Genomic DNA, 72089 nt, shown 5'->3' on the forward strand with positions numbered 1-72089 from the left:
CTGGATGTTACCACAATGCTCACCAGCTTCATTGACTATAATGGAATCCAGCCAAGGCTTCTTCCCCTGCATTGCCGTGACATCAGGGAAGAGGGGAGGAAGCTTTGGGAGGTTAGCGAAGGAGCAGACAGCAGGGTAGGGCTGCAAGCTTGGGCACTTCGAAAGAAAAGCCTGCCCAGCTGGGCACTTGCAAGCTGTTTCTCATAGGAATAAAAGTGCTTTTCATGGACATGGAGTAAACCACCCAGTTGGTATAAAGGTATGGATAATGCTGTTACAATGTTCTGAAAGCCATTGCTGGTATTTACTGCATATTAGTGAAATTTACATGACAGAGTCCCTTGAAAGCCTGCACTCTAGAATTCTGGCTTCTCAAAGTCTCTAAATAGGGCTTTGAGACTTTTCAGGCTTATCTGGTCAAATATGACAATGTTGATGACCACAATCAACTTTATAGGAATTAAATAAAAAAAAGCTATATATTGTAATTGTTATGATCAGTAAGAGTTGTCCTGCTGTTTTGTCTTCTCTTAGCGGCTATGAAGCTATTTCCCAGCTGATCCATTAGTGTGGGTCACCTGACTTCTCTGCTTCAGACAGGCTTATTTATAAGAGGAGTTCCTGATTGGTTAGCCTCTCTTAAAATATTTCTGGCTTTGGCAATGGCTTGCTGGTGATACCTTAATCTCTGTGCATTTGCATCCAGTAAATCCAGCTATATTCTAACATCTAGTTACTATTCTAGTTACTATTCTGTTTGCCTCTTGCTTTCTTGTCTTTGGGTCCTAGAGTCCTCCTGCTGTTAAGTACTGGAGATTATGTTTTTTAAGGTCAGTAGACATGGTGTTTAGGAATTTAGGGAGAGTTAGTTAGGGTCAGTTGTGTGTTGTTTTATCTCTAGGGATGAGCGAACCTGGGTTCGTCAGGTTCAGCAGACCTTCAGGTCAAAGTTCGGGTTTGGGACCCGAACTTGACCCCGAACCCGGACCCCATTAAAGTCAATGGAGGCCCGAACTTCACTTTATTATATTCCATTATAACATGGTTATAAAGGAAAATAATAGCATTCTTAAGACAGAATGCTAAATAAAATGGCCATTGAGGGGTTAAAAATTACAAATAAAACTCACCTCATCCATTTGATCGCGCTGCATGGTACTACTATTATCAGGGGGTTTATCTGTTTCTGCAGTATAGTATTGGGGAGCACAGCAACACAGTATTGGGGGTGGTAGGATGATTTGTCCAAAAGAAGGGAGGATGATGGAAAAGTAGTAAACTAAGATTTTGTTTGTCAAACTGCAGAGGCGAGAAATGGCTGAAAAATGGTGGTCTGGTCTGAAGGTCTGAAAGGAGAAGATGAAGAAAGAGATCATCTACATCAAAGGAGACATCACTGGATGTAAGAGGTATGTGGCGCTGCATTACCCTGTATGTAGAGGTGGATGGAGGGGTTAGTAGTACAGTACTATCTGCACATTGTAAAAAAAAAAAAAAAGTGTGCTTTTTTAATTTTTAGAATAATGATACAGCCATTTTATTTGATACTTTTGTGCTGATTCTTTTTCTTTCCCTATATTAAGGGACACTATTGTCACCAGAACCACAACAGCTAAAGGTAGTAGTTCTGGTGTCTATAGCATGTCTCTGCAAGCTTTTTAATCTAAACACTGTATAGCAAGTAACATTTGTCTATACAATAAAGTACATCAATATTACAATATCTATTCGTTATTGTCTTCATTATTTCACGTGCTTGACAACATTCTTTTTTATACTTTTGTTTCCCCCCCTCCCTATTTCTTATTACCCCCCCCCCCCCCGAACCCATAACAAAAAGTGCATTGCATTATTTAGTGTAATACATCATTGCCTCACATAACAATATAATACAATGTGCGGTGAGACGGCCAACCCAACTTTACATGGCATCCTGTCATTTTTAACAGCGCATATCTTATATTTCACTACTAGTATGGAACACTCCACGGAGTCGAACTCTATTTCTCAATTATTCATCACGATACATTGTGGACTATAACGTGTAACCAGGATAACTGTAATCTACCTAATCCAGACATTTAAACCCAGATACATTCTTCAGCTAGTGTCCTCGAAACCAATCCAGAATTGGACACCCATCCCCCCCCCCCACACAGCCATAAACTTATTCAGGCATTTCCTTTTCAAATAGATACCTCTTTCATAACGCAGAATAACGTTTAATCTGTTAACAAATTACCGTCTCGTGGGAGGTTCAGGTGTGATCCAATGTCTAGCTATTAATATACGAGCTTGAAAGAGCATTCTTTGTATACAAAGAAATATGTTATTACCTTGGGTTTCCCCATCCAATTGGCCTAAGAGACATATTTTAGGGTTACATGGTATGTCTATCTGCGTAACTTGTTTAATGAGCTTCACTATCTCCTTCCAAAATTTTTCCAGTCTAGGATACGTCCAAAACATATGTATTAAGGATGCATTTTCCATTACACATTGAAGACAACATGAGTCAGGCCGCAGGCCTATTTTATACATAAAAGCAGGGGTTCTGTACACCGTATGTATTAAATATAGTTGTGACAAACGCTGTGCTTCATTGAGAGTCAAAGAGGGTGTTAAAGGGCTTCTGTCAGCCCACTAAACCGTTTTTTTTTGGGGGTTAATAATAATCCCTATACTGCGAGCTCCCTATACATAAGCTAAATATTCATTTTGGTTCAGTAGATTTTGTTAAAAAGCTATTTTTATAATATGTAAATTACCTTGCTACCAGCAAGTAGGGCGGCTACTTGCTGGTAGCAGCCGCATCCTCCGATCCTAATGACGCCCCCTCAGCAGTGTGATTGACAGGGCCAGGGAATGGAATCGTTCTCTGCTGGCCCTGTTTGAATTCCAAATCTCGCGCCTGCGCCGTACCTGTCTTTAATCGGCGCAGGCGCACTGAGAGGCGGCCGCTCTCTCGGCCGCTCCATCCTCAATGCGCCTGCGTCGGGTGTAGATGTGACGTCATCGGCGCAGGTGCATTGAGGATGAAGCGGCCGAGCCGCCTCTCAGTGCGCCTGCGCCGATTAAAGACAGGTACGGCGCAGGCGCAAGATTTGGAATTCAAACAGGGCCAGCAGAGAACGATTCCGTTTCCTGGCCCTGTCAATCACACTGCGGAGGGGGCGTCATTAGGATCGGAGGATGCGGCTGCTACCAGCAAGTAGCCGCCCTACTTGCTGGTAGCAAGGTAATTTACATATTATAAAAATAGCTTTTTAACTAAATCTCCTGAACCAAAATTAATATTTAGCTTATGTATAGGGAGCTCGCAGTATAGGGATTATTATTAACCAAAAAAAAAAAGGTTTAGTGGGCTGACAGAAGCCCTTTAAGGAGAGCATATCTTTCCATTGTTCCTGAGTGATTTGACCTACTTCGGCCTCCCACTTATCCTTAACCGGGAGAGTCCCTGAAGGAAAAATGGCACCATTAATATGTCTATATAATAAGGAAATCAGCCCTTTCGTATTACCCTTACTTAATAGCTGTTACATAATTGTTGGAGTAGCTAACACCTTTGCATTCCCCGCAAACTGCTTTTGATATGCGTGTCTCAATTGTAAATATTGATAAAACGCTGAGTGCGGGAGTGCAAATTCATTTTGTAACTGCGCAAAGGACTTCATGTTTCCTTTCTCCTAGATATGGTTTAGATTAAGAACACCCTTCTTCTCCCAAGGAGAAAGCCCCTCCAATGTAAATATCATAAAGGCGTATGTCCATAGAGTCCGGTAAGGTCAATAATATCTTTAAATCTAGACCAGATTTTACACATTAGGGATATCATGGGTAGATCCCCTACACCTTGTATTATCCCTATTTCAGGTACCCCGATTGGCATATCTTGTTTTCCCACATATGCTACTATACGTGCCGAAGGCCCTCCCTCCATACATTGCCCCCAACCCTTTACGTGTTGTAATTGAGCAGCTATATAGTACGCCCAAGGATTTGGTACTGACAGACCTCCTTCCTCTTTACCTCTCTGCAATGTTTCCAGCTTAATTCTAGGTTGTTTTTTCTTACATATAAGTGATCTGAAAATGCCTTGAATTTTATAGAATAACCTTTGGGGAACCCAAACAGGTGAATTGTGTAGGAAGTATAACAGTTGGGGCATCAGGATAATTTTAATCAGATTGCATCTCCCCACTACAGAAAGTGGAAGCTTGGACCAGGCAGCGACCTTGTCCAGAAGTTAACAGAGGGTCTATATTAAGCTTAACATAATCTATGACCTTTGATGTAATCAGGACACCGAGGTATTTAAATTTATCGACAATTTGCAATTGAACCTTTGACCATTCCGCATGAAGTGGGAGCGCATCAAGTGGAAGTATCACTGATTTATCCCAGTTGATACGTAACCCCGATCGGAGACCAAATTCAGTAATGTGTTGCATCACCGGATGGATCAAGCACTCCAAGTCATCAATATATAGAAGCAGGTCATCTGCGTATAAGGAGACTCATTCTTCATGAGAACCTAATGGAAACCTCATCCAGTCCGATGATGCACACAGCGTACATGCTAGCGGTTCAATTGCCAATGCAAATAGGAGTGGGGACAAAGGACACCCCTGTCTAGTGCCACGATGCAACAAGAATTGCGGACTAAGCTTTCCATTAGCTCTAATTCTAGCCAGTGGGGATCTATATAGGAGTTTCACCCAAGATAAGAATCCCGGACCAAACCCCATAATTTTCATGGTCTCCCACAGATAGTCCCACTCAACGCTGTCAAAGGCTTTGGCAGCGTCAAGAGAAACCACCGCCCTACACCTCCTCGTATCCATTTGCCGTTGAAGGTTGAGGAAAAGCCTCCTCAAGTTGATAGCCGTACTTTTATCGGGCATAAATCCTGATTGGCCATCATGTATTAAAGTATTAATAACCCTGTTTAAGCGAATGGCCAATATTTTTGCTAAAATTTTTACATCTACAGGGAGGAGGAATATGGGCCTATAAGACTCCGGAAATTTCGGATCTTTACCCGATTTTGGTATGACCACCACCACAGGCTCTCTCATGGAGGCCGGTAGTATTCCCTCTCTGAAAGCGTCATTAAACACTTCAAGAAGTTTTGGCAGGATAACATCCTGGTATTTTTTTAAAAAACATTCATTAGGTAATCCGTCAAATCCCAGGGCTTTTTCATAGGAGAAAGATCCAAGTGCCATCTTAAGCTCCTCTAATTCTATAGGCTCGTCTAAATAATGTGCAGATTCCGGTGATAATTTCCGCAGCGGAATATTTGCAAGATATGACCTTATATTGTTGCTATCCAGCATAAGTTTAGATGAATATAGGTCTCTATAAAAGGAGTAGAATTCATGAAGAATAACAGAGTCATCCGTTGACAAGATTCCCCCTGTCGTTCGGATATCCATTATATGAGAAGATCCAGATTGTGAGCGAACTATTCTAGCTAGTAAACTACTTGCACTCTCCCCTGCTTCGAAATATTTCTGAGACATAAAGAAGCGTTTATGGTCCGCAATCTGATTAAAATGATCCAGAAGTTTTTCTTGTGCCTCCTTCCACTGCAATTCCTTTGGAGGTGAATGGTGTCGTACATATTCTGCTTTCAAAACTTTTACTTCCCTCTGCAGGGTATCTGTAAGCTCCCTAGTAGCGGATTTACTCCTCTTAATTTTTGGGATGTAAAGACCTCGGAAATACGCCTTCATGGCGTCCCAAACAATCCCAACAGATGTCGAGCCCTGAGTAATGAGGAAAAAATCCTTAATCTTTTCCGTATTCGGTTCCCCTCTATCAAGGAGGTCTATCCAAAATGGATCCACATATAAGGACCCCTATTCCCAATAGTGAATTGCAATCCTACACGAAGCGCAGAATGGTCCGACAGACTAGGTGGTAGATATTGAATGTGTGAAACGAGAGGTAGCAGTTCCAAGGATCCAATGACTAAGTCAATTCTGGAAAGAGAGCTATATGCTGGGGAAAAACAGGAGTATTCACGAGCATCTGGGTGTCTAACTCTCCAAAGATCATGGCGATCTAGTTCCATCATCAATTTGGCCAATGAAGTCTCCCGTATCTCACCAGAGAGAGGATTGTGTTGGAATTTATCTAACATAGGGTCTAAATACTAGAATATTAAAGTCTCCTAGCATAAGTACTGGTATTATTGGACCCTTAGATACAATATTCATGACTTGCTTTATCACCTGACACGAATACAGTGGGGGTATATACAAAGCAACAAGGAAAAGTGGCCTATTATATATAGAACAGTGAAGGCAGACAAATCTACCATCAGGGTCTATAACAGAGTTATAGCATTCAAAAGGTATGGTCTTATGGACCAAGATGCTGACCCCTCTAGCATGAGTAGAGAATGTGGAATGATAGGAGTAAGATATCTATGGCTTGTGTAGCAAATTATGGTCCTGTGCAGACAAATGTGTCTCCAGAAAACATAATATGGCAGGTTGATGTTGTTGGACTGCATTGAAAATAGCTTGTCTTTTGACACTATCTCTCATCCCCCTAACAGTCCACAGGATATGCCATATATTATGATGGACGAAGACCATACAGCACACTAATATATGTAAGTAAGCCGTCCCATGGCACACCCCTCCCCAATACAATAGCATTTGACCATAGCAGAACAATGCACAAAACAGTAAAACTGTAACAAACAAGGTAGGGATAATATCTCCCCTAGACAAAAACATGAGGCTCAAGAAATTCCTAAAACTAGCACTCACAGTAAGGCACATTCAGTAGTGGTATTATAGTGCAAGTATTCTAGTATAAACAAAAGAGTCCTGAGCTTAGCATCACAAATATAGTCATAAGACTGAGGCACAGGTAGTATACATTTAGCTTATTAGTGATATAGGCTGGTACGAATGTTTCCGGACCCGTATGTATGACAATCTAAAATTAGCAAACTGAAATGTCTCAACATGACTAGACACCCTAAAAAAGTGTTGGGGGGTTAATACAGCACATAAGTGGAACGTAATACAGAATATACTCATCAATCAAATGGCTGAAGAGTGAAGACATTCATGACGAGATCTTTCTTGAACTTTAACAACCCTGGTCATCGGTCCAGATCTTCAGTAGAGGCCTTATGCAGATCCTGTTAATCCAACCAAGCGGAGGCATCTTCTGGTGATTCAAAAAAAAGCGTTTTCCCTCCCGCAATCACTCGTAGCTTTGAAGGATATAACATGGAGTATTGCACATTTCGGATCCGCATACGTCTTTTGACCTCTAGGAATCTAGCTCGTCGCCGCTGGACATCTGCAGAAAAATCCAGGAATATGGAAATGTTATTGCCATCAATAGTAAGATCCAATAAATCCCGAGCTTTACGCAGGATAACATCACGATCTCGGAAGTGAAGGATCCTGAGCAGTATCGGCCGGGAAGGCGCCCCTGGTGGTGGAGGATGAAATGGTACTCGGTGTACCCTCTCGATGGCGAATAATGGGGATAGGTCCTGGGCACCAAATTTTTCTGTAAACCATTTTACAAAAAACACTGGGGCGTTAGACCCTTCAGCTCTTTCCGGCACCCCACCAGCCTGAGATTATTCTGCCGAGACCTGTTTTCAAGGTCCTCTGCTTTATTGATATGAACAGTGATGTTATGTATAACTTTAGCCATGTCTCTTTTAACAGAAGGAAGTTGGTCTTCCAAGTCACCCACGCGGTGTTCCACTTCTGCTACCCTCTCATTGACTTTCTTAAGATCTTGCCGTATAAAAGTCACATTTGTCAGGAGGGTATCCTAGAGAAGTGTGCAGGGAGGCTAGCGCAGTATTACATTGCTGCACTGCCGCGTAAATATCTTTGGCCATTGGTTAATGCAAAGAGGGAATCTGCTTTGAAGGTGGGGCCTTATGTATGTCAGCGCTGGCCTGTTTCTCCACCAGACCATCTTCCCCCACAACATCATTGCTGTCCGCATGGTCAGGATGTCACGGATGGTGTTACAGAAAACTAGAAGACACAAATGAAGATCCGACTGACTTGATCCAAAACTGAGGAACAGGAGGGTAAGCCCTGTAAGAGCCCTAGCTCTCTCCCTTACTGCTCAGCCTATGCAAAAATCTCAATGGTAGAAAATTGCATATCCTCATTCCTCGACTGTATAACACCTGAACACCCTATAATAGTGAGGGGACACGACCACCGGCTCCCTACACTTAATACGGAGGGAGTCAGGGTCACCTAGGATCAAGCCCACAGGCAAACAGAAATAAAGAAAACAGACTTATCTTGTAGATGCAGTAGTAACAGCTTCTAGCATCAGCACACTCCAGGAAGTTGTATAAACCGCAAAGTGATGCAGTATGGGAAGGGATTTAAAGGGATGCAATCAGTACAACTACATGACAGCTGAGAGAGGCTAACGAGATGAGAAAACGAAAGCAAAACAAAAGGAACCTCAAGCAGGAGGTTCTGTAGAACGTCTGTCAGAGTTTCTCAGATGTCTGGTGGTGACACAGGAGCTATAGGGAGCTCGTCTGCACCAGAGCTAGTCGCCGGTATGTTCTCCTCAGTCCGAGGAGTTCTATGAAATTTCTCCAGGCGAGCTGCTGCGTCTGCCGCTCTGGCCGCGGCGCCATCTTGTTTCAATGCCAGCAAGCCCGGACCCTCTCTGCACTCTCTCTGTCTTACCCGCACGGATCATTGCAGGAGTCGGTCTGTGGAGTGTCGGGGTGTCTCCTCTAGCACAAGCCTGCCAAATATTTGACCCCAGCTTCAGGATATCCTAGGATAAGCTTGATGCCGCTCAGGAGCTCAGAGACGTGCGTCTTCTCACAACGCTAGCCAGGCCACGCCCCGAGCGATGGCATTATTGATCACCGGTCTCCTCCGCTAGTGAGCAGCAGATTGTCAGGAAGGAACTCTTCCTTCCCGACAATATGCAAGATTGTCGTCCCATGTAAAGGGACCTTAAGTTAGAAAATGGTCCATTCTTAGGGTACTTTCACACTAGCATTTTTCTTTTCCGGTATTGAGTTCCGTCCTTGCGGCTCAATACCGGAAAAATACTGATCAGTTTTATCCTAATGAAATTCTGAATGGAGAGCAATCAGTCCAGTATGCATCAGGATGCCTCAGTTAAGTCCCTCTTACATTTTTTGGCTGGAGAAAATACCATAGCATGCTGCAGTTTTCTCTCCGGACAAAAATCCTAAACACTTGCCGGAATGCCGGATCCGGAATTAATTTCCATTGAAATGCATTAATGCCGGACCTGGCCCCAAGTGTTCTGGCAAAACGGATCCGTTCTTTCTGTCCGCACATGCGCAGACCATTAAATCTGTGAAAAAAATACCAGATCAGTTTTCCGGATGACAACCGGAAAGATGGATCCATCTCACAAATGCATCTGTTTGCATCCAGATTGCCGGATCTGGCAGGCAGTTCCGGCAATTGAACTGCCTGCCGGAATCCTCTGCGTAAGTGTGAAAGTACCCTTAACTAAGAGCACATGGTGTTATTAAATAATGGTAATCTAAAATATGTACGTAATATTAATTTGTAAATTCTATGCCCTTCTGCCCCATTGATAGCTCACTGGAAGGATATATCTAGGCTGGAAAATGTTTACTGCAGAGAGTCCAGGGCACTGAACATAAAAGAGGCCATCTCCTGGGGACCTGTGGTCACTACATAAAGTGAAAAAACACTATGATTTCCCTGTCATGCAACCTGCATGACAATTACTCTAGATGTTTACTTTTCTCTCCCTGTCACCTATGTAGTGCTGTCAGCAAGAAAAAACTACTGACAGACCCACTTTAATACACAATGGCCCAAACACATTTTGCCTGATATTTTGTTATTCAGAAACCTACAAGAGATGGCAGTGGCATCCTACATTAAAGTCACAAGTGAGTGTTCAAAGGGGAAACCGTGGCTTCCACTTTGTTCGAATTCTAGACTGTACATGGGATCTTCAGAAATTATTTCCTACTAGCTGACGGTACAAGATATCAACACTATCCACTATAACAGTGACCCCCCCCCCCCCCACAGTGCCCCGTCCCTTAACCACTTCAGCCCCGCTAGCTGAAACCCCCTTCATGACCAGAGCACTTTTTACACTTCTGCACTACACTACTTTCACAGTTTATCGCTCGGTCATGCAACTTACCACCCAAATGAATTTTACCTCCTTTTCTTCTCACTAATAGAGCTTTCATTTGGTGGTATTTTATTGCTGCTGACATTTTTACTTTTTTTGTTATTAATCGAAATGTAACGATTTTTTTGCAAAAAAATGACATTTTTCACTTTCAGCTGTAAAATTTAGCAAAAAATACGACATCCATATATAAATTTTTCAGCTAAATTTATAGTTCTACATGTCTTTGATAAAAAAAAATGTTTGGGAAAAAAAAATGGTTTGGGTAAAAGTTATAGCGTTTACAAACTATGGTACAAATAAAAATTTCTAGGAACTCGCCGTGCCCCTCACGGAATACCTTGGGGTGTCTTCTTTCCAAAATGGGGTCACTTGTGGGGTAGTTATACTGCCCTGGCAATTTAGGGGCCCAAATGTGTGAGAAGAACTTTGCAATCAAAATGTGTAAAAAATGGCCTGCGAAATCCGAAAGGTGCACTTTGGAATGTGTGCCCCTTTGCCCACCTAGGCTGCAATAAAGTGTCACACATCTGCTATCGCTGTACTCAGGAGAAGTTGGGGAATGTGTTTTGGGGTGTCATTTTACATATACCCATGCTGGGTGAGAGAAATATCTTGGCAAAAGACAACTTTTCCAATTTTTTTATACAAAGTTGGAATTTGCCAAGATATTTCTCTCACCCAGCATGGGTATATGTAAAATGACACCCCAAAACACATTCCCCAACTTCTCCTGAGTACGGCGATACCAGATGTGTGACACTTTTTTGCAGCCAAGGTGGGCAAAGGGGCACATATTCCAAAGTGCACCTTTCGGATTTCGCAGGCCATTTTTTACAAATTTTGATTGCAAAGTACTTCTCACACATTTGGGCCCCTAAATTGCCAGGGCAGTATAACTACGCCACAAGTGACCCCATTTTGGAAAGAAGACACCCCAAGGTATTCCGTGAGGGGCATGGCGAGTTCCTAGAATTTTTTTTTTTTGTCGCAAGTTAGTGGAATATGAGACTTTGTAAGGAAAAAAGAAAAAAAAAGAAAAATCATCATTTTCCGCTAACTTGTGACAAAAAATAAAAAATTCTAGGAACTCGCCGTGCCCCTCACGGAATACCTTGGGGTGTCTTCTTTCCAAAATGGGGTCACTTGTGGCGTAGTTATACTGCCCTGGCAATTTAGGGGCCCAAATGTGTAAGAAGTACCTTGCAATCAAAATCTGTAAAAAAATGGCCTGCGAAATCCAAAAGATGCACTTTGGAATATGTGCCCCTTTGCCCACCTTGGCTGCAAAAAAGTGTCACACATCTGGTATCGCCGTACTCAGGAGAAGTTGGGGAATGTGTTTTGGGGTGTCAGTTTACATTTAACCATGCTGGGTGAGAGAAATATCTTGGCAAAAGACAACTTTTCCCATTTTTTTATACAAAGTTGGCATTTGACCAAGATATTTTTCTCACCCAGCATGGGTATATGTAAAATGACACCCCAAAACACTTTGCCCAACTTCTCCTGAGTACGGCGATACCAGATGTGTGACACTTTTTTGCAGCCTAGATGCGCGAAGGTGCCCAAATTCCTTTTAGGAGGGCATTTTTAGACATTTGGATCCCAGACTTCTTCTCGCGCTTTATGGCCCCTAAAAAGCCAGGGCAGTATAAATACCCCACATGTGACCCCACTTTGGAAAGAAGACACCCCAAGGTATTCAATGAGGGGCCTGACGAGTTCATAGAAATTTTTTTTTTTTTGCATAAGTTAGCGGAAATAGATTTTTTTTGTTTTTTTCTCACAAAGTCTCACTTTCCGCTAACTTAGGACAAAAATTTCAATCTTTCATGGACTCAATATGCCCCTCATGGAATACCTTGGGGTGTCTTCTTTCCGAAATGGGGTCACATGTGGGGTATTTATACTGCCCTGGCTTTTTAGGGGCCGTAAAGCGTGAGAAGAAGTCTGGAATATAAATGTCTAAAAATGTTTACGCATTTGGATTCCGTGAGGGGTATGGTGAGATCATGTGAGATTTTATTTTTTGACACAAGTTAGTGGAATATGAGACTTAGTAAGAAAAAACAAAAACAAACAAAAAATTTCCGCTAACTTGGGCCAAAAAAATGTCTGAATGGAGCCTTACAGGGGGGGGGGGGGTGATCAATGACAGGGGGGTGATCAATGACAGGGGGTGATCAGGGAGTGTATACGGGTGATCACCCCTCTGTCATTGATCACCCCCTGTAAGGCTCCATTCAGACGTCCGCATGATTTTTACGGATCCATGGATACATGGATCGGATCCGCAAAACACATGCGGACGTCTGAATGGAGCCTTACAGGAGGGGGGGGGGGGGTGATCAATGACAGGGGGGTGATCAATGACAGGGGATGATCAGGGAGTGTATATGGGTGATCACCCCTCTGTCATTGATCACCCCCTGTAAGGCTCCATTCAGACGTCCGTATGATTTTTACGGATCCATGGATCGGATCCACAAAACACATGCGGACGTCTGAATGGAGCCTTACAGGGGGGTGATCAATGACAGGGGGTGATCAGGGAGTGTATATGGGTGATCACCCTCCTGTCACTGATCACCCCCCCTGTAAGGCTCCATTCAGACGTCCGTATGATTTTTACGGATCCATGGATCGGATCCGCAAAACACATGCGGACGTCTGAATGGAGCCTTACAGGGGGGTGATCAATGACAGGGGGTGATCAGGGAGTGTATATGGGTGATCACCCCTCTGTCATTGATCACCCCCTGTAAGGCTCCATTCAGACGTCCGCATGATTTTTACGGATCCATGGATACATGGATCGGATCAGCAAAACACATGCGGATGTCTGAATGGAGCCTTACAGGGGGTGATCAATGACAGGGGGTGATCAGGGAGTGTATATGGGTGATCACCCCTCTGTCATTGATCACCCCCTGTAAGGCTCCATTCAGACGTCCGCATGATTTTTACGGATCCATGGATCGGATCCACAAAACACATGCGGACGTCTGAATGGAGCCTTACAGGGGGGTTATCAATGACAGGGGGTGATCAGGGAGTGTATATGGGTGATCACCCCCCTGTCACTGATCACCCCCCCCCCCCGTAAGGCTCCATTCAGACGTCCGTATGATTTTTACGGATCCATGGATACATGGATCGGATCCGCAAAACACATGCGGACGTCTGAATGGAGCCTTACAGGGGGGTGATCAATGACAGGGGGTGATCAGGGAGTGTATATGGGTGATCACCCCTCTGTCATTGATCACCCCCTGTAAGGCTCCATTCAGAGGTCCGCATGATTTTTACGGATCCATGGATTAATGGATCGGATCCGCAAAACACATGCGGACGTCTGAATGGAGCCTTACAGGGGGGTGATCAATGACAGGGGGTGATCAGGGAGTGTATATGGATGATCACCCCTCTGTCATTGATCACCCCCTGTAAGGCTCCATTCAGACGTCCGTATGATTTTTACGGATCCATGGATCGGATCCACAAAACACATGCGGGCGTCTGAATGGAGCCTTACAGGGGGGTGATCAATGACAGGGGGTGATCAGGGAGTGTATATGGGTGATCACCCCTCTGTCATTGATCACCCCCTGTAAGGCTCCATTCAGACGTCCGCATGATTTTTACGGATCCATGGATACATGGATCGGATCAGCAAAACACATGCGGATGTCTGAATGGAGCCTTACAGGGGGGTGATCAATGACAGGGAGTGATCAGGGAGTGTATATGGGTGATCACCCCTCTGTCATTGATCACCCCCTGTAAGGCTCCATTCAGACGTCCGCATGATTTTTACGGATCCATGGATCGGATCCACAAAACACATGCGGACGTCTGAATGGAGCCTTACAGGGGGGTGATCAATGACAGGGGGTGATCAGGGAGTGTATATGGGTGATCACCCCCCTGTCACTGATCACCCCCCCTGTAAGGCTCCATTCAGACGTCCGTATGATTTTTACGGATCCATGGATACATGGATCGGATCCGCAAAACACATGCGAACGTCTGAATGGAGCCTTACAGGGGGGTGATCAATGACAGGGGGTGATCAGGGAGTGTATATGGGTGATCACCCCTCTGTCATTGATCACCCCCTGTAAGGCTCCATTCAGACGTCCGCATGATTTTTACGGATCCATGGATCGGATCCACAAAACACATGCGGACGTCTGAATGGAGCCTTACAAGGGGGTGATCAATGACAGGGGGTGATCAGGGAGTGTATATGGGTGATCACCCCCCTGTCACTGATCACCCCCCCTGTAAGGCTCCATTCAGACGTCCGTATGATTTTTACGGATCCATGGATACATGGATCGGATCCGCAAAACACATGCGGACGTCTGAATGGAGCCTTACAGGGGGGTGATCAATGACAGGGGGTGATCAGGGAGTGTATATGGGTGATCACCCCTCTGTCATTGATCACCCCCTGTAAGGCTCCATTCAGACGTCCGCATGATTTTTACGGATCCATGGATACATGGATCGGATCCGCAAAACACATGCGGACGTCTGAATGGAGCCTTACAGGGGGGTGATCAATGACAGGCGATGATCAGGGAGTGTATATGGGTGATCACCCCTCTGTCATTGATCACCCCCTGTAAGGCTCCATTCAGACGTCCGTATGATTTTTACGGATCCATGGATCGGATCCACAAAACACATGCGGACGTCTGAATGGAGCCTTACAGGGGGGTGATCAATGACAGGGGGTGATCAGGGAGTGTATATGGGTGATCACCCTCCTGTCACTGATCACCCCCCCTGTAAGGCTCCATTCAGACGTCCGTATGATTTTTACGGATCCATGGATCGGATCCGCAAAACACATGCGGACGTCTGAATGGAGCCTTACAGGGGGGTGATCAATGACAGGGGGTGATCAGGGAGTGTATATGGGTGATCACCCCTCTGTCATTGATCACCCCCTGTAAGGCTCCATTCAGACGTCCGCATGATTTTTACGGATACATGGATCGGATCAGCAAAACACATGCGGATGTCTGAATGGAGCCTTACAGGGGGTGATCAATGACAGGGGGTGATCAGGGAGTGTATATGGGTGATCACCCCTCTGTCATTGATCACCCCCTGTAAGGCTGCATTCAGACGTCCGCATGATTTTTACGGATCCATGGATACCAAAACACATGCGGACATCTGAATGGAGCCCTACAGGGGGGTGATCAATGACAGGGGGTGATCAGGGAGTGTATATGGGTGATCACCCGCCTGTCATTGATCAACCCCTGTAAGGCTCCATTCAGACGTCCGCATGTGTTTTGCGGATCCGATCCATGTATCCATGGATCCGTAAAAATCATGCGGACGTCTGAATGGAGCCTTACAGGGGGGTGATCAATGACAGGGGGTGATCAGGGAATCTATATGGGTGATCACCCGCCTGTCATTGATCACCCCCCTGTAAGGCTCCATTCAGACGTCCGCATGTGTTTTGCGGATCTGATCCATGTATCCGTGGATCCATAAAAATCATACGGACGTCTGAACGGAGCCTGACATGGGGGTGATCAATGACAGGGGGGGTGATCAGGGAGTTTATATGGGGTGATCATGGGTGATCATGGGTTCATAAGGGGTAATAAGTGACGGGGGGGTATAGTGTAGTGTCGTGTTATGTGCAACTTTACTGAGCTGCCTGTGTCCTCTGGTGGTCGATCCAAACAAAAGGGACCACCAGAGGACCAGGTAGCAGGTATATTAGACGCTGTTATCAAAACAGCGTCTAATATACCTGTTAGGGGTTAAAAAAAATCAGACCTCCAGCCTGCCAGCGAGCGATCGCCGCTGGCATGCTGGAGATCCACTCGCTTACCTTCCGTTCCTGTGAGCGCGCGCGCCTATGTGCGCGCGTTCACAGGAAATCTCGCGTCTTGCGAGATGACGCGCCGATGCGTCCAGGAGGAATAAATCAACCACCTCCCAGACGCATCGGCGCGTTAGGCGGTCGGGAGGTGGTTAAAATTGGACCTCCACAGCAGCCCACCCCCTTAACTTTGACCTTTACAGCAGCCTTCCCCTTTAACAGTGACTTTCACAGCATACCACCCCCTTGACAGTGACCTCCACAGGGGCCCTCCCCTTAACAGTGGCCTTACTGGATCGGGGGCGTGTCCTTTTGTACAGCTCACTCTAAGACAGCAGCACTGTGCTGTCTGAGTGTAATCTGCAGGGAGAAAGTCACATTTTTTTAATCCCTGTCCGCTAAGAAGTGGAGGGGGCGTGGCCTAACCAGATATGAGCGTGATTTAGCGGGACCTAGAAGTTGATTTTTAACTTCATTTTTTTTTATCTCAGTCAGCTGAGGAGTGAGAGGGGGTGTGGCCTAACCAGATAGGGGGAGTGTCCTTTTGAACAGCTCACTCTAAGGGTCCATTCACAATTCCGTAGAATGGGTCCACATCCATTACGCAATTATGCGGAACGGGTGCAGGCCCATTAATGCTCTATAGGGCCAGAAGAGATGCGGACAGCACACAGTGTGCTGTCCGCATCCGCATTTCTGGAGCGCGGCCCCGATCTTCCGGTCTGCAGCTCCGGAAAAAATTTGAGCTTTTGCGGACAAGAATAGGCTTTTTTATGGGGGTGCCGGCTGGGTGTATTGCGGATCTGCAATTTGCGGATCCACAATGAACTATGGACGCAGTGAGTTTGAGCTGCTGGGAGAAAGTCACCCTCCCTCCCACCCCTGCAGCTGATAGAAATTTATTTTTACCTTCATTTATTTCAATCCCCGTCGGCTCAGGAGTGGGAGGGCGCGTGGCCTAACTGGATCAGGGGTGTGACTTAGCGGGGCCTGGGGGCGGGGTTTTAAGTCTTTTGAGGGTGGACACATTGTGGCAGGGAGCATGTCTGGGCTCCTTCCTGCAAGAGTGACGCCCCACTGGGCACCTTACTGGCTCATTTGCATACCAAATAAACTGGATTTTCAGAGGATAAAAACATCTATTGCTGAAACAAAGGCACATCTGGAAATAAGGTACTAAGCGCTATAAGGACATGGCTTTACTTCAATAGCGATTATCCTGGTGAAAGATTTCCTTTAAAGCTCTCCTACAGCAGTGAAGAAAAATGGCTGGGTTGGTATGGAAACCTGAAGTAAAACTGTATGTGGAGGCTGGAGGACCTGAGAGCTTCTATTGGCTGATGAGGGTCATGTGACCAAGCTTCTATTGGGTAATGCATTTTTTGGGAATATCTCAGGAATGGTACGTCCTAGAGAGCTGAGAGGTCTAAAACCTTCTTGGACACCTGATGTACCCGGGTGCCAAATTTCATGATTGTAAATGCGACGGTGTGGATTCCTGTAGCGGACATACACACACACACACACACACATATACACATACACTCATCTTTATATATTAGATTACACTTCAATATGATCCATCAAATCTAACCTCAAGAGAATATAAAACTATTCTATAGAAAATAGCAATACATTTTATTTAACATTTAGCCAGGTTAGAGCCTATTTACATCATTTTATACCTACAATAAAGTTGTTTTATCATTTTAATTTTAAGGAACATGAACAAACACTGCTATCTGTTATATATAGAGCACAGAATTTTCATTGACAGGACAAGAGAGAAGGAGGGAATCACAAAGTGTCCTGTTAATTCATATCACTGGTGTATTAAGAGTTTCCATTTCACGCTTCAAACCTCATTTCAGCTTTCAGATCCTATCATGTGGAAGCTACAAGGGAGAAAGTTCTTCAGCAATCAGTGTCACCGTGGTTTGGGATGTGAGGAAAGGTGGAGGGGAGCAGGTAATAGGAGGATAGGTGAGATAAGTGTGACAAGCCGCTGTAAAATTCAAATACTAGTTTAATTTAATCCACTGTGGGCCTATGCCAGTAAATTCCAAGTAGGCTGTGCTGATACCAATGAATGATGGGGAGAAGCATGCAACAAGTTTATCTGAAACTGGTAGGTGAAAGGAAAGCGATACAAAGTCACAGGTAAATATGTACCAAATTTTACATGCACTCATGGTTTAAATCCTGTTAACCATTCAAGTGAACTCAAACACTAAAACACGTATTCTTCTTTTGGAATCATAGAAGTTTATTTCTTCAGTATATAAGAGGGTTCTCTCTAGTATTTTAGAGGCAAAACAAGTACCAAAAGCATTCTATAGAAGAGCTCCTGCTCCAGGCATATAACCTTTTTTTTTAATTTTCATTGTTTGTGTGCAGGTGTTGTTGATTTAAACTGAAGCACTTCTGCTTGAGTGTCGGCATGATAAAACTGCCTGCCCCTGTGGTCTGGCAGGTCAGACATGTTATACAGTAATTGTGTTAACTCAAATATTAATCTGGTTCAACCACTTTGATGAGAAAATGTAGATTCACTTAAAATGGTTCTCCAGGAATTAATAAAATAAAATTCCTGAAAATACTTAAATTATTACTTTATTATAAATACAATCCCAAATACCTTTCATTAGTTATAATGGCTCATTTTGTCTGGGGAGCAATAATAAATTGAAATAAAATAGCTGCCGTTCTATTAGCACATACCAAACCTGACCTAATCACACTGCAAGACAAGTTACTTCACAACTCTGAGCTATAGAGCTGCCTCATCCTCCTCTCCTACTTGTCAGGGATTATGATGCTGAATACAACTGATATGATCTTCAGCTGAATCTCTGGAGGAATGTAGTTCACGAGGAGACATGAAGTACAGAGAGGATCATGGGGTTGTGGCTAATGAGCAGCAGCACTTGTATGCAGTCTCCATTACCCAAGGGAAGACTGGGAACTTAAAGAGGGCCTGTAAAAATAATAAGAGTAACCCTGTTTTGTAGTCGGGTCCAAATTGATGGAAGGCAGGGCCAGCAATACCATATTCTAGCACATTATACCACCCCAACAGAGCTAAATACCACAGTCCATCACAAAATACACCCCCAAAAACTTCCACACTGGCCGGCCTCAGCCCACCGGGAAATTTCCCGGTAAGGTCTATCTCCAGTCCTCCCCCGCCATTACCACAACCCCATATTACCACAGTCTGTCCTGTCTATTCTCTCTGTATTTCATGTCTCCTCATGAACTAAATTCCCCGAGATTCAGCTAAAGTTCTTATCAGCTGTATTCAGGATCATAATCCCTGACATGTGGGAGAAGAGGATGAGGCAACTCTTTAGCTCAGTGTTGTGAAGTAACGTGTCCTCCTGTGTGATTAGGAAGGTGGCCATTTTATTTTCCCTGATAATTGCTGCCTAGACAAATAAACAAGCCATTATAACTAATTAAAGATATTTGGCAAAATATCTATAACAAAATAATATTTGAGTATTTTCAGTAATATTATTTTATTAATTCCCAGAGAACTCCTTTAATCCCTTCCCAACCAGCACCATGCTAGTACAGGCGATGGCCAGTACGGGCGCCACTAGCCACAGGGAGCCTGCTGTTTCTTATAACAGACACCCGCGGCTAATGTCCGCAACCAGCGGTAATGCCGGCCACGGACATTTTAAACTTCAGATGCCATGATCAATCCTGACCACGGCATCCGAGCGTGTGAAACACCGGAAGCTTCTGCTCCCCCGTGCGTCAATTGGAGAAACCGAAGCTTATGTTCAGCAGCTCCTGTCTTTGTGAATGACTGAAGGATACTGTATAGTATTTCCTATGGAGTCCTTGCCTGTAATAGGGCACCATAGGAAAGTAGTAATTTTTTCATAGACTCCAATGCTAATATATTCGGGTCTATCAGAATAGCAATCCAATGGCTGTTTAGTATAGTTCCCTATGGGAACTATAAAAACAAGTGTAAAAAAAAGTTTAAAAAAAAAAAAATATAAAAATTTGAATAATCCCCTTATTCCCAAAATTAAAGGACTTAAAAAATACACATCATGGGTATAGCCCATAGTATAAAAATATAGCGAAAATATAAAAATATCTTTCCCACATGGCAAACAGTGAAACAAAAAAAATCATCAAAATGGCCGATTTGCCGTTTTTGGTCGCTTTATTTTCTACAAAAATAAATAAATGAAAAGTGATTAGTCATAAACAAGCTAGAATGTTTTCAATGAAAATTACTGATTTTTTCCAACTTTTTTGCAAAAAGCAAGAAAAACTATACATTTAAGGTACCGATGGATTCTTTCTGAAGAATGAAAGTAAATGCTCAGTTTTATTGCACGTTGAACGTCGTAAATAAAAAACCCGTAAAACTGTGGCAGAATAGCTTTTTTTGCAATTTCACACCATTTGGATATTTTTCCTGCTTCCCATTACATCATATGCAATATTCAATGGTGGCATTGGAAAGTACAACTTTTCCCGCAAAACACATTCTCATATGTGAACAGAAAAATAAAAAGGTTATGGTTCTGGGAAGGCAGGGAGCGCAAAATGAAAATGCAAAAACAAAAAATCTCCGGGGTAGAAGGGGTTAAAATCCCCATGAGAACACTCAAAAACCAAAACAAAGAATATAAAGTATTTGCATGGGACAATAGAAAAGATGAATTGCAGGCTTCAAATCTATAACATTAATATTTCCATGTAAGAAAAATATAGAGAAATTATGTTTTCCATATCATTAACATTCTATAATGTGGATTTTATATAATGATTTTGCTAGTTTTTCTTTCAAGGCGTTGACTCACCATGAAATGTTATGATTATATAATTCAGCATGAAAAACTAGCTACTTTTATAAATTACTTTTTCTTGAAAGAAAAATGCTCCAATTCTAAGATTTATTCTTTACTTCATCATCATGGCGCCCCCTGGCATCTAATCTGTACTGAGGTGGTCACTAGAGATGTCCTTGCAGTTCACCCGGCGGTCATTTCACTGCGAACTTTGCTAGTTCGCGATTTGCCAAACGGGCGAACATATGGCGATGTCCGCACCCGCCATATTCTTTTACATTGTGAAGAACTTTGACCCATGACACATCCATCAGATGGTACAGGACAGCCAATTGAGATGTTTCAGCACATGAACATACCCCCTACCTTATAAATAAACCTGATCTGGCCGCCATTTTACATTCAATCTTTTGCCAGTGTAGGGAGAGGTTGCTGTGTGGAGCAGGGAAAGGCTGTTAGGGACACCAAATGCTAGCTAATAGCACACAAAAGTAATATACTTTCTAACATAGAACGTATATTATAGTGCAATTGTATTGTGCAGCAGTTGTGTGCGGTTCTGCTGCATTACCGCAGCTACACAGTGACAAACGCTATTGGAACAAATAATTTCTACTGGTGTGATATACTAGTTGACCCCCCAAAAAACGGATTGAAGCAGGGGTGTTATATACCAATAATATACTTTCTATATAGTGCAGTTGGGTAGTGCAGCATTGGATTGCGGTTTTCCTGCGTTACCTCAGCTACAGATAGTGACAAACGACATTGGAACAAATCATTTCTTCTGGTGTGATATACCAGTTGCCCCCTAATAAAAATGATTGAAGCAGAGGTGTGATATACCAAGAATATACTTTCTATATAGTGTATTTAGGTAGTGCAGCATTTTGTTTGCGGTTTTGCTGCGTTACCTCAGCTACAGATAACGACATTGGAACAAATAACTTCTACTGGTGTGATATACCAGTTGCCCCCCCCAAAAAAGTGAAAAATAAAGTGGCCTACAGTAAAATTTTTATCCATTGACCGCATAATTTACCTCGAGCAACATAATCACAATTTCTTTTATTTCAGATAAATGCCTAATTTTTAAGGCCCGTACTCCTGTGGTCTAAAATAAAATTTTTGTAAGCTCCAACAGGGCACATTTCAGAAATCTTCCCTTTAAGACGCATAAAAATGTCCCCTGATTAAGATACAAATTTCTTGTTGGAATTTTTGTCATTGATCCCCCCTCTAGTATGTCACTGTCCATGTTGTGGGGCTATTTGTACACTTCTACTAAGTATTTGGTCTCTGCAAATATGAGCTGAAGGTTTTTTAGGTTCGCCTGCCATTAAAGTGAATGGGACCAGCCGCGAACTTGCGGTTTGCGAACATTTGATCACGTTCGCGCGATCATGTTTGCGAACCGTCCCAGCCAATGTTTATCCATCACTAGTGGTCACTTGTGCTCACCCTCATCCATCAACTGGCACCAGCCATATCTACTGTTGGAAGCTAAGACAATTATAAGGAGAGAGAGATGCAGCAGAAAGTATATGTTCCCTGAGAATTTCATGTTTGGGTGTGGGACGGAAACACCACACCGAACATAGGAGGGAAAAGGGTAAGGGAATAAGGCCTGGAAACTAGGGAAAGGAGATGGACACCTCCTAGTAAAACCCTAATCAAAGTCCTGACTAATGAACAGACCCCAGAGTTAGGTGAGTTAATACACCGGAATACCTAGTGTCCTAACTCATCCTATAGGACCCTGGTACTAATGTTAGGACTGAGACAACCTGTTCCTCCAAAAGGAAGGACTAACAGGAGTCTCCCTCAGGCCTTAATACAAATGACAGGGAAGTTCAACACACAAAATAACCCAAACAAAATACAAAAGGGAAAGAAAACACTTAGCTTTAAGTGGCTATGGCAGCACCAGGAACTCAGTCGAGATCCACACACCAGCTTTCCACAATTCCAACAGAATCTATAAACTGCATAGCATAGTGGGAGAAACAACAATAAATAGAGAAGGTTAAATGACCATAATAGCCACACCTGGGGAAATAAGGTGTGGCAAGCCCCAGAAACAACACAGACGTCATTTGATCCAAAAGGAAAATATGTCAGATCAAACCATGTGTTACCAGTCTCACCGATCTCCTGCCACCTGTCGCGGGAATGTCTGTGACAGAGAAAGGACATGTCCCCTGAGAAAAGACATGCCCCTGAGATGCCAGTCTGATTAGAATCTAGCTATGCAATTAAAGCAGATCTCTGGATTCATGTAAGGTACAGAGATAGTTCTAGCCTTTTTAGAAAGAGATTGTCATGTATTAAATGATGTCTTATTTAAAATTTTAGATCAGTTATGGCATAACCCTTTAAAAAAGGTCTCTCTCTCTCTCTCTCTATATATATATATATATATATATATATATATATATTGTGGAGATTCGCTCTGGTAGACAAGATAAGCGGACACTGTATAGAGACACCAACCAGTTCTTAAATCAAACCGTTCAGTGTTTATTCAAACTCTTGGCAAGTTCATAAGCAAAAAGTCACATTTAACACAAAAAGTTACACCCAGCTGGCAGTTCTGCCTCAAAGAGTCCATGAACAGACTTTAGGCGGCCTGTTTTCCCTCACACTGGTCTCAGACCTCCAAGCCCAGCACAAGCCTCAGATCCCAATACAGAGATCCTTTCTGCTGAACCCAGCTGTCTTTTAAAGGCAGCTAGGTGTTGTCAAAACCCAGACTGGCACATGAGATCCAGTCCGGTGTTTGACCCCACCTGGCCGCTAATCAGTTCAGCAGCACACTGTCGTGGTAGTACACCCGACAACACACTGGGTGGAAAATACCTGCATTCCCATACAACTCCCTTTGCTGTGTCACAATATATACAATTCTGCTATGCAATATGTTATAAAGTCTAGCAAAAAAAAATAATAATCACTAAGCTCTTTTAGGATTCTGATTTCCAGATCCAGTGTTTTCAGGCTTCCAGAAGCCTGAAAAAACTGGGTGACAACCCGTATGGTAGCAGAAATGACAGATGTACTGGTTGTCACCCAGCTGTCCAAAAAAAACAGATGTAATGAAATCAGTTAATGTCATTAAAAAGAACTCAAATGAAAAGCACAAGAAAATAATTTACAGGGGCATTTTATTTGGAGGAAATTTTCTTTAAAGTGAGATGTGTACATTTTTCAGGATTAGTAAAATAGACCCACAAGAATCCTTATGCATACCAGGGCTGAAAATGGTTTTACTATGTTCTGAAAGGCAAGTTTCCACTTCATAGTCTGATAAGTAAAACATAGACAATAGCAACTACCGCTTATGGTACTGGGTTGTACAGCAGAGGCTGCAAACATTATACCACCCAGTTCTAAAGATATTGGCTGAAGAATTATGTCTATGCTTCTTTTCAACTACTTTCTGGTCCAAAGCAAAAAGAGTGTATGCACGGCAAAATTAAAAATAATGACTCTGGTATACTAAATGACCCTAGTGAGACCAACATTTACTCTGAGATTTACTTTAAAGGGAACCTGTTACCATTAAAATCTAGTGTAATCTATACATTATAGAGCAGGAGATGCTGAGTAGATTTATATTTAGTTTTCTGGGAAAAGATGAATCAAGACATGTAATTTATACATTTAAATCTCTGCTCTTTCTGGGCTCTTTAGCCAAGTAAATGATCTTATGAGCGACTGACAGTCTTCTTTGTTTAAGTCTGTATACATAGATAGTTGTCAGTCACCGGTCAGATTGCCCACATGGCCAGAGATTTCAGTATCAATCGATCTTTTCCCACAAAACTATATATCAGTCTGCTCGGCTCCTCCTGCTCTATAACATCCTGCCTTCAGATTGCATTGCATTTTGCATTGACAGGTTCCCTTTAAGAAATATATGGTTCAAGTTGTTCTACACTACTGTTAGGATATAATAGACTAATACCTTTAACTCCAGCAGTTTATTTTGTTGATCCTTGATGCCCAATGCCAATATGCAAATATTGGCTAGAATCAGATTTCTAAGTAGTATCACAGAAGAATAGATGCCCTGATGGTTAGAGAAGAGAAATGGAGACAAAATTGAGATAGCATCACTTTAAAGCAGAGTCAGCTAGACAAAGTCTTGTACGTTGTTCCTAAAAAAAAAATTAAAAAAATGCGGTACCAATGACATGCACAAGTCTAGCTTGTATTTAAGTGACAGGTCCACTTGGAATGTACAGTGCATGGAAGTTACCTTCTACAGACAGCTAGGAACACAGATACAAATCCCTGATGTTGAGTTTATTTTTAATTTGTATATGCTTTGCATTAAACTTTGTGACTTTTCCACATCTTCTAATAAAGCGTCTCTGAAAACTGTAGGAAAGCCTGGGTCAGCCGCTTTTCATAAGCAAAGAATCGTCAATCTGCTGAAAACTTTCTGGGAAGCTTGGAGTTGCCAGAAGCTCATCCCTGCCACTTGAAGCTCTCATCCGCCTAGCAGCCTGGAACTGCATAAAATCAGCTTGTTTCTCAGAGAGCATCTCTGACTTGAAGCCTTTCTGGCAGACAAAAACCTATTCATGTTGGCAAGAGCAGAGAAGATAGGAGCAAGCTTTATCTTTCATGTCTATTCTGCTCCTCAGCAAGCCCTCCCTCCAGACAGCTCTTTTCATTAGACAAATGTTTATTTCCCCCTCATAGCCTTTCATAATTTCATTCTTTGCATAAAGACAGGAATAATAAGGCATCACGACTCGAGGAGTGCGACAATCCGTTTAATTTGCTGGTTATTAAAATGCACAGAACTGAAGTTGAGCTGTTCAGTGTTAGCAGTGTCCTGGGTCAGGAAGCTCTGCAAGTGAAATACTGTAACTGCCCGGAGGAATACGCCATTACACTCGCAATGTAAATTTGTAGGTGTTCCTAGCAGACACTGCATGATAAGTTGCCCTCTAAAAATATAGTAACAAATATATTCCCTTGAAAGGAAGAACGGCAGCAGTTTTATGCCACAGTAGGCCCTTGCTTGTAGACCAGTTTGACCATCGCCAGAATTTGCTTGGAAATTCATTCCTAGGAGTAGGGAGTAGAAATGGTTCGATATAAAGAGTTCTTCAGGTCCATACAGGACAAGTCCAGTATCAGTGATAATATATTGCTACCTGCACTCTTCAAGCCCAAAAACATAGCGTTATTCACTTCCTATGTTGTATGGCTATTGCTGCTTATACACCTTGCTTCCCTGTGTATGTGCTGGATGCCAGTAGGCTTAAAAGCTAGGCCTACATGACTACTTCTGAGACTGGGACTGCCCACATAGATGTTCACAAGTAGCGGGCACTACCTTTTTTCTTTACTTTATGCTAAAAGTTACATTTTAGAGAGTGATATCTTTACCAATCTACTACTTACCTGTACAATGGTGGTAGGTTAGGGACTTTGTATATGATGATAGCTTTCCTTTTACTATACCGTATTCTTGTCCATATGGCCCTGCATGGATAAGAATTTATATATCCGACGAGAGTTAACCATTCATTCAATACTTTCTAGAGAGAACATCCTTGTATTGTCATTTCAGCAGGGTAATATATCAATAGAACTGATGGGCACAATTTAGGTTTTAACTTTTGTAGGCACATGGATTTCATTCACATGTATACAGCTATACTCTATATCTATCTCTGTATATTCACTGAATAGTTCTGACTTGAATGTGGAAAAAGCCATCCAAACATTGGGCAGATTTACTAATCAATATGTGCCAGAATTCTCATGCACATGCCATGCACAACATTTATTTAAAGGGGATGACCACCTTCTGGCTACTTGCGACTGATGTGTAGGTAAGATGACTATATGGCCTTTGTTGATATTCTATACCATTTTCTATATGTCCTAAGCCATACCCATTTGTTATGCAAATCTTCTGTGCTGTCCACATAGAGGTCATGTCCATAAGATGGTCGCCAATGAAGGATCATTTGACCAGACAAATCACCTCCATGTGATGTCTCCTTTCTGAAAACACACTGCACCTGCACTAAACTCCCAACAAAGCAAGTGCAGATGGCAGGTGCAGTGTAGTTGAATGGAGGAGAAATCACAAGACCCTCCATCAGCAGCCATTTTATGGACAAGACCTATGTGTGTACAGCACAAAAGACTTGGTAAACAAGGAGGTATACCTTATGAAATATAGAAAATGGAGCAGAATTTTAGCAAAGGCTATATTGGTAAGTGTCATAAGGTCATCTTACAAACACATATGTCAACAGTAACCAGAAAGTGACCAATCACTTTAAATTATTAGACACTTTTTGTGCCTTGGTAGGAGAGGTGGCATGGCTCAGAGAAAAAAAAAGGTGGTGAAGTGCCCATAGGCAGACTAGTCATAGACTCTACAGGGAAATTTCCCACCATCCAAGCCTTCCTTTGGCAACCAACCAGGTATATAAAGATCTGATGCTTTCAGCGAAAAATAAATGTAGGAGCATCCGGCACTTAGGCACCTGGCCAGCCGCAGCAGATGCCTTCTTGAAGTCACTTGTATTGTGTCCTCAGGACAGTGATACAGTTTCATACTGTGAAGCGGTTGGCAGTATTTTGCTCTGCCCTGTGATATCTGGTTCTGCTGGGGCAGTATTTTGTGCCGCACTGTGTTATTTTGTTCTGCTGGGGCAGAATTTTATTCTGCACTATGGTATTGCTGGCTCCACCTTCTGTCAATTTGAATCCGCCTACAACATGGTGCCACTTTTAGTTTTTTTCCAGGGCCACTTTAAGTTCCCAGTCCACCCCTGGATGGGCCGTATTGAACCAAAATTTTGGCATTTAAAAATTGGCCTAAAGACACCCAAATAAGTGGTGGCATAAAATGAAATTTGGCACGTCTAGTCTAGTTCTAAACTGTCTAACTTTAGGACACTGATAATAAATCTGCACTTATTACGTGTACAGGAGCCACAGAGGCCAAAAGTCTTAGAGGGTATGATTGATTATAAATGGTCACCCTACTTGTAAAGACTGGCATGCTATCAGTTTACACGGCATGTCCCAAATTATAATTATGTCCCATATAAAAATGCCCAGTCATTGCATAAAATATTAGCCATAAAAAAAGCAGAAACTTCTCCAGCGCATTCCAGCTTCTTTCATATTTTGTATTCTGTGTTATTGCAATTAATATTCCAATGGAAAACACAAAGTGCTGTCAGCTCTGCCTGGAATCTGCTTCTTCCTTGCATTATATATATATATTGGTGACACAGGGTAATTTGCATAGCCCCAAAAAAAGAGGCAGAAAAAGTATCTTTTTCCTCCTTAATTAAAATGTACTGCCGAATATAAATGCAGATAGAGACTGGAGAAGAACAGCATTTCACATGACACACAGAGAAGGGGGAAGGGGGGTTAGAAAGCAGCATATAAATAGTAAGACCATCAACTGGGATATAGATAGTTCAATGGCTGTGACTTCTAAAAAGGAAAAGTTGTGAAGCTAAATAGAGACATATAGGGGAATTTACATAGCTACAAATGGAAGAAAAGCTTGTATGGAGTGTATTTAATATATTTTGGGCGGTATGTGTGGCTCCATATTTTCATATCAATGTTGAGGTGAATAATAGAAAGCATGTCAGTGATTATAAAGCATACATCAACATCAAGAGTATATCCACATGTGGCAGAAATTTGGCATATCTTTTGGCTTTCTGTACATCAAAAACTAAAATCTACAGCAGCTATGAGCTGGCATAAATTTTAGCTGTAATTTACGCCAATTTCTGGCATAAATTTTAGTAAATCTGGCATGCCATAGAAGGCCATGACCCTCCACTTTTCTCAGCACTTAGAAACTTAGAAAAAGTGTCTAGATGCACAACAACTCACAATTATGGCAATAATATGGGGTGCACAATAATTAGTAGAAAAAAAAAAAAAGCTTTAATAAATCTACCCTAGCTGCCTAAAGGGAATGTCTCATCCGAAAATAACCTATTGTTTAAATCATGTTTAACATATTTTTAAAGAATGTTTGGTGATATTATTTTCAATTTTCCATGTCAATATCTATTTAAACAAAAAACATAAAATCCTGTATTTTTTCCACTTTCCACTAAGCCTAATAATAGGCGCCACTTCTTGGTCTGTACAGATCATTTTACCATAGTTACCCACTTATCTGTCATTCTAATCCTGCATGTAATGATATCACCTCTGTGTATAGATAAGACAGGATCCTCTATTCACAGTAGGCGATTGTCAAATCTTGTCTTTTCTTTCCTTGTACAATGACTTCTGCACAGGTCACAGAGCATCCCTAGAAAACTCTCCCATAGAAGTCACTGAGATACCCTCCAGACTATTGTGTCTATGGCCTATGTGGCTGCCATAAAGCAATTGTTTTTAATGCTGTGTAAATGCTGTTAAGAACAGCTCAGGCAAGATGGCTGCCCCATAATCATGTTCAGTAAATAGAATAAAAAATCTACAATCAGAAAATGAAAACATTAGGAAAAAAGGATATGTGTTGCTATCTGGTTTTAACTAGTACTTTTTGGTGACAAATACCTTTTAATACAACAGTCCGGGCACCATATCTAACAGGAGGCAGTTGGTGATATAAGCATACTCCTAGAAGAATTGTAGTACATGTAGAGCATGCAGTGGCATGGGGGTGTTTTACTCTGATATCCTCATGTGGGCAGAGCAAATGAAGGGATAAAAGTCATTTCCCTTGGTGCTAAAAGTTGATGACCATCACATGTGAGCGTGGAATGGTCTCCTGTGAGTTAAACGGGTCAGAGCAGTTCTGAGATAGACACTGAGAACTAGAAATAATAGAAAAGCTGTCAGAGACTACACAGCTATTTCCAGGAATAGGGCTCAAGCACATTGCCTGAGGCTAAGACACAGCCTGAGGTTGAGTGGATCATAAAAGGGGGAAAAGTATAATGGACAGATATGACTTATCATCTTTTTTGAATTCACTCCTGATATTGGCTTCCAAAACTTCATGCAGAAACCTGACCGTGTGACCGTACCCTTAGAGAGAGACAGTGACAGGACAGTCTGTGCCCACTGGGGCTGAGGGTGGACCTGCGAGAAAGAGGGAAATGCAAAGACATTAACCCAACTTCATCACACAGCAATATTTTATTTGTTACTTAGCACCTTTCTGGGACTTTTCTATTTTTCCATCCATCTATTTTTCTTGTGTTTTAGTACTGACACTATTACTTTATTTTTACATCTATTGAGCTGTGTGAGGGTTTGTGCAGAGCAATCTGTAGTTTTTATTAATACCATTTTGGGGTGTGTATGACTTTTTGATCACTTTTTATTCAATTGTTTTGGGAGGTGAACCAAACCAAAAAACAGCAAATCGGCCATTTAGATTTTTTTTTTATGTTACATTTGTATTTTAATATTGAAGCAAACAAAGGCAGCTCTCACCTGCATATCCTTGTCTTGAGCCAGGACATAGCGTCTGGATGCGCTGTAAGTGAAACTTGAAAAAACTTTGCGGTCCATCTGCAAATTAACAAGGTATAAATCTTTATTGAAGCGGTTTAAAAATATTCCATACAGGTACAATGTGTTACGCGTTTTAGACCAACGTGTAACACATTGTACCTGTATGGAACATTTTTAAACCGCTTCAATAAAGATTTATACCTTGTTAATTTGGAGCTGGACCGCAAAGTTTTTTCAAATTAGTATTTTAATAGTATCAGCATTTTGGGTTGGGGTGGTACGTATATTTGTTATTTTTTTATTACTTATTTTTATTTTAAAAAATGGAAAAAGGGGTAGGATTTGAATTTTTATATATTTTTTTAAAACTTTTTTTTCCACTTCTTTTACCCCTAGGGGAATTTAACATGCAATCATCCAATCACTTCTGCCATAGACTGCAATCATTTAGAGTCTGCTGAAGGGCTGAGGTTGCCATAACAACTGAATGGCTCTCACGATCTCGGCAAGGGAGACAACTCAGATGTTGTGGTCATAACTGACCATGGCATCTGAGGGGTTAAAAGACCATGATCATCCTGATCACCAATCACGGACTCTCCCACTGACTGTCCACTGTGTAAAACAGCATGTACCTGGCGGCTATGGTGGCTGCTCAGCTCCTGAGCAGATACCATCTTTAATGACCCGACGTCCACGTACTGTGCATGACGATAAGAAGTACTGTGGATGTCGGTAAGAGGTTAAAAGAGTACAAGAGAAGTGCGACTGAGAGAATGACCAAGCATGTAAAGAAAAGGAGTCTCTTTGAAGGTTACTAGAGAGCCAATCAGTATACTGGTGAGAAAAGTCCTCACTGTGTTTTCATATAGAAACATAATGAAGATTCTAGTAAAGTTTTTCAGTTCAAGAACTGTTGTCTTGTGACTTTTCTACCCTGTGGCCGAATCGCTTGGTTATATGTACAGAGGTTGCCAAATAACACACCCCAGTGTCATGTACAAACATTAAGAATATTTACCTTTTTTCTTCAATACTTTGATTAAAAAAAAAAACATTTTGTGCATGCAGTTCCTATGCAAGTCTTTGTATTTTTATGTCTACAAACTAGTCTGATCCTGCAGCGAAGTACTTCTCTTTTTTCACTGACCCTTGCATTTTGCTAATTTATAGAAATCTGTAACCTTAAAAACACATCTGTTTGTTTGTCTATTTATCCTGGAAATACAAACATTTTCTTTTTAACAAAGTTCACACACCCTTTAACCACTTCAACCCCGCTAGCTGAAACCCCCTTCATAACCAGGCCACTTTTTACACTTCTGCACTACACTACTTTCACCGTTTATCGCTCAGTCATGCAACTTACCACCCAAATGAATTTTACCTCCTTTTCTTCTCACTAATAGAGCTTTCATTTGGTGGTATTTTATTGCTGCTGCCATTTTTACTTTTTTTGTTATTAATCAAAATGTAACGATTTTTTTGCAAAAAAATGACATTTTTCACTTTCAGCTGTAAAATTTAGCAAAAAAAACGACATCCATATATAAATTTTTTGCCAAATTTATTGTTCTACATGTCTTTGATAAAAAAAAAATGTTTAGGCAGAAAAAAATGGTTTGGGTAAAAGTTATAGCGTTTACACACTATGGTACAAAAATGTGAATTTCCGCTTTTTGAAACAGCTCTGACTTTCTGAGCACCTGTCATGATTCCTGAGGTTCTACAATGCCCAAACAGTAGAAAAACCCCACAAATGACCCCATTTCGGAAAGTAGACACCCTAAGGTATTCGCTGATGGGCATAGTGAGTTCATAGAACTTTTTATTTTTTGTCACAAGTTAGCGGAAAATGATGATTATTTATTTATTTATTTTTTTCTTACAAAGTCTCATATTCCACTAACTTGCGACAAAAAATAAAAAATTCTAGGAACTCACCATGCCCCTCACAGAATACCTTGGGGTGTCTTCTTTCCAAAATGGGGTCACTTGTGGCGTAGTTATACTGCCCTGGCAATTTAGGGGCCCAAATGTGTGAGAAGTACTTTGCAATCAAAATCTGTATAAAATGACCGGTGAAATCCGAAAGGTGCACTTTGGAATGTGGGTCCCTTTGCCCACCTAGGCTGCAAAAAAGTGTCACACATCTGGTATCGCCGTACTCAGGAGAAGTTGGGGAATGTGTTTTGGGGTGTCATTTTACATATACCCATGCTGGGTGAGAGAAATATCTTGGCAAAAGACAACTTTTCCAATTTTTTTATACAAAGTTGGCATTTGACCAAGATATTTTTCTCACCCAGCATGGGTATATGTAAAATGACACCCCAAAACACATTCCCCAACTTCTCCTGAGTACGGCGATACCAGATGTGTGACACTTTATTGCAGCCTAGATGCGCAAAGGTGCCCAAATTCCTTTTAGGAGGGCATTTTTAGACATTTGGATCCCAGACTTCTTCTCACGCTTTAGGGCCCCTAAAAAGCCAGGGCAGTATAAATACCCCACATGTGACCCCACTTTGGAAAGAAGACACCCCAAGGTATCCAATGAGGGGCCTGGCAAGTTCATAGAAAAAAAAAAAATTCGCATAAGTTAGCGGAAATTGATTTTTTTTTAGTTTTTTCTCACAAAGTCTCACTTTCCGCTAACTTAGGACAAAAATGTAAATCTTTCATGGACTCAATATGCCCCTCAGCAAATACCTTGGGGTGTCTTCTTTCCAAAATGGGGTCAGGTGTTTGTACTGCCCTGGCATTTGAGGGTCTCCGCAATCATTACATGTATGGCCAGCATTAGGAGTTTCTGCTATTCTCCTTATATTGAGCATACAGGTAATGAGATTTTTTTTTCCGTTCAGCTTTTGGGCTGAAAGAAAAAAATGAAAGGCACAGATTTCTTCATTTGCATCGATCAATGTGGATGAAAAAATCTCTGCCAAAAAAAAAAAAAAAGGAGGGGAAAGGCGTCTGCCAGGACATAGGAGCTCTGCCCAACATCCATACCCACTTAGCTCGTATGCCCTGGCAAACCAGATTTCTCCATTCACATCAATCGATGTGGATGAATAAATCATTGCCGGGATTTTTTTTTTTTTTTTTTTTTTATATACAAAGTGTTTGCCAAAGCATAGGAACGCCGCCTCCTCCTCAGCTCGTATGCCTCGGCAAACGTATCTGTTACTGCAGAGGAGAAATCCCGTCTTGCAGCGCCGCATACACCGACTTGCGTGTAATCTGACAGCAGCGCAATGCTTCTGTCAGAATGCACATCAGTGCTGCAGCTAGTCGATCGGTTGGTCCACCTGTAAGGTAAAAAAAAAAAAAAAGAAAAAACCAGGCCGCAACGCAATAATTTTATTAACTTTGGAACAGAATATATAAACTTTAACTTTTTTAACTAAACATTAACCTTTTTGCTTACTGGTGTTTTTTTTTTTTTTTACCTTTTATAGAACAAACCTCTCCTTCCCCATGGGTCAATGTGCAAAGCGCAAATCGCCCAAAGATGTGGCGAAGTGCGTTATGCACTTTGTCCCAGGTGAAAGGAGACGTTTGCAGCAGCTGTGTGAGTGAATGGGCCCTAATAGCCCTGTGTGCCTGTCCTGGTGAGATGATCCGTATGCTAATAGTGTACCTGTGAGTGGTACTTCCGGAAACACTCTCCAAAGCATAGGGCAGGGTGGTCAGGACAGTCAGGACAGAAATAGCGGGTGTCACGCCTTATTCCACTCCTGCTACAGACACGACATCTTTTTCGGGGTGACTGTTGGGTTGAGGTACCAGGAACGACATTGGGGAAATGTCGATCGTGTAGACGGCTAACTACACTGGTGGATGGGGCCACGGAACCTCCTGGGTACAGGAGGTTCTCGATGATCTCTTCCTGAAATTTGAGGAAGGATCCAGTTCTCCCAGCCTTACTGTAGAGAACAAAACTATTATACAGAGCCAATTGAATTAAATATACAGACACCTTCTTATACCAGCGTCTGGTTCTGCGGGAAACTAAATACGGAGACAACATCTGGTCATTGAAGTCCACCCCTCCCATGAGCAAATTATAGTCGTGGACTGAGAGGGGCTTTTCAATGACACGGGTTGCTCGCTCAATTTGTATTGTCGTGTCTGCGTGAATGGAGGAGAGCATGTAAATGTCACGCTTGTCTCTCCATTTCACCGCGAGCAGTTCTTCGTTACACAGTGCGGCCCTCTGCCCCCTTGCAAGACGGGTGGTAACAAGCCGTTGGGGGAAGCCCGCGCGGTGCCACAGGCACCAATCCGTTCTAGAAACAAATGCCTAAAGAGGGCCACACTTGTGTAAAAATTGTCCACATAAAGATGGTACCCCTTGCTGAATAAGGGTGACACCAAGTCCCAAACTGTCTTCCCACTGCTCCCCAGGTAGTCAGGGCAACCGACCGGCTCCAGGGTCTGATCTTTTCCCTCATAGATCCGAAATTTGTGGGTATAGCCTGTGGCCCTTTCACAGAGCTTATACAATTTGACCCCATACCAGGCGCGCTTGCTTGGGATGTATTGTTTGAAGCCAAGGCGCCCGGTAAAATGTATCAGGGACTCGTCTACGCCGATGTTTTGCTCTGGGGTATACAAATCTGCAAATTTCAGGTTGAAATGGTCTATGAGGGGCCGAATTTTGTGGAGCCGGTCAAAAGCAGGGTGACCTCTGGGACGGGAGGCGGTGTTGTCGCTAAAGTGCAGGAAACGCAGGATGGCCTCAAAACGTGCCCTGGACATAGCAGCAGAGAACATGGGCATGTGATGAATTGGGTTCGTGGACCAATATGACCGCAATTCATGCTTTTTAGTTAGACCCATGTTGAGGAGGAGGCCCAGAAAAGTTTTAATTTCGGAAACTTGGACTGGTTTCCACTGGAAAGGCTGGGCATAAAAGCTTCCCGGGTTAGCGGTTATAAATTGTGTGGCATACCTGTTTGTTTTGGCCACAACTATGTCTAAGAGCTCTGCAGTCAAGAACAGCTCAAAAAATCCCAGGGCCGAACCGATCTGAGCTGTCTCAACCCGAACTCCAGACTGGGCAGTGAAAGGGACAACTACAGGTGCGGCTGAAGTTGGGGACTGCCAATCAGGGTTTGCCAGCACCTCAGGGATTCTAGGGGCTCTACGGGCACGTCTTTGCGGTGGCTGCGACGGGGTCACTACTGCACGTGCCACCGTACCAGCTTCAACTGCCCTTTCTGGTGCTCGCTACTTCACCATGTTCTACGGCAGTGCTGGTACTAGATCCAGGGAGGGCTGGGCTGCTGGTGTATGCCTCACCACGTAATCCGACAGCACCAGCCCCACTCTGCTGCTCTTGAAGCGGATCCTGCGCAACCTGTGGTCTAGCGACACAGGGCCGGGTACGCCTGGTGCTATCAGGGACCTCAGCCTCCTCGTCCGAACTTTGGGTCAGAGAGCCACTGCTTTCTACAGGTTCGTATTCTGACCCGCTGGATTTATCAGATGAGGGTTCCCATTCCTCATCCGACTGGGTCAGAAGCCTGTAGGCCTCTTCAGAAGAATACCCCCTGTTTGACATTTTGGGCAACTAAATTTAGGGGTATTCCCTGAGACTACCCAAGAAAAAAAAGCAAGCCTGTCTTACAAAGGGGAGGCTAGCGAAGTACTGGAGGCCGCTGCGGTTGATAAAAAAATATCAAAACTGATTTTTTTATCGCCGCAGCACGTGTAAAGTGATTGTGCAGTGATCAAAAAAAAAAATTTTTTTTGTCACTGCGGTGGGGCGGGCGTGGGTGAACGCACGTGTGGGCGACCGATCAGGCCTGATCGGGCAAACACTGCGTTTTGGGTGGAGGGGGAGCTAAAGTGACACTAATACAATTATAGATCTGACCGTGATCAGTTTTGATCACTTCCAGATACTATAAAAGTACAAATGCTGATTAGCAATACGCTAATCAGCGAATCAGTGACTGCGGTGCGGTGGGCTTGGCGCTAACCGATCCCTAAACTACCTAACCAAGGGGCCTAAACTATACCTAAAACCTAACTGTCAATACCAGTGAAAAAAAAAAGTGACAGTTTACACTGATCACTTTTTTCCTTTCACTAGTGATTGACAAAGGGGTGATCAAAGGGTTAATTGGGGTTCAGGGGGGTGATCTGGGGCTAGTATGAGGTGTTTGGTGTACTCACTGTGTAGCCTGCTCCTCTGCTGGATCCAACCGACGAAAAGAACCAGCAGAGGAGCAGGCAGCCACATAACAGATCATATTTACAAATATGATCTGATATATGGCTCTGTGATTGGCTTTTTTGAAAATCATCAGCTTGCCAGCCGCGATCATTGGCTGGCAAGCTGATGACGAATTACTCCTCGACGAAATGCCGGCCCGAACTGCGCATGCGCGGGCCGGCATAGCGCATCATCTCGCGTCTCGCGAGATGACGCGTATATGCGTGACTGTGCGCAGCGCTGCCGCCTCCGGACCGCACATCTGCGTTAGGCGGTCCGGAGGCGGTTAAAGGGGATCTCCCAATTTCAAATACAAATTGCAGACATTGATGAACAGATCTATTGGACCTAATAAGGGCTTAATCAGATGGCCAGATTATCGGTTCCGCATCAGTTCCGCAATTTTGCAGAACAGGTGTGGGCCCATTCTTTTCAATGGGGCCGTAAAAGATGTGGTTCTGTTCCACTGCCCCACGAAAAGATAGAGCATGTTCTATTCTTGTCCTTAATCACAGACAAGAATAGGCGTTTCTATCATAGGTATCCATGTTTTGCAGATCCACAATTTGTGGACCGCAAAATACTACGGCCATCTGAATGAGCCCTAAGCCTGTTATACTGACTTGAAAATTCATGTCAGAATGACTGAATATAATCCCTTTTGAAAGTTATTTTATGACTATTAAAATGAGTCTAGCTAGAGAGAGCTCATGAGTCCAAGCGGTTTTTATGAACTAAACTCAATCTCTATCTTTCTATCCTGACTTAAAATCTCCTTTCAGTGGATCTCCTCTCCTGCTGCTGCGACTGAATTCTCACTCAGCCCAAGCTGTACCTCAAATGGCTGGAGATTGAGGTTGGTACATGAATACAACTGGACTTTTATATTGTGTGGAAAAACTTTCAGAAACAATTTTGCAGCTATTCTGACATAGATTTTCATAGTAAGCACACCAGCCTCATCAGGTTTAAGAGATCTATTTAATAATGTGTGTATTGTAAAATCTGGTGACATAGCCTTGGTAAGTTTATAACTGCCCAATAGTGTTCCCTCTAGTTACAATATAAATCAGATCTGGGACAGTCGTTGTATGTTGAAACCATCGTAACTTGAGTCCTTTACACATAATTGCTTCCAAAGACCCAAGTCACCACAAGATAAGAGCAAAATTAAGATTTAAGAACAATAAGCAGATAACCGGCACAGATAAAGTAATTCCTTACATATAACAGTACGGAATAGATGCTAGAAGTTGTAAATCACTTTCTATGATGAGGATAGGAGTTTCTTCAGGGTCTTGTATAGCACACCGTGTACCAGATAAATAAAATGAAGACGCTCTCTCAGTACAGAACATGTAGTATCACACTATACTATAAAGAGGAGCTAATAGACAACCAATACTGGTGTTTACCCATGTTGATTGAGTCTGAGGCATTGTATGTTGAGTCTAGTTTCAACTTATGATGGCCTAGGAGACACCATTGATGGAAGTTGAAAATATTGTATCCTGAGTCCACTGTATCTTGAGGGATCACTGTACTTTGAATGAATGATACTGATTATGGGTAATGCTAATTGCCCGCTGCTTGAAAATTATGATGTTAGCATTGAACTGAGGTGCCTATTGTTTCTGCAAAAGTTTAATTGGGCAATAAGATGAGTTAGGTCCACAAGGCCTGAATGTGCATCACTGCCCTTATTTTACTATTATATTCCAGGTTTATCATACGTGGAATTTATGTTAATATGAGATGAGAATTACAGGGAACACATGACAGGTTGGTTTAGCTGCAATACAGTCACTTCCAGGCAACAAATCAATTGACTGCGACAGCAGTTTTGTGTCTACAATCAATCTCCATAACTTTCATAGACCTCCAGAATGTAAAGAAAGTTTGTATGCTGTGCTTGACAATACTAACCCCCACTACACATGGCTACATCTTTATTAATGTATTTCAATTTCCTACATTTTATAGGATGCCGTCTCCCTTTCATGTTGTCACGTCATGTGCTGCATGCTCTTCGCTGTCCTTTGTTTGGTCCTGCATTGTATTTCCATATGCATTGCATTTCAGCATCAATACAACAAACACAAATACATTCATACAGGAATAAATACAATAGTTTAATATCACAATTGACCCACTCTTTGACCATGTCAAGTAGGTGCACCTATAATGCAAAGACGGCTACTGAATGAATCATCCGCAGACCCGCAAGGAGAAGAAAACAAATGGGTGCGTGAATATTTTCCTGCAGTCAGAAAGAAAACCCTAAAAAGCCTTGGGGTCTATTGGGCAAGGACTGAGAGCAGAGCAAGAGAACAATCCTTCCATCTCCAACAACACCCTAGACATTAATCCCATGCACCAAAAGACAAGCAGAACACACATTACAGATGTCAGGACTGTGCTTCAAACCAATTTCTTCTAGCAAAACCGCTCCACTGAAACATAAATTAGCTGCCGCATTAGACAGCAGCGAACCAGCATCATAAATAAGGCAGAACCATAACGCTACCATAAAGAGAGTGGAAAAGCCACGGAATGAGATAACGCAAGCAAAACAACATCACAAAACCAGTATATTTTAGCCGCACTCGCATATAAGCATAATACCCATTCTCCCCCTGGGTGACGTATATCTTTGCTGTTTTTATTAGCCTGGAAAACAGGAATGCACGGTCTTATAGTGCAGAGTGCCATAAAAGCTGTTTATTCCCCTCTCTGATATATATCACATTTCAGTGCAGAGAACAGTGAGTGGTATTAGAGGAGTACAGCAGTGGTTTTCAGGGTGGCTTTTTATGTCTTTTTGCACAGCAACCTATTTATTAAACAAAAATGGGCACATCTGTCTAAATTCTTATTTGCAAAGAGTTTTTGTATGCAGAAAATATCAGTTTCACTTATTAGGAGTCATAGATGATTGAAGATGATGCACATCCCTAATTCTAGCCTAATGCCCTAGCATTTGTACACCATGCACACTAATGTTTACTTCCACCCATGCTCATTACCCACTGGAGATGTTATTGTGTGCAGGTTCATTATGTATGCACCAAGCTTTGCACAGTATGACCGACTCTGTGATTAACCCAACTCTGTATACAAGATGCGCTGTTGCCTGTGTGGTCTAAGGGCTGCTAGTTGGTCACTTATTCTAAATATAATGTGTGGTGACAATAAGCACAATATTGCATTCTAAAATCTAGATCTTTATAATACTTCAAATTCACTATTTTTGGCGTTTTTGCTTTTGTTGTAACCTGGAAACCATCAACAGGTTGCTGTTCACAAGTTTATTATTTATCTTATGTGTCATTATTTAGTTCTACAATTAAACATGCTATAGCAGTGTGGTTAATAAGAATCCCAGTGGTCGTCTCCTGCTTCCATTCTTGGTAAATAAGCAATAGAGAACTTGGCAGATTCCACATCAACCACTTCCAATTCAATGGAGAGTTATTCTACTTTTTCACCCATTTTTCTACTGACAACAAGGACTAATATCTCTTATTCAAAGGATTGGTGGAGGTAAGTTAAATCTCCTCAGATCATATTTTAATGGACTTTTAATTAGGGAAACTAGTAGCACCAGTATAACAATTTGAAATGTCTTTCTTAGAGCCAACAAATGTATTAAAGAGGACCTGTCATCGCTCCTGACATGCCAGTTTTAATAGCGTCATGCATTCCCCATGTTATAACAATTCTGGAGCATCTATTCTTATGTCTGTATGTTGTGCCATTCCTGTGTTATTTCTACTAGAAGTTATGAATGAATTGCAAGTAGTCTGCAGTAAGGGTACAGAGGGGAGGTAACCAGTTGGGGGTGTGTCTGAAAATGGCAGCACTTATTGGATAGAGTGAGTCTGGCAGGTACACACCCCAACTGGTTACCTCCCCTCTGTACCCTTACTGCAGACTGCAATTCAATCATAACTTCTAGTAGAAATTATAAGGAAACGCATGAAGCTATTAAAACAGGCATGTGAGTTGTGGTGAAAGGTCCTCTTTAAGTAAAAAGCAATGTTTCAACTGCTAATAGTAGCCTGGTCTTTGTCAAGCTTACAATATGGTAGAACCAAAGAATCAAAACATATTGAAATACCCTCGCATTGATCATGTAAGCTCTTAATCACCAATGGGAAGCCAACACCTTACTTAATGAAATTCATCACTCTCCCAACTCCTCATTACAATAGTCTCAATATATAAATAATGTTAACCATAGTCATTAACAGTGTTTATGCAAGTGTCATACACAAACACATAAAAATGGATTGCCTACTGTTCATGAGGGATTCGGTGTCTCAGTAGTCCAAATCTTGTAAGTTCATTGTTAGCAGCGTGATATGCAAACTTCATCTCCAATGATGCAAATTGGTCTTTTTGCATTTACTAACTCATGCAACTTCCCCATAGTTATAGAAATGTATAAGGTGACCAAGGAGATCTCTGTCCAAAGTTAACCATCACATATCATCTTCGTTATTTTATATTCACAGTCGAGTCACATTATTATGACAACTAGCACGGACAACAGCTAGACAGGCTGGGAGTAACTCAATAAGGTCCTAGTACAGTGATGGTGAACCTTTTACAGACCGAGTGCCCAAACTGAAACCCAAAACCCACTTATTTATCGCAAAGTGCCAACATGGAATTTAACCTGGAAACTGCAGTCCAATATAATATATCTTCCACGTACTTTATCATTTAGCTATAATAACCTGCGCTGCCTCTGCTGTTCATAGCGCTCCCTGCGCTGATGAATGGCAGGAAATGTCTAAGGCATATTGGTACACCATAGACTTTTTCCAGGGTGCGGGTGCCCACAAAGAGGTCTCTGGGTGCCACCTCTGGCACCCGTGCCATAGGTTCGCCATCACTGTCCTAGTAGGTTGTCTCAAGTATCTGGAGCCATGCTGACAGCAGTACATCCCACAGCTGCTGGGGGTGCATGGGGCAGGATCCATAGAGCTAACACAATAATCAAGGTGGTCCCAGAGATGCTCAATTGGATTCAAGTCTGGGATATTAGGTGGACAGGGTAGTTCTTAAAAGTTTGGGCCTTGCTTTTCCATCCAATGTCAGACATTTCGGGCTGCGTGACATGTTGCATTGTGTTGTTGGAAGATCCCATCTGCCCCAGGAAAGAAAATCAGCATGTATGGGTGTACGTGGTCTGCATGTATGGATTCATATCCAAATCTGTTGAGGGTGCCTTCAACATATGGGACTATATGAGTGGGCCCATAGAATGCCACAAAAAAATTCCCCAGACCATAACGCTGCTACCACCAGCTTGTGTTGTTCCAGCAATGGTTGCAGGGTGTTTGTTCTCTGATGTTTCTCACCTGACCCACCAATGTCTGTCCTTTTGATGAAGCAGAAAATGTGACTCAACAGAGAAGGCAACCTTGCCTTTGCAACTTCATTTCCAGAGGTGTAGTGACCATCCATCTGCTTGGGAGCCCTATACGCAGTAGGGTTCACTGAACTGTTGTTTTACCCACACATCTGGTAGCATCCTGGTTCATTTTGGTGGTGAGCTGCTCCACTGTGGTGTGTCAGGCCCTGGCACACTTTTGTAGCCAACATTCACCTCTCACATCCATGGCACACGGTGCTCCACAGTTTCCACATCGTTTATTCGCAATCATGCCATTTGTCCACTCACGATATTCTTTCACCACAGCAGCGCATGAACAGTTCACAGACTGGACAGTATCAGAAATACTGCCAACCCTGGCCTGAAAGCTAATATTCATCCCTTTTTGCAACTCTGATAAATTGCCACTTTTAGCCTTGACATCAACGAGGGATATGTTTGCAGACAAGCCTATCGCACACCTTATACGTATACCAACCAAGTCAGCTCACAATGTGATTTCCTTCATGAGCTATGCACTGCTTATGTCAAAAGTAGGAAGTGAGCATAATAATGGTACTAGACTGTGTATGCAGGGACCTCTTCTTATGTTCATACAATGGAATTATGATGTTCCCAGACTTTGCATAGTGGTCGGTTGGTTACAACTTCATATCCTAACATCAAAAAAATTAAGAACCAGGTTTACACACAGCCCAAGGTTTCATTAGACGTGTACTATAGGTGCATCGTAAATTAACCTTTAACTAGACATCACTACTCCCTTCTGGTTGCACACAATATATAATTGCATACTCCCACAGTGTGCTGATGTATTGTATTAATAGTGATACTTAATCTCATCAGCACCAAACATTTGCTAGCGGCAATTATGTTTGGTCCTATCCATACGGGCTGACCTATGCTCATTATTAAATAACCAACGTTAAAAGAAACCACACTCTCCACTATGCAACAGTCATAGGTCAGCCTCCATCACATTATATTATGGAAGCTATTTACGGACATGATCTCTATTATAGCCTGTACTATTAGACCTGGAGCACCTGGATCCCTATTTCACAGCAGGTACATCTCACATCTAAAAAATAAAGCAGAAAGTAATTTAGTGGTTTTAAAATTAAGGTTGAAAGAAAGCAATAAAACATGTCATCTACCTCATATTACCCCATGTCTGTATGCCATAGGGTAGCCTATTAAATACTCTGATAGTAAATTCAATATTCATGCTCATCAGAGCTAATGTATTAAGTTCATAAATCCAATTAGTTTCTTTTAATTTTAAAAGAAGTTTCCTATCCCTGTGTATCGTAGCTGACTGATATTTTAAAAAAAAATTGTACTATTGTTAGATCTCTCATTTCATCACGAATTGTACTCTGTTTCTCTTTGTGTGTTTTTACTTAATTCACAGTTTTTCTAATATGCATCATCCCACAAGGACATATGATGATATAAATAACATAATTTGTCAAACAAGTATATTTATGTTTAATACAGTAAACCCGATCAGTTTGTGGATGTTTAACTTTATATCAGGTTATTGCAATGGCAACATTGCAGACAAGGAAAGCTGCCATTCCTGGGTGGTGCCGAAAAATTCTAGATTTTTTTGTTGACCCAAAATCAGATTTAATGAGTCAATCTCTTATGCAATGATTTCTCTCTCCTATATGCCATAATAGGAAAACTGGAAAATTCAGATGTTTTTGGGCCAAGTCCCTTTCCTAAAATTTCCAATTTCTCCCCCAGGTTTTGATACGTTGCCATTAATCTCAGAGAACATAGACACAAAAGACATCCTTTTATACTCTGCTTTGTTCCTAACAAGTGTCATGGCCTATGTCATACCCCGAATCCTATTTTATGTTGATCATTGACTCTTTTTGGGTATCTCAGGCTAAGAAACCTATCCGATATTTTATTGACATTACATATAAACCTACTGTCCTCAGTAGTGATGTGTCTAACATGTAATAAATGACTCTATGGTAACCAATTTGCCATCAACCATGGATGATTACTACCGTAATGTAATAGGTTGTTACAATCTGTTTGTTTAGTAAATAAATCTGTACATACACTATCTCACAAAAGTTAGCACACCCCTCACATTGTTGTAAATATGTTATTATACACTCACCTAAAGAATTATTAGGAACACCTGTTCTATTTCTCATTAATGTGATTATCTAGTCAACCAATCACATGGCAGTTGCTTCAATGCATGTAGGGTTGTGCTCCTAGTCAAGACAATCTCCTGAACTCCAAACTGAATGTCAGAATGGGAAAGAAAGGTGGGCTACAACAGCAGAAGACCCCACCGAGTACCACTCATCTCCACTACAAATAGGAAAAAGAGGTTACAATTTGCACGAGCTCACCAAAATTGGACTGTTGAAGACTGGAAAAATGTTGCCTGGTCTGATGAGTCTCGATTTCTGTTGAGACATTCAAATGGTAGAGTCCAAATTTGGCGTAAACAGAATGAGAACATGTATCCATCATGCCTTGTTACCACTGTGCAGGCTGGTGATGGTGGTGTAATGGTGTGGGGGATGTTTTCTGGGCACACTTTGGGCCCCTTAGTGCCAATTGGCCATCGTTTAAATGCCACGGGCTACCTGAGCATTGTTTCTGACCATGTCCATCCCTTCATGACCACCATGTACCCATCCCCTGATGGCTACTTCCAGCAGGATAATGCACCATGTCACAAAGCTCGAATAATTTCAAATTGGTTTCTTGAACATGACAATGAGTTCATTGTACTAAAATGGCCCCCAAAGTCACCAGATCTCAACCCAATAGAGCATCTTTGGGATGTGGTGGAACGGGAGCTTCGTGCCCTGGATGTGCATCCCTCAAATCTCCATCAACTGCAAGATGCTATCCTATCAATATGGGCCAACGTTTCTAAAGAATGCTATCAGCACCTTTTTGAATCAATGCCACGTAGAATTAAGGCAGTTCTGAAGGCAAAAAGGGGTCCAACACCGTATTAGTATGGTGTTCCTAATAATTCTTTAGGTGAGTGTATATTTTAATGAGACAACACTGAAGATCTGACACTTTGATACAATGTAAAGTAGTCAGTGTACAGCTTGTAGAACAGTGAAAATTTGGTGTGCCCTCAAAATAACACAGACATTAATGTCTAAACCGCTGGCAACAAAAGTGAGTGCACCCCTAAGTGAAAATGGCAAAATTGTGCCCAATTAACCATTTTCCCTCCCCGGTGTGATGTGACTCATTAGTGTTACAAGGTCTCAGGTGTGACGGGGTAGCAGGCGTGTTAAATTTAGTGTTATCCCTCTCACACTCTCTCTTACTGGTCACTGAAAGTTCAACATGGCGCCTCATGGCAAAAAAACTCTCGGAGAATCTGAAAAAAAGAATTGTTGCTCTACATAAAGATGGCCTAGGCTATAAGAAGATTGCCAACACCCAGAAACTGAGCTCCAGCACGGTGGCCAAGACCATACAGCGGTTTAACAAGACAGGTTCCACTTAGAACAGGCCTCGCCATGGTCTACCAAAGAAGTTCAGTGCATGTGCTCAGCTTCATATCCAGAGGGTGTCTTTTCAAAATAGACGTATGATTGCTGCCCTCCATTGCCCATAGGGATAGTGGGTGAGCCATTTCACTAGTGCATTTATTAATGGCTGTGTGTTGAATTATTTTGAGGGCACACCAAATTTACACTGTTATACAAGCTGTACGCTGACTACGTTACATTGTACCAAAGTGTCATATCTTCAGTGTTGTCCCGTCAAAAGAAAAAATACGTTATTTACAAATTTGTGAGGGGTGTACTCACTTTTGTGAGATACTGTAATTAACCCTTCTGTACATAGACTAGCATATCCAAAAACTGAGATTCATGTGTAGACCAAGTTATGGTGATTTTCAATTCTGGATACATATAATTTAAAAAAAATTATGGAACCTATCCAATTCCATTATTGTGCCTCTCCAGATAACAAAAATATAATCTATATACCTTAGCCATCTGTGGATATAGACCCATGTACAAATTTACACTCAACTGCCGCCATATATTTAAAGGGAACATGTCATCAACTTTATGTTGACGTCACTGAGGGCAGCATAAAATAGTAACAGAAATGCAGATCTCAGTGATGTGTCACTCATAAGCTAAAAGTAGGTGGTTGCTGAGAACCAGCATCATAATCATTGCAGCCCAGGCCTGGAGAAGAGTCAAATATATTTGCGAAGAGTCCTGGTTATTGATAATCTCCTGCACTCTCACCTATCTGCTGCTGATTGGCAGTTCTCTCCTAGAGAGATGGGGAGAAAACTAGGTAGAAGACTGTCAGTCATCAGTAGGTGGGCAGGGAGAGCAAGAATTCATGAATAACCAGGACTCTTCTCAGGTGGCTGGGACTCTTTTCCAGGCCCAGACCGCTTACTTTTAACTTATAAATGACAGACTGCTGAAATCAACTCACCTGTCTCTACTTTATGATGCCGTTAGTATGGGCAGCATAAAGTTGATGACAGGTTCCCTTAAATATTTGCATATGTTGGTGCGACTTTGGAATCCATCGCAGTTCTGCGGCATTGCAAATAAAAATGATCTTCCACCCAAAAGTAATTATTATATAAAATGAACTCCAACAAAAATAAAAAATAAAACAAATTTAGATCTCTCAAGTGTATATCCAGAGCTGGACAAGGCTTCTCCTGCTGCCTGCATCCCTTTCATGTGTTTGATAGAGGTATACAAGGAGCACACATCAAAGGAGACTAGGATCATGTCTGGTATACTCTATCTCTTGAATCTTGTTCAAAAAATCTGATGTATCCCAGATACATATGATGGCAAAATTGATCAACATTCTATCAAAGAACAAAGGCTAATATTCATCTTATATGTCATTGTGCATTGATTCTTATGCCGCAACCTGGGAGGAGTGGGGAGGAGGACAGGAGTATTAGTGGCTCAAGTGACAACAGTTATTCACATAAATCACAGTGGCAATCCTCACAGTGATGCCCCCTAGAGCCAGACAGTAACTTGAGGGCACATCCTCTTTTTCTTTGGGGTACACCCTGATATTAGGGCTCTTGTCTGATAGTAGTTTGGATGCCCTTAGTTGTCTGAGTTTGGTACGGGTGCAAGGTAGTAGATGTAGGTGCTGTGGATAGCGAATGGTGCTGGTGTCGACCAGCCACTTGTAGAAAATAGACAAGTCCCTCTTTACTAAGGTGAATAATGGAAGTTGTAGTACATCCAACTGTATCAAACACAGTGCCAAACAGTTCAATAGTGCAAATATTACCTGATAGCAATGTTTTGGCAAAGGAAATTATGAGGGTTGTAGTACTCTCCCTCTATATCTTTCCAAGGTCTCTCTCTACAGCTGGCAATAAGACTGATGGGTAAATGATTGTGATATGGCTGACTAAGACCATGTCAAAGTGTAGAAGGGTGTATTAACAATGTCTCTTTCACTGCAGTAAAGGGGTTGTCTCACTTCAGCAAATTGCATTTATCATGTAGAAAAAGTTAATACAAGGCACTTACTGTATTGTTATTATCCATATTGTCTCTTTTGCTGACTGGATTAATTTTTCCATCACATTATACACTGCTCGTTTCCATGGTTACGACCGCTGTGCAATCCATCAGTGGTGATCGTGCTTGCACACTCAACAAAAAAAATGCTGGACTATGGATACTCCCATGGTCTCAACCATCAGAGAGGCTGACCCTTTTTCCTACAGTTTGCTGGCACGGCCACCGCTGCTAGATTGCAGGGTGGTCATAACCATGGAAACGAGCAGTGTAAAATGTGATGGAAAACTAAATCTAGCCGGCAAAGCAGGCAGTATGAACAATCACAATACAGTGGTAACCTGCTCTGTATGTTTGACCCACTCATGGTTTTGGCTTACAATAACGGATGGAAATAACTGATCAAATAAATGTGTGTGTAATTAAGTGTGAAAGCAGCCTTAGAGGCTACAAACAACTTGAGACTGGGGTGGAGGTTCACCTTCCAGCAGGACAACTAAACATACAGCCAGAGCTATAATGGAATGGTTTACATCAAAGCATAGTCGTGTGCTAGGATGGCCCAGTCAAAGTCCAGACCTAAATCCCATTGAGAATCTGTGGCAGGGCTTGAAAATTGCTGTTCACAGACGCTCTCCATCCAATCTGACTGAGCTTGAGCTATTTTACAAACAAGAATGGGCAAAAATGTCAGCCTCTAGTTGTGCAAAGCAGATACAGACATACCCCAAAAGACGTGCAGCTGTAATTGCAGCGAAAGGTGGTCCAACAAAGTATTGACTCAGGGGGGCTGAATACAAATGCACGCCACCCTTTCCAGATTTTATTTATTAAAAAATATTAAATCCATGTATCATTTTATTTTCCCTTCATGCATACTTGCTACTTTGTGTTGGTCTATCACATAAAATCCCAATAAAATACATTTAAGTTTATGGGTGTAACGTGAAAAAAATGTGGAAAAGTTCAAGGGGTATGAATACTTTTTCAAGGCACCAAACATTGCTGCTGTATTTCATGCATATTTGGTGCACGACAATGGCGGTATAAAATAAAATATAACACGTTTTACAAAGAAGCATTTAAGTGATCCTTCACTTAAAGATCCTGGTCGAGATTTATCAAGATTTAGTGTAAAGGAAAACTGGCTTAGTTTCCCAGAGAAACCAGATTCCAACTTAAATTTTTAAAGCTCCTTGAAAAATGAAGGGTAAAAACTGATTGGTTGCTATGAGAAACTAAGCCTATTTTATTTTACATCCTTTTTGATAAATCTCCCCCATTTGTCTACACCAAACAGGTTTTGGAATGGTTGCTGGTACATACACCATGTAACTGGTCATTGCAAGATAATGATGTTGCCAACTTGTGAAAGGTAATAGAGCAGGTAGAAGATGGTGAGGAAACTGACCCTACTTTTTTTTTTAAACTGACCCCAGCAAAATCACAAAAAGTCCTAGGACTTCAAAGCAGAAGCAAGGTAAGTTCTAGAAGGACATCAAGTATCCAGCTACATTGACACAACTCTATCTACAAAACACAAATCTAGGCTAGAATCCAGATTCAATGAATAACAGGATTCTGGATACAAATGCACAGAGCTCACACTATACTCTACATCTTGCTTTCGGAAAGCAAGGAAATTTAAAGGAAGACTAACCAATTTAAGAACTCCTTCCTAAATTAAGCAAGCCAAGCAAGGTGATCATCTGACCTACAGTTCATGTGTAAGACAGTTGCATAGAAACTGCCCTAAACAATAATAGTAAACAGGAGAAGATGAGACAACAGGAAAATCCCTGCTGCTCATAGCAGTGCACTGCTTCCATCTTTAAGGCAAGCCATGACTCCTCACTTAATCCATCAGAAAAGTGGCCAAATGGTATCTGACAGACCCCGTTGACTTATAATATGGTAGATCATTTTTCTGTGGAGGTTCTCTTCATAAAAAGAATACCGTATCTCTGCCTGCTTCTCTATCATCAGAAATGACCAACAGAGACTCTTAAGGCCAACATGTACAGACTAAGCCATGCCTATAGACTAGTATCACTTTATAACATGACGTTGTGTTTTGTTTTCTTGACACATTTGTGCCTTTAATCTGACTTACTTACAAGATCCCTGCAAATCCCTTACAAATAAAAGCAGGCAGGCTCCGATATTAAGTGTGAAAATGAGCATCATGTCATGCAATCATGGCTGACAGCATCGGGCTTATTGTCTCATATGTTCATTGCAGCAATTGGCCATGTGGTATACAAGTAGCTTGGTTAGTTTCTTCGAGCTGGGTGTATGCCTCTTTCCCAATATTTGCTCTACAGAAGTGTAAGGCGATAAGGAGGCTATTACTTCTGCAGATCCACACCGTGTTATTTACATGTACTTCATATTATCATACAAAATATGGGCCTCTTACTCACTCCATATACACAGTGAATTCTAAGCATATTTCTATACACATTGACTGATATACTCCGAGCCCTATCTTTCCCTCCACCGCAGAAAGCCTAGGAAAACTATTACTGCCTTTAATTGTAGAGTAGTTTTTAGTCTCCACTGTATTGAACCTTGAATAGAGAATAATCCATTAAAATAGCTGGCTCCTCCCTGTGTGTGCGAGCGCGTGAGTGTGTATGCGTTTTTATTAGTCCCTGAAATGAAGTGATAAAGTACAGCCGGAGCATTACAGTTGATCTCACCTCATGCCCTAGGCTTTGCAAATCTTGGGAAAGATTATAGATGCATGGTGCCTCGTCTGATATTTGAAGCAAGAATACTTTATAACTGAAATCTGTCTTCTCCGGGGGATGAAAGCCAAACAAATTTAAGGATTAAATCACACAGAGGTATAATCCCACAGGAAAACCTGCTTCAGTTATTATGATTATATTGTGATGAAGGCAGAGCGGTTGTGAATACCATTGCAGGAAATCATTTTTTTCTGCTTCCGAATAGTAGATTATAAGACATTTTTTCCAATGAATAATAAACTCAGTGCATGGTTCCTTTCCTTCGTCTTACTTCAGAATACGCTATATATATATTATATATATATATATATATATATATATATATATATATATATATTACATAGCATTGTGCTGAGTGGCTGGTCAGTGATGTATTGTCTAAAACAAAGTAAATCATGGTGCATGTCTGTTTAGACTATACATGCGGTCCTAACAGTCTACATACAATAGTACATACAAAATGTAACACAGGGCACTACGAGCGATGATATCATCATGTTTTCATTGGTTGCCATACATCTATACACCTGGGGGAATATATATCTATGCAATTGCTCCAACCTTCAAGCGTAATTACATTGCTCTCTCTTTAAAGGGAACCTGTCACCATACAAATGTGAATTAAGCTCAAGCAGCATGTTATAGAGCAGGAAGAGCTGAGCAGATTGATATATAGTTTTATGAGAAAAGATTGAATAAAACCCTTATATGGAACATTGAACATGTTTTCTCAGCTGCAGGCAGTATGTTATACAGCAGGAGGAGCTGAGCAGACTGATATATATATATATATATATATATATATATATATATATATGGGAAAATGTTTAGCATAACTTATCATTTATACATTTATATACCTGATCATTCTGGGCTTTGGAGATAGGGAGGCGGTCCTATCAGTGATTGACAGCTATCTGTGTATACACAGTCATAGAGGGAAGGCTGTAAATCACTGATAGGACCACCTCCTCCATACAGCTATCTGTGTATACACAGTCCTAGAGGGAAGGCTGTCAATCACTGATAGGACCGCCTCCTCCATACAGCTATCTCTGTATACACAGTCATAAAGGGGAAGCTGTCAATCACTGATAGGACCGCCTCCTCCATACAGCTATCTGTGTACACACAGTCATAGAGGGAAGGCTGTAAATCACTGATAGGACCACCTCCTCCATACAGCTATCTCTGTATACACAGTCATAGAGGGAAGGCTGTCAATCACTGATAGGACCGCCTCCTCCATACAGCTATCTCTGAATACACAGTCATAAGGGGGAAGCTGTCAATCACTGATAGGACCGCCTCCTTCATACAGCTATCTGTGTACACACAGTCATAGAGGGAAGGCTGTAAATCACTGATAGGACCACCTCCTCCATACAGCTATCTCTGTATACACAGTCATAGAGGGAAGGCTGTCAATCACTGATAGGACTGCCTCCTCCATACAGCTATCTCTGAATACACAGTCATAGAGGGAAGGCTGTCAATCACTGATAGGACCGCCTCCTCCATACAGCTATCTCTGTATACACAGTCATAGAGGGAAGGCTGTCAATCACTGATAGGACCGCCTCCTCCATACAGCTATCTGTGTATACACAGTTATAGAGGGAAGGCTGTCAATCACTGATAGGACTGCTTCCTCCATACAGCTCTCTCTGTATACACAGTCATAGAGGGAAGGCTGTCAATCACTGATAGGACCGCCTCTTCCATACATCTATCTCTATATACAGAGTCATAGAGGGAAGGCTGTCAATCACTGATAGGACCGCCTCCTCCATACAGCTATCTCTGTATACACAGTCATAGAGGGAAGGCTGTCAATCACTGATAGGACCGCCTCCTCCATATGTCTATCTCTGTATACACAGTCATAGAGGGAAGGTTGTCAATAACTGATAGGACCGCCTCCTCCATACAGCTATCTCTGTATACACAGTCATAGAGGGAAGGCTGTCAATCACTGATAGGACCACCTCCTCCATACAGCTATCTCTGTATACACAGTCATAGAGGGAAGGCTGTCAATCACTGATAGGACCGCCTCCTCCATACAGCTATCTGTGTATACACAGTTATAGAGGGAAGGCTGTCAATCACTGATAGGACTGCTTCCTCCATACAGCTCTCTCTGTATACACAGTCATAGAGGGAAGGCTGTCAATCACTGATAGGACCGCCTCCTCCATACAGCTATCTCTGTATACACAGTCATAGAGGGAAGGCTGTCAATCACTGATAGGACCGCCTCCTCCATATGTCTATCTCTGTTTACACAGTCATAGAGGGAAGGCTGTCAATCACTGATAGGACCGCCTCCTCCATACAGCTATCTCTGTATACACAGTCATAGAGGGAAGACTGTCAATCACTGATAGGACCGCCTCCTCCATACAGCTATCTCTGTATACACAGTCATAGAGGGAAGGCTGTCAATCACTGATAGGATCGCCTCCTCCATACAGCTCTCTCTGTATACACAGTCATAGAGGGAAGGCTGTCAATCACTGATAGGACTGCCTCCTCCATACAGCTATCTCTGTATACACAGTCATAGAGGGAAGGCTGTCAATCACTGATAGGATCACCTCCTCCATACAGCTATCTCTGTATACACAGTCATAGAGGGAAGGCTGTGAATCACTGATAGGACTGCCTCCTCCATACAGCTATCTCTGTATACACAGTCATAGAGGGAAGGCTGTCAATCACTGATAGGACCGCCTCCTCCATACATCTATCTCTGTATACACAGTCATAGAGGGAAGGCTGTCAATCACTGATAGGACCGCCTCCTCCATACAGCTATCTCTGTATACACAGTCATAGAGGGAAGGCTGTCAATCACTGATTGGACCGCCTCCTCCATACAGCTCTCTCTGTATACACAGTAATAGAGGGAAGGCTGTCAATCACTGATAGGGCCACCTCCTCCATACAGCTCTCTCTGTATACACAGTCATAGAGGAAAGGCTGTCAATCACTGATAGGACCGCCTCCTCCTCACATCTATCTGTGTATACACAGTTATAGAGGGAAGGCTGTCAATCACTGATAGGGCCGCCTCTTCCATACAGCTCTCTCTGTATACACAGTCATAGAGGGAAGGCTGTCAATCACTGATAGGACCGCCTCCTCCATACAGCTATCTGTGTATACACAGTTATAGAGGGAAGGCTGTCAATCACTGATAGGGCCGCCTCTTCCATACAGCTCTCTCTGTATACACAGTCATAGAGGGAAGGCTGTCAATCACTGATAGGACCGCCTCCTCCATACAGCTATCTGTGTATACACAGTTATAGAGGGAAGGCTGTCAATCACTGATAGGATCAGCTTCCTCCATACAGCTCTCTCTGTATACACAGTCATAGAGGGAAGGCTGTCAATCACTGATAGGACCACCTCCTTGACTTTAAAGCTCAGAATGAGAATGGAAATGAATGTATAAAATTACAAGTTTTGCTGAATCTTTTCCCAGGAGCTGCTCAGCTCCTCCTGCCTTCACCTCAGACATTGCATTTAAGGTGACATTTAAACAAGCGTTGCGACACATTCATTTACCAAAACTGTCTTAAAGAGAGAGACTGTCTACTACGACCAGCGTTGTTTTTATTTTTCCAAAGCTGACTTCTAATTGGTTGCTATGGATAGCAAAGGCAGCTTTTCCTTTAGATGTTTTAAGCCTATTTGGCTTATTAGCTGAATATTGCTGTCTTTTCCATACAGCTACAACTTGAATTCACTCAATTAGCACGTGTTAAAAGTTTTCTTAGCACAGTGCACATAACACTGATATTAACCCTTTTCCTGATGCAGGGATTTACTGTTTTTTCCCTTTTTGTTTTTTGCTCCCTCCCTTCCAGAAGTTTTTACTTTTCAGTTCACATAACAGTTCACATGACTTGTTTTTTTGCAGGACAAGTTGTACTTTCCAATGGCACCATTTAATATTGCATACAATGCTGGAAAAAAAATCTAAATGTATCAAAATTGAAAAAAAAGATGCAATTCTGCCACCGTTTTATGGGTTTCATTAAGTTCATTCTAAGGGACAGTATGATTAAAGTGATACCATATTATTTCTTTACATCACTATATAATCTGCCCCTCATAACTTTTTTATATTTATGTCTACAGAGCTGTGTGAGGGCTCGTTTTTTTGCAAGGTAAAACTATTTTAGGGTGTGTATGACATTTTGATCACTTTTCATTCCTTTTTTGGAGGGAGGTGAACCTTCCAAAAAACAGCTAATAGGCTATCTGATTTTTTTTTTCTGGTACACCATTTACAGTACAGGATACATACTTTTATATTGAAATAGTATGGATATTTTAGGATGCAGTGATGGCTATGATCTTTATTTTTAATTGCTTTTAAAATGGGAAAGGGGTGCTTTGAACATTATTTTTTGGGGGGAAGGTTACTCTTTTTACACTTATTTTTAGTCCTCCTAGAGGACTTTAACATGCAATTGTCAGATTGCCTCTACTATAGAGTACAATAGCTTACCATTGCAGCCACGGGATAATCAGTGTGTTCACCTTGGCAGGGCTTGAGAGGAACGGTGCTATGACAGGCCTGGAGCCTTAGGAAGGCCTAAAGCAATTGTGCATGATATATGCTGTCAGGCTGATAGAACATCTCATCAGAATGAAGTGACTGCAGCACAAGTGCTAGAGTGCGGTGTAGTAAGGACCCCCCTCAACTCTCTAAACAGCTGTAGAAATGGAGGCAGCCCATACCAGTGACATCCTAGGATAGGTTGCTGGAGCCATTTTGATAACATACCTGGAGAACCCCTTAAAGCCTGTATGTACACCCAAGGCCTTAAGGTTGTGCGACCTGTAAGGTCACATAGGGCATATCATTTGTTACTCTTGAAGGGAGCACCACTGGCCTGATAGCCTGAGCATCCAGAGTTTGCAGCGCAATCACAAAAATGCTGTCTGATCCACAACATGCCAAAATGTGATTGAACCCTATTATTTTGGCAACTGGCTAGCAGTGTTGCGCTGTGTTCAAATCTGCATTATTTTTCAGTTTTGTTCTAGGAACAGAAAACCAACAACACAGGATCTGTCATATAACAGAAAGCAATGGTAGCTAATGGACACCAATGAATAAAATAGGGTTCAATGGGTTTCTGTCAGGGAGCCTGGCATGATACAAGGCAAAATAGTACAGCATGGTGCGCTAAGTTGCCCTGCTTTTTTACTGAAATCTGCTATGGAGGCACCAAAAGGAGCCGCTGATGCAGATGTGAACAAAGCCTTATTTGGAGACCTTACAGCAATAATATTTGGGCACTGTATTGTTTTTTGTGTATTGATTTATGATTTTATTGGGGTAGTAAATGATATACCCTCAGTTGGATGTCAATAGAAGGTACTGAGCACAGCACTATCCAGACTTTGACCGTCCGTCTTTATGTGGCATTGCCATATCTATGTGACCAAATTTGTTTTATTTATTCATTGTCCATGTAGGTCCTCATAATCCAGTGTTTCTTAAGTCATTTACATATTTCTAATGTATACTTTGCAAGCTAAAAGTTAGATGATAGATAGATGGATAGATAAATAGATAGATAGATTAAGATAAATAGATAGATAGATAGATAGATAGATAGATATTGAGACAGATAGATAGATAGATAGATAGATAGATAGATAGATAGATTGTGAAAATATCATGTTAACCTTTTCCTTATTGAGAAAAGACTGTGGACATTGCGATGCTAATTGAGGAAAAGAATTGATTAGCATGCTGTAAAACATACGCTCACATACAAGATTCTGTGTTATGGCTTCAAGGTCTGTTAGCTCAGTCAAGTTGTCATTGACAATTAAATGGCCTAAGGGAGAATGGATATTGTCTCCAATTAAGCCAGCAATCAGTTTTCACACTTCATTAGTAGTAAGAAATACTCTGTTCATACAGCTAGAGATGTACAAATGTGCAAATTATCTATGCAACGTGCAACTTGTCCACTCAAGTTCTCTACAGAAATGATTTGTTGAAATTTGTTGTCTGATTTGATCAATTTAACTCTTTTTGTTAATGACAGGACATACATTGACATTATAATCTAAGAGGCCAAATAAGACAGCTCAGTGCTTTATTTAAAGGGGTTGTGCAAGAATCCAACCTATCCCGCTTGGCCAGACCTGTAAAGGGAAGCCTACTTTCCTGGTGCTGGCCCCCTGCTCCTTCTCCTCCCAGCCTGCAATGCCCCGCTGTGCTCCCTCACTGAAAAAGTCTGGTTTGACCGCGGTGGAGCATCCCCGGTCTGAAGGAGAAGGAGCGAGCGCCGAGAAGCAGGTAAGTAAGCTTCCCTTTTAATTGTTGGCCCTTAATTCTAATCCTCTTTCAGAATTCTCCAACTTGGACCCTGCAATGATGTCCTCTGATGTCCACGCAAGCATTTATTAGAGGTACTGCATCGGCGCATGCTATGGACAAGGGTACTCTGTGCTCTTTTCAATACTTGCAGTTCACTTTTAATTTCCAAGACCACACATTTTATAATTATTACGAGCTGAAGCATGCTTTTAGAGAACAATTTGGTGGCTTAGCTCTTTATTTTTTGGACCACCCATTTATTGAGGGAATGGCGCAAAATAAGAGCCTAATGAAGCCACCGTCTGCTTTTTATGGGTACATGGAGCTTTGATCTAATGCGAGATGTAGTACTTATGAAGTGGCAGGAGGACATTCCTGACTTGGATGATGATTATTGTCTCTTAGTTACTTCAGGTCCCCCTTTACTTGGTGCTAGAGACAAGCTAGTACAGGTCAAATGTAGTCACAGAATATATAATACTCCACACAGACTTCCTGTGATGGGTGAATCGCTTTTGCTGAATGTCCCAGGTGCCAAATGGCAGATGGTACGATAGTGCATATGTTCTGGGACTGTAGACAGTTACAGATATAATGGTGGAAAGTGTTGGGGTTTATGGAGACTTACTTGAATATACCAAAAATACTGCACCCCAAAGTCTGTATTTTTGGACTGGTAGATGCACTCTTTCAGTGTAACTCTTTAAGTTACTATTTTATTATGCTAAAAAAGTCATTCTGTTTAACTGGAAGCACCCAAAGAAACCCACTATATCTGCCTGGATTAGATGATTTAACCAAGCCCCCCCACTCTATAAGCTTACTTACCTATCTTGAGGATGCCCTGACATATTTGATAAAATCTTGGAGCTTTGGTTACTGAACTCTGCTACTAGCTTGGAGACATTGACATCTTAAGTTCTTTCTCTCCTCTTTTCTCTTTCCCGACGGTTGTGCTACCCTGAAACCCCCTCATCTTTCCCTTTTGTCTCCCCCCCTTTTGTTCCTCTCAAATGGTAGTAGAGGTGGTACTTTCTGCTGAAATAGATTTTTGGTTGCAGGATACCAATGCATACTACAGAATTAGTACCCCGTATATGTTGTTCAGTTTTGTTTACTTAAATATGAAAAAAAAAAAAGTTGTATTTGTGCATTTCTCTGACTGAACACTTTTTTACTGTTGAGATATGATTTTGATCTGAATGCTGCATGGCCTTTTGATCTTCTTGAATAAACGCTTACCTTTACCGGTCCAGTAAAATGGAAGGGTTTTCCAAGAATCCCCCCATTCTTGTACAATCCCTATAAGAAACATGGCTGTAAGCTTTTGGCTCTAAATGCAATTCTCTGAACTTATCTATATTCTATAACGGACCTATAGTCCTGATTTTAAACAGCGCGGCATTGTTGCCAATGACTACCAAGTGGCTAGGGACAGGCCATATTTACAGCACTAACTATAGTCATCTGATGGTCATTCTACAGTATCGATTAACTGAAAAGGGTCACAAACGGTTACGTCTATCATAATTCAAAACTATTCACTATATGTAGGATAGATCTCAAACTAAGATAAAATAACAAAACTTTATTTGTATTCACGTTTAAAAACTGAATAAATGGCTGTAATCTGCCTGTAATCATGAACAACGGTAAACCACACTCCGTGCGTCAACTCTTTTTCTCATTACGTGTGGGTTGATACTAGCAGTGTCTGTGGTTTAGACTGATGTGAGGGTAGGGATATTATGGCACACTTTTGTAGCGTGTAACACTATGATCCGCTGAGCCGACCTAGTGCTCACTAAGATCATTAGCAATATAGAATTGTATGACACAATGAAACATGTTCCCCTATGTGTCTGGCACACTGATAGAGTGTCTTAGGCTGCTTTCATACTGTCAGGGCTCCTGCACGCGACCGTTTTTGCAGTCCGCCATTCGCAGATCCACAAAATACATATACCGGCTGAGTGGCAGCTGCCATTTTTTCTTCTCCTGCAAAAATGCCCTATCCTTGTCTGCAAAACAGACGAGAATTGGACAAGTTCTTTTTTTTGCAGGGACATTGAGCGGACTTATGAATGTGGACAGCACACAGGTGTGTTGTCCGCATCTTTTGCATCCTATTTGAGATGAATGAGTCTGCATCTGACCCACAAAAATAGCAGATCAGATGCAGACCAAAACTACAGCCATGCGCAGGTGCCCTCAGTGTTTGGTCACTGTTTTCCATCATTGATTGAGCCAAAACCAAGTGAGGGTCTACATACAGAACAGGTGCAAATCTTTCCATTTTACCTTTTTCTCTATGTAGCCTCCACTCCTGGTTTTGGCTCACAATCACTGATGGAAATCACTGACCAAAACACTGACTGTGTAAAGCGGGATTATTATGCATTTACCTCCACCTGTCATTTCCAATTTAAGAACATCGCACCATGTATTCGCACCTTCCTCGTCCCTGAGTCAACTAAAATAGTCATGCTCTCGTCATCTCCCGCCTGGACTACTGCTACTGCAGCATCCTCCTCTGTGGCCTCCTATCTAGCACTCTCGCTTCTCTTCAATCTATTCTGCCCAGTTAATCCACCACTGCCCAGTTAATCCACCTCTCCACTCGTTTCTTCTCTGCCTCCCCCCTGCCAATACCTTCACTGACTCCCCATTGATCAGCAAATTCAGTTTAAAATACTTAAAACTACATAAAAGGCCATCCACAATCTGTCCCCTCCTTACATCTTTGACCTGCTTTCTCTATACATCCCGACACGTAATCTCAGATTATCTGTTCCTCGCACAATCAACTACAGGATTTCTCACGTGCCTCTCCTCTACTCTGGAACTCAGTACCCCAACGCATCAGACTCTCCCCCAACATCCAAACCTTCAAGAGTAACCTGAAAACCCACCTCTTCAGGAAAGCCTACCACCTGCAATGAGCATGCTGCCACCACACAGCCACAGGAGCAGACTATACCCTCACCTACTGTGTTCTCCCCTTCCCTTACAGATTGTAAGCTCTTGCAGGCAGGTTCCTCTACCCCTCTGTACCAGTCTGTTAAAATTTTCTTGTTTATTGTATTTTTATATTTGTGTAACCCCCATCTGGATGTACAGCGTCATGGAATTAATGGCTCTTTCAAATAAACAATAATAGTAAATAAAGTGTAAAAAAAGTTTAAAAAATAAAGTGTAAAAAAAATATTTGTTTCAAGTAAAGAAAAAAAAGATATATTAGGTATCGCTGCGTCCATATCAACCGGCTCTATAAAAATATCACATGACCTAACCCCTCACCTCATCCTGCAAAAAATGAGCCCCTACCTAAGACAATCGCCCAAAAACTAAAAAAAACTATGGCTCTCAGACTACAAAGACACTAAAACATGATTCTTTTTGTTTCAAAAATTATTTTATTGTGTTAAATGTATTTTTTTTTTAAAGTAGACATATTAGGTATCATCGCATCCGTAACAACCTGCTCTATAAAAATACCACATGACCTAACCCCTCATGTGAACACCGTAAAAAATGAAAATAAAAACTGTGCTAAAAAAGAAATATTTAGTCACCTTACATCACTAAAAGTGCAACACCAAGCGATCAAAAAGGCGTATCCCCCCCCCCCCAAATAGTACCAATCTGTCACCTCATACCGCAAAAAATGAGTCATTACCTAAGACAATCGCCCAAAAAATAAAAAAAAACTATGGCTCTCAAAATATGGAGACACTAAAACATAATTTTTTTTGTTTAAAAAATGCTATTATTGTGTAAAACTTAAGTAAATAAAAAAGTATACATATTAGGTACAAACCGGATTCCAAAAAAGTTGGGACACTATACAAAATGTGAATAAAAACTGAATGCAATGATGTGGAGGTGCCAATTTCAAATACTTTATTCAGAATAGAACATAAATCACGGAACAAAAGTTTAAACTGAGAAAATTTACCATTTTAAGGGAAAAATATGTTGAATCAGAATTTCATGGTGTCAACAAATCCCAAAAAAGTTGGGACAAGGCCATTTTCACCACTGTGTGGCATCTCCCCTTCTTCTTACAACACTCAACAGACGTCTGGGGACTGAGGAGACCAGTTTCTCAAGTTTAGAAATAGGAATGCTCTCCCATTCTTGTCTAATACAGGCCTCTAACTGTTCAATCGTCTTGGGCCTTCTTTGTTGCACCTTCCTTTATGATGCGCCAAATGTTCTCTATAGGTGAAAGATCTGGACTGCAGACTGGCCATTTCAGTACCCGGATCCTTCTCCTACGCAGCCATGATGTTGTGACTGATGCAGAATGTGGTCTGGCATTATCTTGTTGAAAAATGCAGGGTCCTCCCTGAAAGAGATGACGTCTGGATGGGAGCATATGTTGTTCTAGAACCTGAATATATTTTTCTGCATTGATGGTGCCTTTCCAGACATGCAAGCTGCCCATGCCACACGCACTCATGCAACCCCATACCATCAGAGATGCAGGCTTCTGAACTGAGCGTTGATAACAACTTGGGTTGTCCTTGTCCTCTTTGGTCCGGATGACATGGTGCCCCAGATTTCCAAAAAGAACTTTGAATCGTGACTTGTCTGACCACAGAACAGTCTTCCATTTTGCCACACTCCATTTTAAATGATCCCTGGCCCAGTGAAAACGCCGGAGCTTGTGGATCTTGCTTAGAAATGGCTTCTTCTTTGCACTGTAGAGTTTCAGCTGGCAACGGCGGATGGCACGGTGGATTGTGTTCACTGACAATGGTTTCTGGAAGTATTCCTGAGCCCATTCTGTGATTTCTTTTACAGTAGCATTCCTGTTTGTGGAGCAGTGTCGTTTAAGGGCCCGGAGATCACGGGCATCCAGTATGGTTTTACGGTCTTGACCCTTACGCACAGAGATTGTTCCAGATTCTCTGAATCTTCGGATGATGTTATGCATAGTTGATGATGATAGATGCAAAGTCTTTGCAATTTTTTGCTGGGTAACAACTTTCTGATATTGCTCCACTATCTTTCTGCGCAACATTGTGGGAATTGGTGATCCTCTACCCATCTTGGCTTCTGAGAGACACTGCCACTCTGAGAAGCTCTTTTTATACCCAATCATGTTGCCAATTGACCTAATTTGTGTTAATTGGTCTTCCAGCTCTTTGTTATGCTCAAATTTACTTTTTCTAGCCTCTTATTATACTTGTCCCATCTTTTTGGGGATTTGTTGACACCGTGAAAATTTGAATCAATGTATTTTTCCTTTAAAATGATACATTTACTCGGATTAAACGTTTGATCTGTCATCTACGTTCTATTACAAATAAAATATTGACATTTGCCATCTCCACATCATTGCATTCAGTTTTTATTCACAATTTGTTTAGTGTCCCAACTTTTTTGGAATCCGGTTTGTATCTCCGCGTCCGTTACAACCTGCTGTATAAAAATATCACATGACCTAACCCCTCAGGTGAACACCATAAAAAAAAGAATGTAAGTGAGTCAAATAGTACCAATCAAACCGTCATCTCATTCCAAGAAAAATGAGCCCCTACATAAGACAGACGCCCAAAAAAATAAATAAAAATACGGCTTTCAGAATGTGGAGACAATAAAAAATCATTGTTGTAAACTACAGAATCAGGGCAATACATATTGAGTTTTGTTTTGCTGTTAACCCTTGCTTTGTTACTGGAAAAAATGGATTAAAATGGAAAATCAGCCCAAAAAGTGAAATTTTGAATTTTCATCTCCATTTTCCATAATTTTTTGTGGAACACCTAAAGGGTTAACAAAGTTGTAAAATCGGTTTTTAATACCTTGAGGGGTGTAGTTTCGAAAATGGGGTGATTTTTGGTTGTTTTCTATTATATAAGCCTCACAAAGTAACTTCAGACCTGAACTGGTCCTTAAAAAGTGGGTTTTGGAAATTTTTGGAAAAATGATCCAAAACATGAAGTAGACAAATGGGGAATGTAAAGTAATAACTATTTTTGGAGGTATTACTGTCTATTATAAAAGAAGAGTAATTGGAATTTGCAAATATTTACAAATTTTTGTTAAATTTGGTATAATTTTTTATAAATAAAAATGAAATATTTAGATTCAAATTTACCACTGTCATGAAGTACAATATGTGACGAGAAAACAGTCTCAGAATGGCTTGGATAAGTGAAAGCGTTTGAAAGTTATCACCACATAAAGTGACACATGTAAGATTAGCAAAAAATGGCCTGGTCTTTAAGGTGAAACTTAAGTTGAAAAATGGCAGGGTCCTGAAGGAGTTAATATTTGTTTCAAAATTATCAAAAGTGTATCATTAGCAATATACAAAAAGGTAGGCTTACTTATCTATTCCAATTAATCCATAATAATTAACACAATCCTTTCCAGCACACCATCCTGTTAGCAATGTATGTTTTCATCATGGTAAAACAACTTCCTGAGTACGGATGTATAGTACATTGCTTAAATAGTGCTTTGTAAACAGTAATAATGTAATTAGCACGCACATTTGCCTTCTCAGAAAAGAATTTTTTTCACTATAAATATTGCAATATGACAGAGAACAAAGAAACCAGGCAGACAGACGGGTGAAGGGGAATGCGTTAATTTAAACAGGGACTGATTTATTTTTATTTTGGGCATTCAAGCAGTAATTTTATATTTTGTTTCCTATGCAGGTTATTTCCTATTGGAAACACTATTATAATTACAAGTAGTGGAGAAACCGGAGCAGTTATAAGAATAATGTATCCATCTATTGGTATCCAGACGTGTAACTTCAATCTCCCCAGCCCCAGTGCAAAATCTGTAACTGGGGGTAGTTTTTGGCAAAAAGCTAAAAAAAATGCATGCAATTTTTTTCCAACCTTCTTGCAATTCCAGCCAAAATAATGTTGACATAAACAGCCCCATAATGCTATTAAATGATATCGAAATAACACATGCCAAAGTCGACATAATACCACATTACATGCCAAAGCCTTCATAACTCATGCCACACAGCTTACTGCCATATACTTCTCATATAATGCTGCAATCCAATTCCTAAATAAAACCACTATACACCATTAAATAATATTTGAAGTTTTGCTCCTGGTGTCACTGTCCTTGATGGTATATCAGGAAACTGGGGCCCTGGACAATTGCCACCTTTAAAACAGCCCTAACAGACAGGCTGATCTATCTACTATGGGATCTTTATACTACTGATATCTTCTTATGTGGCAGAGGGGTTTCTGGACTCTGTCAGGCTCCACAGCCTGAATGCTGCTGATACGTTTGTACCCTTATAGCAATGGCTCTTTTTTCAATGGCCTCGCAATGCATTAAGGTTCACAGAACACAATTTAATTTAAGCCTTCATGCTATCCTATCAACCATAGTTCAGCTTCAGCTACATGTTATAGCTCCTTTAGGTATATATAGTGCCATACTGTACATTAGATTTCATATGGAGGCATACAGCTTTTTCCTGTGAGATTAATCCAGAAATTCTAAGAAAAAATGTGCCATGCTCTATTGGATTCTGTATTATAGAGGTATTATAAAACACCAGGCTCCAGCAGGACTAGATTATAGGGAAGACACAAATGGCAAGTGCTAAATGGCCTACTCCTCCATCTAAAAAACCTAGGGGGCTCTAGATCTATCTATCCATATATATATATATATATATATATATATATATATATTACAGTATGTTCTATCTATCTATCTATCTATCTATCTATCTAGCTTCAGTAGCCCAAATAGGCTATTTGCAATAATTTGTTGTGCATTGTTAAGGTAATGTGCTGCATTTAATGCACCCCAGATTTGTGGATTCAAAGGCAACAATGTTTTAGTCAGCAAGGTGATCGGCATACAGCTTTCTTAGGTGTTGCCGCAGTGGAGGGATAATGAGTTCAGACACCCTGCACACTTCAGATACGATTTTGGCCACCGCCTTGCAAATTGCAGACATTGTAACAGATTACGGCTGTTAGTTAGTGATCCCAGTACTTGAGACTGATGAAAGAGAAAGAGTAATCTGAGGGCCATTACTTCCAACTATTTCCTTAACTTATGCTTGGCATCTGTGTGGATTTTTCAATGTGTATAGATAATTGCTGGATGTAATACAACTCATATTTGGTGCACAGTAAAGGGAGACTTTGGTAAAGGTCAATTAGTTAGTGACTCTCCTAACACCACTATTGTATCACTTCAAGCCCTGCCTTGAATCCACACGGACATTTAACATCAAGGGCACCCCAAATTACCATCAGACATGGAGCCCACAACTACAGGGAGTGCCCCGATGAAATATAGGGTGCCCCTCCTTGACAGCACTGACCCCAGGGAGAGACAGTCTGAGGGAGTACACAGTGACACAACATCTATCTATCTATCTATCTATCTATCTCTTGTAGAGTATTTGTGTGTATATTCATCTACCCTATAAATAGGTGTGATGTAGGAAAGGCCTGTAGCAATATTTAACCCATTTTTCGCAGGGTGAGTTATATTTTTAAATGCATCACTTTAGTGTGCATCTAATATATTATATAACTAATAAAAAATTGGGTTGTGAAAGCATAAACAAATGCATTAATTCCCCCATTTCTGTGAGTACACTTACACCCATACCACATTTATATAGCTTTTTTTTTACTACTGTAGCACAATCAAAACTCTTTTTTACTCTCTTTTGTGTCTTGTTGCATTCAAAATCCTATAACATTTTTATTTTCCCATGAATGAAGCTGTATGTTTTTTGCAAGATGAGTTTTAGTTTTCATTGGTGCCATTTGGATACATATGACTTTTTGGTTCACTTTTGGCATTTTTTGAGAGGTGGAATAAACTTAAAACAGCAATATTGGCACCCAAATGTATTGTACAGGTCATTATTGTCGCAGTAATACCAAGTATGTATAATTGTTGCATATATATTTTATATATTTTTTTTAATAAATAAATGTGTTTGCTTTAAAAAAAATTGTTATCTTTTTTTTTTCACATGACTTTTTTTACAAACGCTTTTTAATTTTTTTTCTATATTCCACTAATACACTGGACTACTCTATATTCCAGTTTGTTATAAGGGAAAATAATAGCATTCTTTAATACAGAATGCTTAGAACAAGGTCAATTGAGGGTAAAAAAAATAAATAAAAAAATTAACTCACCTCCTCCAATTGATCACGTAGCTGCCGGTCTCCTGTTCTTTCTTCAGGACCTGTCAAAGGACCTGTGGTGACGTCACTGAGCTCATCACATGGTCCAATCACATGGTCCATTGACCATGTGACGTCACCACAGGTCCTTTAGCCGGCAGCTCATGATTAAAGAAGTAAGAAGAGATTGGCACCTACGCGATCAAGAGGAGGAGGTGAGTTAATTTTTATTTATTTTTTAACCCTCAATTGACCTTCTACTAAGCATTCTGTATTAAGAATGCTATTATTTTCCCTTATAACCATGTTATAAGGGAAAATAATACAGTGAATAGACTCTCATCTTAGCAACCATGCGTGAAAATCGCACCGCGGATGCTTGCGATTTTCACGTAGCCCCATTCACTTCTATGGGGCCTGCGTTGCGTGATAAATGCACAATATAGAGCATGCTGCGATTTTCACGCAACGCACAAGTGATGCATGAAAATCAGCGCTCATGTGAACAGCCCCATAGAAATGAATGGGTCCAGATTCAGTGCGGGTGCAATACGTTCACCTGACGCATTGCACCCGTGCGGAATACTCGCCCGTGTGAACTCAGCCTAAGAGGAAAACTGCTAGGATAGAACTTAACTGTTTAATACAACTGTCACCTACAAGTGATGACATCACAACAGCTCCTGAGCCTGTGAGATCACAGCGCCATACACATTTGGTGGTTTTTGTTCATGACTTGAAGTGTCTACATGTATGGCATTTTTGAGAGAGGGGATTAATTTCGGGAGTTTAAATGTTTTCTATGGGACCCAGGATTTTCTAGTTAAATTCTTGGCAATCACTATTTCTATGTGTACCATGTACACTGCACATGCATAGGACCCCTCCACTATCTTTTTAACCCACTAGAGTGTGACAGGCCATACATGGCCACTATTCTCATATGTGGCTGCTTTAGTAAGTCTGATTCCAGAATGGGATGGGGGCTTCCAACAACATTAATCCAGCCATGGACTCAAGTTGATGTATCACAAACAGTCCCTCTGGCTCTGCAGTATGGTACCATTGGCACCTTCTGTATATCCCTGTGTGGCACCTCTCTGTTGCAGTATTATGGCGACTACATACGTGGAGTTATAATATGACCGTGTACATGGACCCTAAAAAGTAAAGTATGCTCTGCAGTTTCATGCATGATAAACCTTAGAGTGACTTTCATTAGAAATATTGGAAAAAGTGACAGTGGTACAAAGTGCAAAGTACCCAGGGACTATCCTGTATATGGGCTAGTGAACTCCGTTTTTGTACTAGTCATGTGCAGTTACTAAGAAGCCATATATTATTATGGCAGAGGTAACTGATAGTCTGTTCTCCACTGATTCTACACATCCGTGCATGTAAATCAATTCTACCTCGTTTCTATACATCATACACGATACCCATAACATAGGGTACAACCAGAGTGAGCTATATCAGATACAGTCAAAGACCATTGTGGGTCATTTATAGAAACATGTAATTATAGACCACAGGTATAGTTAGTCATTGAGTAATTAACCAGCAGTCATTGAAAAAGTTAATCAATAAAGACATAGACATAAAGTCTCCTATTCAGACTGATGGTACATCCTGCCACTTATATTAATGAAGCCATTGCCCTAGTGCGCTCATTCAAATACTACATTACACATAAGTGAATGGATAAGTGCACCTGTATACTGAGACAATTAATGATCTGCTAGATAGTGGCTAATGCGGGTACCAATAAGATACAAATTATGTTCTTGTCTTAATGACTGCATAATAAAAACAGGTTAATATAGTTGCCTGCCAAAATGTATCATCACTAGTTATTGGCATTTATGTGTAAAATGATTCTCAGTCATGATCGTGCCCCTTTGTTCCTGCTTATTTAGACCTTCAGAAAATCAGTTTTTTGTACTATTCAGACCTATAAATTGCCCTGGTAACAGAATCAGAACGGGACATCCTAAAACTTTTAATGTGAAAATGACTTAATGTGGATTAATGTACCATAATGGGCCTAAGCCTCAATCAATTACCTTGAAACTTTACACCTAAGTTCCCAGCTTCCCAAACCTTTCCCGGAAGTTTCATGGATTTTGGCTACCCACAAGGCAAATGAGTGATATTAAGCTTGCTTTTTGGGGAGCTTAATGTGGCTTAACGTACAAAAAACAACTCAAGTGTTAACCAATTTCCCCCAAATTTCCCATCCTACTAGACTCTCTCTATGCCAATATATTCTGAAGATTTTGGGTCATTTGAGAAAACATACCAAAAATTATTCACATTAAACTATTTTATTCCTTTTTGAAAACATTTAGCTTAATGTAAAAAGAGCTTATCAGGGTGCACATGGGAAGGCAACAATAGAAAACGCAAAAAATCCCCAGCACACCTGCCAGCTGACCTGCAAAAAAGTAAATTACCCTGTCTATTAGTATACAATAAAAGCTGAGGTTTTAGTTGCACAAACCTTTGGCCAAAAATATGTAGAAGCCACACTGCCACCGTCAAGGCACCTCTGTAAAGTGTGGTCCTAGCTCTATTTATATGAGTCTCCAAATGGGAGCATATTGATTCAGTCAATAAATTAAATGCAGGTGTACCTGGAGGTAGCCTACTCCTCCTCACAAGGTGCAGGGACTCATTGGAGGTCCAGCAACCACAGATGAATGCTGGGATCCCCAATGCATCACCACATCCAAGATAGACAAAGACCTGAGCCGGAGCTATGGCTGATCTTGCGGCTAGCTTTGTGAATAATCTTTTACATATCTAATAGTTGCGGCACAAAAGGTAGTATGGGCTATGCGAGCCTAAAGTCACTCAATAAGAGAACTTAGATTGTGCAAATTTTGAAGGCAATTAATTGAGGTGTATGTACATTATGGTACATTAAGCTCTTTTTACATTAAGCTGTTCACATTAAATGTTTTAGGATTGGAATAAAATACTTTATTGTGAATAACAATTAGTATGTTTTCTCAAATGACCCCAAATCTTCAGAATATGTTTGCACTAGAATTTTCAGTATTAAACTGTCTGACATTAGCGATGTGCTAATGTCAGCTGCACCTAACTCGGCTATTCTAATGATTATCCCTGCCCCCTTACTGTAGAATTCTTACTTTTATAATATGTATATGAGCCTCTAGGTTGCTCCTGCACCTAGAGGCTCCCGTCTCCCACCTCAAGTCACGCCTTCCAAGTGTTGATTGACAGGGCCAGGCATCGTTCACATCGGGAGCCTCTAGGTGCAGGAGCAACGCCCCCCCTGCTCCTAGAGGCTCATATACATATTATAAAAGTAAGAATTCTACAGTAACGGGGGCACGGATAATCATTAGAATAGCAGAGTTAGGTGCAGCTGACATTAGCACATCGCTAATGTCAGCTAGTTTATACTGAAAATTCTAGTGACAGAAACCCTTTAATGTCACTCATTTGCCTTGTGGGTAGCCAAAATCCATGACACTTCCAGGATAGGTTTGGGAAGCTGAGATCTTAGGTTGTGCAAAGGTTCAAGGCAATTGATTGAGGTTTAGGCACATTATGGTACATTAAGCTCTTTTTACATTAATCTAAATCTTTTCGAAAAGGAATAAAATAGTTTAATGTGAATAACTTTTGGTATGTTTTATCAAATGACACAAAATCTTCAGAATATGTTGGCATAGAGAGAATCTAGTAGGATGGGAAGTTTATGGGAATTGGTTAACATCTGAGTTGTTTTTTGTACGTTGAGCCACATTAAGCTCTCCAAAAAACAAGCTTAATGTCACTCATTTGCCTTGTGGGTAGCCAAAATTCATGAAACTTCCAGGATAGGTTTGGGAAGCTGGGAACTTAGGTTGTGCAAAGTTTCAAAGCAATTGATAGAGGTTTAGGCACATTATGGTACATGAATCTACATTAAGTCATTTTTACATATTTTTTTTTAGGATGTCCCGTTCTGATTCTGTTACCAGGGCAATTCATAGCTCCGAATAGCACAAACAACAGACTTTCTGAAGGTCTACATAAGCAGGAACAAAGGGGCACGGTCATGACTGAGAATTATTTTACACATAAATGCCAATAACTAGTGATTGAGGTTTAGGCACATTATGGCACATTAAGCTACATTAAGCCATTTTTACATTAATTGTTTTAGGATGTCCCAATCAGAACAAACTTCCTGCAGTCATGCTGTTTTCCATTTGTCAACCTACTTAGGCCCCATGCACACAGCCGTGTTTCACAGCCGTGTGCGGGCCGTGGAACCGCGGCCTGGATCCCTCCTGAGAGCAGGAGCGCACTGCGTCACTGGTTGCTATGACGCCGTGCGCTCCCTGCTGCCGCCGCAATGCAGTAATACACTGGTATGATCTATACCAGTGTATTACTGTACTGTGCCGGCAGCAGGGAGCGCACGGCGTCATAGCAACCATTGACGCCGTGCGCTCCTGCTCTCAGGAGGGATCCAGGCCGCGGTTCCACGGCCCGCACACGGCTGTGAAACACGGCCGTGTGCATGGGGCCTTAGGCTACATGCACACCGTTAAAAACCAGCACACTATCTTTTTTTCGTGCCCATTTTTCAACTATTTATGCGTCCATTTTCTGTCTCTGTCCTTTTTAATTGCAGTTTTGCATCCATTTTGCAACCAAAACCCCAACCCCTACAGTGCTCTCAGTATATATATATATATATATATATATTGCCCACATAGTGCCCCCAGTATAATAATGCACTACTTTGTGCCCCAGTAGTTCTAATGGCCCCCAGTTGTTCCCCCAGTATATATAATGGCTTCTTACTACCTCCAAGTAGTTATAATAGCCCCCAAGTTGTACCCCTGTATAGATATTAGCCTACAGTTGTGTCCCCATACATATATCATGGCCCCAGTAATGCCCCTATATATATATATATATATATATATATCATGGCCTCCAGTTGTGCCCCCATATATAATGTCCCTATCTTCCCTCCATCTCCACTAGTGCTGTCATTAATAAAAACTAATATTAATAATAAAATACTCATCTCATTCTCTTGCACACAATGAAACACTTGTTTCACACCGGAGGCACCAGACCTTCACATTCCCATTGTTGTGATGTCACATGCGACGTCACAACGCTGGGAGCACAGGTCCTGCTGCTTGCAGTGCAGACTGTTCCATCACATGCAAGTGGATCAGGTATTTTATTATTTTTAACCCCTGAAAGGCCCTTTTAGATGTCAAAAATGTAAATGTTAGATGTAAAAACAGGCCGATTGATTTACTGTGAAAACAGCCCAAAATAGGACATGATGTATTTTTTTGATGGCCACTATTCAATGGCCGTTAAAAAAAACTGCCATGTAAATATTTTCATTGACTTCAATTGGTTTTAGAAATGGCCACGAGATGGTTGTTTTCATTGACTTCAATTGGTTCTAGAAATGGCCACGAGATGGTTGTTACAAAAGCATGCATCACACAACCATTTTTCACTTTCAAGTAAATGTAGCCTTAATGCAAATCTACTGAATCTAAGCCAGAAAGAAAGCAGAGAACAGATAGAAGAGTATGAATGTATGATCAGACTACACAAAGGTTGTTTGTAGTCTGTTGCCGTGGAAATAGATTGGTCTGAATACACAGTCATAGAGGGGAGGCTGTCAATCACTGATAGGTCCGCCTCCTTGATTTCAAAACCCAAAATGAGCAGAGATTTAAATGTATAAATTACAAGTTTTACTAAATCTTTTCCCACAAAATTATATATCAGTCTGCTCAGCTCCTCCTGCTCTATAACATCCTGCCTGCAGCTCGGACACCATGTTCAATGTGACAGGTTCTGTTTAAGGGTACCACCTCACATAGCCTAAATGCTTCAGATTTTCCACAGTGGAAATGAGCACAGAAAGCATTTGCAGTGGCAGCGCATTGACACTGTTCTCCACACATAACTTGATATGTTGTGTGGAGTTTTAATTCGCAGCATGCCAATTTATGTTGATAATATATGTCACGGATTTCACCTTGCAGAGGGTGAAATCTATGGGAAATTAGCAATGTTTCCACACCAAAATACACGGCAAAATCTGCCCCATGAGATATTTGTTAGATGCGATTTACGTTGGTACCTGGAGGCCAAATGTGTTTCCTGCCTCAACTGCTGGTGTAACTCACAGCCTCGTAGATCCCCTATAATGCTGGGCATTCAGGTCAGTAAACCCATGGTCAGGATGCCACACATGTCCAGAATACATACTGCAGAATTTCTGC

Source organism: Bufo gargarizans, chromosome 3, assembly GCF_014858855.1.
Source record: "Bufo gargarizans isolate SCDJY-AF-19 chromosome 3, ASM1485885v1, whole genome shotgun sequence".
Classification (NCBI taxonomy): Eukaryota; Metazoa; Chordata; class Amphibia; order Anura; family Bufonidae; genus Bufo; species Bufo gargarizans.